General features: G+C 41.2%; 2 protein-coding genes across 2 annotated transcripts in view; one reads left to right on the forward strand and one right to left on the reverse strand.

Annotated features, from left to right (window-relative positions):
- The window catches only part of LOC124613072 (glycine-rich cell wall structural protein-like), an 11,158-nt gene extending 10,738 nt beyond the window's left edge, over nt 1-420 (forward strand). The window contains exon 2 of the mRNA XM_047141656.1: nt 111-420. Within this exon, the coding sequence (XP_046997612.1) occupies nt 111-410 (300 nt within the window). The 3' untranslated portion in view covers nt 411-420. The remainder of the gene's footprint in view (nt 1-110) is intronic.
- Nucleotides 421-27,678: 27,258 nt separating this feature from the next.
- LOC124612429 (protein FAM98B-like) lies at nt 27,679-44,867 on the reverse strand. Its single transcript, XM_047140635.1, has 2 exons — nt 44,715-44,867; nt 27,679-28,048 (listed from the first exon to the last, which is right to left on the reverse strand). Exons 1-2 carry the CDS (start codon nt 44,727-44,729, stop codon nt 27,776-27,778), a joined length of 288 nt encoding a protein of 95 aa, XP_046996591.1. The 5' UTR covers nt 44,730-44,867; the 3' UTR covers nt 27,679-27,775.
- Nucleotides 44,868-72,089: the final 27,222 nt, after the last annotated feature.

The raw sequence follows: 72,089 nt of genomic DNA on the forward strand, positions 1-72,089 counted from the left end.
AACACTTAAGATGTTCTTCAGTGCAGAGGTACGTCTCTTAGTTGACTTACTTAGTATATTACTGTGCTTAGAGAAGTCGTGGATGTTTATTTGCCTCTTGCTGTCCTCAGGTTGCGCTGCTGCTGACGTTCGCCATAGCTGCGGTGCTCGCCGAGGAGTACGGGACGGCAGAGGGCAGAACGCTGCTGGGAGGTGGAGGGTACTGGGGCGGCAGCAACCCCAGGGGCGGCGCTGGGGGCGGCTGGGGAGGCTCCTGGCCTGCCGGGGGCGGCGGAGGCGGCAGCGGTGGCTACAGGGGCCCCGGCAAGTATGGCGGTGGCGGCGGCGGCGGAGGCAGCGGCTACGGAAGCGGCGGACGGTGGGGCAGCCCCGGCCACAGGGTGCAGTACCAAAGCGGACACGCCAAGTGAAGCAGGCGGCACAGCAACCAATTTGTCTACAATTACTGTACAAAACCGCACGCCTGTGCAACTCATAAAATCAGCAGCGGCATTCCCTTCGGCTTTGTAATGAAAATGTATAAAATTACAGATCACAATTGTAACTGCACTATATATACAGCATTTAATAACGGTTTCATGAACTAAACAGGCATCTTAACTGCGAAATGTAACTTAATCAGAATCCCTTATTGAAAAAGTATACAAACAGCCGAAATATTGAGGAATTGCAACGATATGAACTATATTTATGTATCGGTCCTGTATTTATATACTTAAGATATCTGGCAACAAATTAACAATAAATTTCTTTGACAATGATCGTCACTATCTTCAAAATGCTTTCATATTTTGTATAATATTTATACACCTTCACTTTTTTTTCAATTTCCAAATACTAGTGTACTGAGTAACAGAACAGCGACTACGTGGAGAGTTTGGTACCGTGCTTTGAGTTACTAAAAACAGATCTGTATAGTTACAGCAGACGAGTTTTCCATTTTAATTCACAAATGCGTCTCAGTGGCCATTTTTGTGTAATCCAATATTTACACTAAGCCTCTTTGTACGTCTGTTGTGAGAACTGGTTAATTTTCATCCACAATGTTGGTATTCAGGTAAAAGCTGCAGCATGAAATTTACTAGAAAGGGACTTATGAAATTATGTGCACTATTGTACATTACGGGGCACTATTTACGTATTGTTCGTATTTGTTCACTGCAATGGAATAAAATTTTGCTGGTGATAATTGACCCAAAATAAGATTTTGTTTCAAAACGTTAAAAATATTGTCATATCGTCTCAGTAGCAGAGGAGGAAATTAAATTAAAAGTTAGGATAGAGAAATCATGACAGTATAAGAGCAATGAGGTCTTAGAAAATGTATCTGACTAATACTTATCAATTTTTAAACTTTTATGTTGTTTTTGTTCCTTTCTATCGGTAACCTTTTCTGACTGTAACCTCTGAAATGATGCTTTCAAGTTCTCTGACCATAATCCAAATGGCTGAATATCGCACTGTCGGGAGAGAGGCTTACTTCAGCAACAATAACATAGGAAATTAAACTGTAGCATAACTGCATTTCACTATATTTATCGTTTACTCCAAAATCTATCCGAAATTTTGACATGATTCTTCTGAAATAAAAGATAATATCCTTTAATCAGTTCATTTAACTACCCAGCAGTAGAAAACACGCTGAACAGTATCACACTTGTTCACTTCTATGAAATTCACATGCCGGCCGTTGTGACCAAGCGGTTCTAGGCGCTTCAGTCCCGAACCGCGCTGCTGCTACGGTCGCAGGTTCGAATCCTACCTCGGCCATGGATGCATGTGATGTCCTTAGGTTAGTTAGGTTTAAGTAGTTCTAAGTCTAGGGCACTGATGACTTCAGATGTTAAGTCCCATAGTGCTTAGAGCAATTTGAATCATTTTGAAACTCACAATTTCCAAAATTCACACTGAAATGCCACGGACAATTCAACATTCGTAATATAACGAAATATTTCCCTCGGCACACTATTAAACACATTATAATAACTAACCTTAGCGTATTTCTCATTCATGACATTTTTATTACATATTCACTTGACCGACCCCTCTCCACTACTGTCTTTGCGCACCTGCTATTAATTCGCTTTGTCGACGCAACACGACAGTGCCTTGTCTACTGGAGAAGATGGATGACTACAACAGTTCTAGAAACTAAGGCTCGCCAGCTACTGCCTGCTACTAGGTAGCTTGCTGGCAAGGGTGTCGACCACGGTATCCTTACACAATACGGCAGCTGATGTGGAAAGCATGCATTTCGTTAGAGTGTGGTTGTTCAGAGAGGGATTGAGTGATTTCAAAGCTGGCATGCAGGTGGCTTTAATATTCCTCACTTGTGGCGGAACACTAATAATAAAGAGAAGTTTTCGAACAAACTTCCTCATCTATACGCTACTAATTAATGTGAAGTGTACTTTCAGTCGTAATATTCATTAATTATTTTTGCCGTTCCACTCTTGTTCGGAACGTGGGGAATCTTGTATCCCTGTATGTGAGCTCCTACTTTCGTGATTGAAAGTGTTCAGCCCCTACGAAGTAGATGCACAAAGGGCTGAACAGTTCTGATAGTTTATGCTCTGGAAGTGGGGTTCTTCAAGTTTTGTAAGCAGATTTTCATGAGACGGACGGAGTTTTTCCGCTAGTGTCTGCCGGTTAAATTAAAAGTCATGCATGATGTGGCTGCTTTTCACTCAGCTCCGTGTTTATGATGCCATGTTTCCTGCACCGCAGGTATATCCAGCATCATGTGTGTATACCGTCTGCAAGATGTGCCGTGAATAAAGATATAATAAATTAAAAGGCCATGCTTTGCGTGGCAGTTTTACTGCATGAATACCAGAAACGTAGTAAGTAATAAACTGTTTTCCTTTCATCATTTTGTGGCTGTTGTCAGAGAGAAAAAGTTTCGTTAATGTTTGATATTATGTGCAAAGTTTGTTGGTAGTCAGTAATTGCTCACATTCTCAAATAATGGATGACTAAAGTAAGGCTACTCGCGAGCCGTATAGTGCTATTAACCTCCACCTCCATCCCTGTGATAGGTGGTTCTTACCTCCACAGCGATTATTTCCAGATGGTAAGTGGAAATTTGTTCAGTGGTTTAAGAGACGTAGAACATGCATGCATACATACATATGTACATCCATTTTTATGATATGTATGGATATCGCTGTTCTGACTGTTACAATGTAATGTTTAACCATTCATTGTTCTGTATAATAGTGGAATGCACACAGGCTGTAGAATATTTGGACATCACTATATCTGAGAGAAAGACCGGGACAGATCAGCAATCGATTTGAAACATTCGTTTCCGTGGAAATAATAGATCCCATCTGAATCATCCTAGCACATCTAAAACCTCAGATCACAGCTTCAAAGTGCCTGCCAGTACATCTCTCCATATCTTCAAAATCTCGCTGAGTTCATTCATTTGTTTAAAAGTGGGGCACTAAAAAAAAGTATGACATCATAGAATTGCTAGTTGACTTTAAATTTGACCAGTAGGGGGTAAATATTTAGGGTGAGGTGTGCAGCTGACATTTCGATCCTACCGTTCCTCGACTGGTTTACTAGGACAGATGAACGGGTCCAACCAGGCGCTGCCAAGGGCTTTTTACCTCAGCGTCAGGAAACAGATGGTACGAAACATTACAAGCAGCGAAGCTTTTGTTCTTTACGACTTTTTAAAATAAAAAGTATTGAAAAGTATTGAAAAGATACGATGTGGGGGAGAAGGATTCTCGTCCAACCAAGGCAATACAATTTTTTCAAGCCTTTGTAATGATGAGTAATGTTTTTGGCTAATAGAATGTTTTATTTTTACGTTATCGTAACAAATTGTGCGCCAACAAAAGCGAAACAAGGATAATGGAATGCAGTCGAATTAAATCAGGTGATGCTGAGGGAATTAGATTAGGAAACTAGATATTTATTGTAGTTGATGAGTTTTGCCATTTGGACAGCAAAATATCTGATCATGGCTGGAGTAGAGAGCCATGCGTGAAAGTGAAACAAGGACGATAAACAGTTTTGACAAGAAGAGAATAGAAGCTTTCGAAATATGGTGCTACAGAAGAATGCTGAAGATTAGATGGGTTCGTTATTAAAATTTCGTTACAATGTCTTCTGAGTGTATGGACTATCATGAAATAGAGAGTATTTTCAATGCTGTTCCTGTACAAATTCATAATGATAAGAAAAGAGCTGTAAATGATATTACGAAACTTGAATATAAAGTTATTCCCAATTTCACCATCAAACAAGTCTAAAGTATTCACTTTGCGACCGAAAGATAGCCATTCGGGCAGGATTAATCATCTTGTGTACATTCATCGTGCTGAACATAACGACGTTCCACATATGTGCAGTCAGCACTTTGTATTTTCATCATTAATTATGGAATTCTTCTACCAGACCCTAAATGAATATTCCATCAACTTCATGAATAGAATGTTCACAATAGAGTCCTGAAAGTTATTTTTGAGCACCATGCGCAAGAGAAAACGTATGTGCATTTGGATCAAAAGCTAACAACACTTTTGATTAATTATGTATCTAGAACATTCAGACGCACGGACTGTCGTAATCTTCGTTCACGTCATGCACGTAAGTACTGTGGGCTGCCTTCTTCCCAGGCGACCATCTATTCGCATTCGAGTTAAGAACGTGATATCTGCGTTAGCTGTGACGATAACCGATTACTACGAAGGTGGCCTATTTGATTGACTGACACGTAGTGTGTAGTTCATTCCCGGTTACAAATTTCAAAGCAATGTCAGGTGCAAACTCACATGTAGAGCATGAAAGATGTGAAGCAATCTATTTTTTTGGACGCTAGCCAGTAAGCCGTCATTCTTTGATTCATCACAGGCTGTTTCGCCATTTATGTTTGAATGACTTATTTTAAATCAACATCCCTATAGACGCCTAAGTCAAACCAAATCATTCGCATCCCTTATTGACATACTTTTACCCATTTATTTGTCTCGAGTTATTTAATCACTGCGGCATATCATATAATAATGAATGACTCCTTATACGGTTATTTAAGAGTAAATGGTAATACATAAAAACCGCGGTATAATGTAATAGCATTTTCTCAAAATCTGAACATGATGAAAATGAGAACAATTTGGCATGAAATTATGGAATTGTAAAGTTCTGTGCTTCACTAAACATACGAATGTATTTATCTTACACTACACGACTGATGAGTCACAAGGACATAAAGCTGTGTCAAAACAATACGTGGAAGTATTGATGCATAATGTCGAATGGTTGCATAAGCTCAGCTGTAAATTAAACAGAAGATGATCTTTGGTTTATTCGTAGTATACAAGAGAAGCCGCTTGCGAAGATTTTACTAGAACATTACTCTCCTGTGGCCTTTACAAGTGAAGTTGGAGTAGCAAGAGGCTTCGAGGTAAATAATGGTCAGATAAAGCGTCCACAGACCACGTTGGAGACTTTCACTTGGTAAAGAGTATTATATGTACCGTGAATATTTACTCATTCTAATACATTTAGCTCATCAAGGAACCGTAAATGTAAAATTAAATGTAACTGAGTTCTCGTTGAGGCAGACACCCAAGATGTATGCAGTGCAAAACCTCAAAACATGATACAAAGAAAATAATCAATCACCATGCACAAAACGCATGTAGATGTACCGAATTTTAGTCAAAATCTGAAACTACAAAAGTGTTTCAAAAATGTCCGTTCAACTCAACGTGATGGAAATTTGAAATTCAGTATGAAGTAAAACAGTAATGAAAAGATTCCAGATTCAAGATTTTCTACAATTACGACCAATTTCAAAGATTTTTTAAATATCGTTTTATCGCAAGAATAAGATTCACTATTAGGCGGTATAACATTTATTTATTTTTGAATTTGTTTCACCTGACAGGTTAGAGTCTTCAAATTCTCCCCTGCCTTTAACCAGAAACCCTTAGTGAGTGAAATTTACCACATGAATAGGACCTGAAACAATGATGATAATAATGATAACATTTATCTTTTAATAACAATGTCAAAAGCTATACTTATGAATATATGTCAGTCTTATTACAGAATATTGTGTTAAGAAATTACCTCATGAAGTTCTTGTAAAATGTTAATTAAGGCAAGTGCCATAAATTTATGGCATTAGTAAAGGTGGAAGCAGATGACTGATTAGAGGGGGACGAGAAACAGTAGAATAAGTTTAATAGGTGAGATAGAATGAGTGAAGCAGAAACAGATAGGAATGAGACAAGCGGGGACAGATAGGAATGAGACAAGTATGATTATTGTTGACGATGTGACATCTCTGGTTGAATACTGGACAGAAAGTAAACAGCACGAATATATCGACAGAGTAACTGCTCCTATGATAACAGACAAATCTTTAATCTACTATTGAACGATGCACGGATTTCGATAATACACTGTTTACAGGACAGTTTGTTCTAGAGTCTATGAATGAAATGAAGAAGGAGATGTAGAAATATTTAGTGTTATGCATGTGTACGGTCCAGATGCTAGACATGACCTTTGTGGTTGTGGAAAGTACCTGAGATGTGGGAACAGATATTGACGAGACCAACCACTTAAAAACCGACGCAGGAGACAGAATGTTTGAAAATTACGTGGCCTGTCCGGTCGCATTCATCCTGACTGAGCATAGGAAGGATTGACACGATAAAGCAACTGAAAGTGATTCACAGATTTAAGCAGTCACCGTGAGTAGTGCAAGTCGTCTGGAGTTTCTTGTGTTTGAGCAGTATTGAACTATATCAGAATAGTGGCATGTCTAAATAATTGACTAATTTTTGTCATATCTTTATGAAATGTATTCCCAAGTTTTGAATACGGTTATACACTGAAGAGCCAAAGAAACTGGTACACCTGCCTAATATCGTGTAGGGCCCCCAAGAGCACGCAGAAGTGCCGCAACACGACGTGGCATGGACTCGACTAATGTCTGAAGTAGTGCTAGAGGGAATTGACACCATGAATCCTGCAGGGCTGTCCATAAATCCGTAAGAGTACGAGGGGGTGGAGATTTCTTCTGAACAGCACGATCAAGGCATCCCAGATAGGCTCAATAATGTTCCTTTCTGGGGAGTTTGCTGGCCAACAGAAGTGTCTAAACTCAGAAGAATGTTCCTGGAGCCACTCTGTAGCAGTTCTGGATGTGTGGGGAGTCGCATTGCCCTGCTGGAGTTGCCCAAGTCCGTCAGAACGCACAATGGACATGAATAGGTGCAGGTGATCAGACCTGTCTGGGTCGTATCTAGACGTATCAGGGGCCCCATATCACTCCAAGTGCACACGCCCCACACTATTACAGAGCCTCCACCAGTTGGAACAGCCCCCTGCTGACAGGCAGGGTCCATGGATTCACGAGATTTTGTCCATCACCATACACGTCCTTCTGCTCGATAGAATTTGAAACGAGACTCGTCCGACCAGGCAACATGTCTCCAGTCATCAACAGTCCAATGTCGGTGTTGACGGACCCAGGTGAGGCGTAGTAAAGCTTTGTGTTGTGCAGTCATCAAGGGTACACGAATGGGTTTTCGGCTCCGAAAGGCCATATCGATGACGTTTCGTTGAATGGTTCGCACGCTGACACTTGTTGGTGGCCCAGTATTGAAATCTGCAGCAATTTGCGGAAAGGTTGCACTTCTGTAACGTTGAACGAATCTCTTCAGTCGTCGTTGGTCCCTTTGTTGCAGAACCTTTTTCTAGTCGCAGCGATGTCGGAGATTACAAGTTTTACCGGATTCCTGATATTCAAGGTACACTCGTGAAATAGTCGTACGTGAAAATCCCCACTTCATTCTACGTAGGAGATGCTGTGCCCCAGTGCCCGTGCACCGACTGTTACACCACGTTCAAACTCACTTAAATCTTGATAACCTGCCATTGTAGCAGTAGTTACCGATCTGACAACTGCACCGGACATTTGTCTTACATGGGGGTTGCCAAGCGCTGCGCCGTATTCTGCTTGTTTACATATCTCTTTATTTGAATACGCATGCCTATATCGGTTTCTTTGGTCCTTCAGTGTACATAAGCTGTATTTGAATACGCATGCCTATATCAGTTTCTTTGGCCCTTCAGTGTACATAAGCTGTAAAATTTTCTAGAAATGTATGAAAGTTTGTGCCGAATCGGGACTGGAATTCGGATTGCCCGCTTATCGCGACTAGTCGCCTTAACCACCTCTGCCATTCGTGTGCCCCTCCATGGCCGGCATAAACATTTCATTTGTTTTTAGTAAGCTGTACAGCTGATGTAAAATCGTATTTGCAATTTTCGTATACATTTCATAAATTTAATATGTGCTGCGTAGATCGTCAGCGGTGACTGTTCCTTCAGTCATAAATGCACGTCTGGAGGACATTTGCATCGAGCTAAACAGACATTGCAAAATGCAAACATTGCAATTACTGTGTTTTGTTGCAGCTACATTCAGAATTACTTCTAGATATTTTTAATTTGACAGTATATATTTCTCGTTCCTTTATCGTGTAGTTAAGATCTATTGAAGTTCTATGTTGGGTGATGTACATAACTTTATTATTCCTTGATGTTGGCCCTATAACGGTATATTAGCAAAATGTTGTACTGACAAAATATGAAGGTGGTATACTGCAAATTCTAACTTACGCCGTTTCTTCATTGGCGTCACCAACAAAAAGTAAAGTAATAAGACTATCTCCTAAGTCATTATGCATATTTATTGTGCATTCACATCCTGATATTGCTCAGAAATTTTGTGACCTGTAAGGAAGTTTACGTGGTAGGAAACAACAGGCAAATGCAATAGAAAATCCCTGCTTCGTAATATGAGCCAATGTCTACAGCTAACTCAGAAATAAATACACAGAGTTCTTAAAAGTCGTGGGATACTTCCTAATATCATGTCGGACCTCCTTTTACCCGGTGTGTAGTGCAGTATCTCGACGTGGCATGGACTCAGCCAGTCGTAGGAAGTCCTCTGCAGAAATACTGAGTAATGCTCCCTCTTGAGCTGTCCATAATTGTGAGAGTGCTGCCGGTGCAAGACGTTTTGCAGGAACTGATATGTCAATTACGTCCCACAAAAGTTCGATGAGATTCATGTCGGGCGATGTGGGTGACCAAACCATCAGCTCAAATTGTCCAGAATGTTCTTCAAACCATTCACGAAGAATTGTGGCCCAGTGACGTGCGCACATTTGTTTGGAAACGTGAAGTCCATGAATGGCTGCAGAGGGTCTCCAAGTAGCCGAACATTACCAATTAGTCAATGATCGGTTCAGCTGGACCGGACGACCCAATCCATTCCATATACAGGGTGTTACAAAAAGGCACGGCCAAACTTGCAGGAAACATCCCTCACAGGCAGATAAAGAAAAGATGTTATGTGGACATGTGTCCGGAAACGCTTAATATCCATGTCAGAGCTCATTTTAGTTTCGTCCACCTACGCTCAATGGAGCACGTTATCATGATTTCATACGGGATACTCTACCTGTGCTGCTAGAACATGTGCCTTTACAAGTACGACACAACATGTGGTTCATGCACGATGGAGCTCCTGCACATTTCAGTCGAAGTGTTCGTACGCTTCTCAACAACAGATTCGGTGACCGATGGATTGGTAGAGGCGGACCAATTCCATGGCCTCCACGCTCTCCAGACCTCAACCCTCTTGACTTTCATTTATGGGGGCATTTGAAAGCTCTTGTCTACGCAACCCCGGTACCAAACGTAGAGACTCTTCGTGCTCGTATTGTGGACGGCTGTGATACAATACGCCATTCTCCAGGGCTGCATCAGCGCATCAGGGATTCGATGCGACGGAGGTTGGATGCATGTATCCTCGCTAACGCAGGACATTTTGAACATTTCCTGTAACAAAGTGTTTGAAGTCACGCTGGTACGTTCTGTTGCTGTGTATTTCCATTCCATGATCAATGGGATTTGAAGAGAAGTAATAAAATGAGCTCTAACATGGAAAGTAAGCATTTCCGGACACATGACCACATAACATATTTTCTTTCTTTGTGCGTGAGGAATGTTTCCTGAAAGTTTGGCCGTACCTTTTTGTAACACCCTGTATACCCAGCCCACAACATTGTGGAGCCACGACTAGCTCGCACAGTGCCTTCTTGACAACTTTGAGCCACCGCTTCGTGGGGTGTGCACCACATCCGAACTCTATCATCCGCTCTTATCAATTGGAATCAAGACTCTTCTGACCAGGACACGATTTTCCAGTTGCCTTGGGTCCAACCGACATCACGACGAGACCAGGAAAGGTGCTGTAGGCTATTTAGCGCTGTTAGCAAAGGCACTCGCGTCGGTTACCTGCTGCCATAGTCCATTAACGCCAAATTGCGCCTCAGTCTTAACGGATACGTTCATCGTGCGCCCCACACTTATTTCAACGATTATTTCCTCAATGTTGCTTGTTTATTAGCACTGACAACTCTACGCAAACACTGCTGATGTTTGTCTTTCAATGAACGCTGTCCGTCACTACTTTTCCCGTGGCGAGAACTAATGTTTGAAATTTGGTATTCTCGGTACACCCTGACCTGTGGATCTCAGAATACTGAATTCCCTAACGATTTACGAAACGGAATGCCCCATGCGTCTAGCTCCAACTACCGTTTCGCGTTCAAAGTCTATTAATCCTTTTCGTGCGGCCAGAATAACGTCGAAAACTTTTCCACGTGAATCACCTATGTGCAAATGACTGCTCGCCAATGTGCTGCCCTTTGTGCTTTCCTGGTAGTTAGGCAGCTGACGATAGAGACGTATGCATCGAGTGAACTGGTATCATAACAGTCTGTGACACTTAGTTTGCATAGAATTTGGTGTCAGAAAACAACTAAGAGATTTCGAATTTGGATGTTTTTTATCCCTTATTTCGAATATACTATAAGCAAGATTTGGACGCTTTTCAACAGCATGCTGCTGATACATTACGCATCATTTACCGTACGTGAAATTTATGTCTTTCATTTCTACATTGCTGAATTTTATAATATACTTGATGAAGACGAAAATTTTTATTTTCGAATGCTTATCTAGGTAATTAGTGCACCTATGTTTCAAAAAGTTATAAAATTTTAAGCAAAATTCAAGCTAGAAATAGCCATTTCATGTGCGGCGACTTGTGTTGTCTATGACGTTTTGTTATGTCTTAACATTTTTTGTGAATATTAATATGTACGCTAATTTTTATTGCACTGTCGCCTTTGGTTTTCCAGCAGGATGCTGTGTTAGTACATTATGAATAGTGTAAGACGACAACCAAGGCAACAAGCCTTTTGGTTGCTGTAATGATCTACACTGGATGGATCGAATGAGAAACAAATCACCTCCCTCGAACTCCGGTACGTAAATGATATGGTCACACAACGAACTGAACGATATAAATAGAACAGCCCTCCTAAATAAGTCCTGGTTGTTGATTCTTACAAGCTTTAAAGATTTAATAATGTAAAGAGGTTTTAACTAACTACTGAATTAGAAGTCTTCGCCTGATCTAACACCAATTTGTCGCTGCTATTGCTCGAAGTACATATGCGAGTATATTTAAGAAAGCAGTAATTACACATTAACGTGAGCAATAAATTACAGAGTGAGAGGAACTACCAGCTATGAATATTGAAACGAACTAGAATTAGAGGTAGACTGTTTGGCAAAGTCCGCAAGGAACAAGTTCAATGGGAGTGACTATTTTCTCACTCTCGAAAATACATAATCAGAGACGGGTGTATAGTGATTAGCCTGATCATGCCAGAAAGACATACGAAAACCCCCTACTAATGAGAAAGTTTGCTCGGTCATGAACCCTCGAATCCCTGGCCAGCTGTTAAGTCATTGTATGGTTATGAGACATGGATTATGAGATAACCGGAACAGAAGAGAATCGAAGTATTTCGGATGTGGTGCTGTAGAAGAATGTTGCAAATTTTATGGAATGATGTGGTAGGCAATGAGAAACTTCTCTAAAGAATCGGCGCGGAAAGAAGCATTTGGAAAACACTGACAAGAAGAAGGACAGAATGATAGGACACCTGTTAAGACATCAGGGAATAACTTTCATGGTACTAGTGGGAACTTTAGAGGGGAAAAACTGTGAAGGAACACATAGATTTGGATATGTCCAGCAAGCAAATAATTAATACTGTACGTTTAAGTGCTTCTCTGAGATGAAAATGTTGGCACAGGAAAGAAATTCGTGGCAGTCGGCATCAAACCAGTCAGAAGACTAAAAGAAAAAAAAGCATACTAGAGTTCACAAGAGAGACACATTGTATCAAGTATCGCTCTGTTTTTAATTTTTCGTCGTTATGTTGTTGTTGTGGTCTTCAGTCCAGAGTCTGGTTTGATGCTGCTCTCCATGCTACTCTACACTGTGCAAGCTTCTTCATCTCCGAGTAACTACTGCAAGCTACATGCTTCTGAATCTGCTTAGTGTATTCATCCCTTGGTCTCCCTCTACGATTTTTACCCTCCACGCTTCCCTCCAATACTAAATTGGTGATCCCTTGATGTCTTAGAACATGCCCTACCAACCGATCCCTTCTTCTAGTCAAACTGTGCCACAAATTCCTTTTCTCCCCAATTCTATTCAGTACCTCCTCATTAGTTACGTGATCTACCCATCTAATCTTCAGCATTCTTCTGTAGTACCACATTTCGAAAGCTTCTATTCTTTTCCTGTGTGAAATATTTATGTCAATGTTTCGCTTCCATACAAATACTTTCAGAAAAGACTTCCTGACACTAAAATCTATATTCCATATCTACAAATTTCTCTCCTTGAGAAACGCTTTTCTTGCCATTGGCAGTCTACATTTTATTTCCTCTCTACTTCGACCATCATCAGGTATTTTGATCCCCAAATAGCAAAACTCGTCTACTACCTTAAGTGTCTCATTTCCTAATCAAAGTTCCTTAATGCAATGAAATAAAGTTAAAAATATGCTCATCACTTACCCTACAATTTATTTCAATAGCACCAGTAAGTGAGCTGCGTGTATTTCCATAAGTGATACAGGCGATTTAGATGCGAAAATATTTAATCTGAGGGACCATTGTACTTACAAAGTATGGTATAATAACTAAACCTTGGTAATCGCCGATGCATCTTACTCAGTACATGTTAATAACTGATGTGAAGCTTTCATACAACTGTTATTCAAGCAATATTGAGGATATTCAACCCAGTTGTCAATCGTGTGATTATTGCCACAACATATTCAGAGACAACATTATCCCATTTTCAAGTGCGAAAAACCTGGAAAACAGGTGAAACAATCCACCTTATACCAACAGACATATAGGGATTATAGACGTCCGAAGTCATAACCAACCTTAAAAGATTTTGTATGCCCTTAGGCCTCGTCACAACTTAAAAACGAGCTGCACACGTGCATTGTCAACTCAAACCATAAAACATAAAATATCACAAGCTGGTGCATCCGCCGTTCCCGAGGTAAGCTGCAAACTGAAAGCCTCCCCCACCATCTACCAATAATGATATTCACTTAAAGCCTAAAGCTCAGTCATTTCTTTTCCGCCCGCAAATAGAGGAGGAGAAAACTTCTGTCTACATGTCCCCATACTAGGCTTAATATTTCTCTTATCCTGCCTTAGTGGTCCTTACGTGAAATGGATAAGATTCAGAGAAATGGAAACAAAACAGATTTAAAAAGTAATCGCCGTATCTGTTAATACATTTATTCTGCTGTGAGGCAAGACGGCGAGTGACTGAATTTTCACTTCATCCATTATCGCATTGACTGCGATACACCGGTCTATGAGCAACAGCTCCTCCACATCTATAGCATCAGTTCTTCGCAGAGTGGTAGAGTGTCATTTCTCCCTTCGTTGTTCAGACATGATTGATCACAGTGAAATGGTCTGTGTACCTGACCACTATGTCATAACGGTGCTGAACTGTTGCTCTATACTTCCACCAATTCAGCAAGGGCTGCGATTCTTCCCTTCAGCTACAGAACACGAGTTACCCCATGTTACTTCACTAAATCAATGGATTGCGCCATTTTCTTTTTGGCTGCTGTAGATACGACATTGTTGCACGGATATTTTAGTGTGTAGCTGGACTAGAAACATGTAACAGCAAACAAACTAACTAATAAAGTACTTTATTTTTTCGAGATGATAATTAAAACGTCATGACTATCCCTCCTAGGTACTTTTGTGGCGTATTAATAAAATGACTTTCAATGCACTTCGTATTGTTACTGCCCTAATATCAGTCTTTCCCTTTTCCATGGTTGATTTATTTAGCAAAGATAAGGTTTCAATATGATTAAAAATTAAGCTAAGTGTGTGTGAATAGACTATTTTTGAAAAAAAATCTTCAGGACTCGCAAGCTGGTTACGAATGATTTCGGGTGCTGTTATGATCAATCCAGAAGTTTCTTTCGCAATCACTCGTATTATACAGGAGGAATACTAATGCTCCCATGGATAGAAATCTAAGGTATGGGAAATGAAACGGGTCCATCCATACCTATCCACTTGTTATGGAAAATGTCATCGCAGTTCTGACATTGCAATTCAGAGAGCAATCTTGCTTAGACTTTGCGACTCGAATGTCTATCTTCCTTAGTCGCATGGTTTCTCCTGTGTTGAGAGGCACATTGTCAAGAAGAGCTGGAAGAGTGTATACTGCCGAAATCAGTTCCTTCACTACATGATAGCAATTGTAACGTTACTGACCACAGTGTCTGTAAAGAAGGGTTACTAAACACAGTTTTCCGAAGTCCCTTCGCCAAAGAAGACGAAATAAATACGAGTATTCCAGAATTCAAATGAAGGACAACATCCAATCTGATTTACTTAGAAATCCTCATTGTAGCGAAACAGCTTGAATCAGTTAATAAAGTCCAGACCTCCGGTACAGTCTGTATACCAGTTAAATTCCTTTCAAAGTGTGCTGATATAATAGCTCCGTACTGAATAATTACGTACAACCACTCGCTCAACGAAAGATCCGTAACTGCAGAGTGGAAAGTTGAACGGGTCACACCAATACCAAAGAAAGTAAAATGGACTAATCCGCTGAATAAGACACGCATATCACTAACGGCGATTTACAGTAAGGTTTTGGAACTTATACTGTGTTGAGACATTATGCATCACTTCGCAGAAAACGATATATTGAAAAATAGCCAACACGGATTAAGAAACTATCATTTTTGTGCAGCACAGCTAGCTCTTTATTCTAATGAAGTAATGGTTGCTATCAAAAGGTGATTTCATACTAATTCCGTATTTCTATATTTCGAAATGGTTCGAATGGTTCTGAGCACTATGGGACTTAGCATCTGAGGTCATCAGTCCCCTAGAACTTAGAACAACTTAAACCTAACTAACCTAAGGACATGACACACATCCATGCCAGAGGCAGGTTCGAACCTGCGACCATAGCAGTCGTGCGGTTCCGGACTGAAGCGCCTGGAACCGCTCGGCCACCACGGCCGGCTTCTTGATTTCCAGACGGCTCAAGTCATCGTTCGTCACAAGTGACTTCTAATCATATTGCGGGCCTATGGAGTATCGTCTCAGCTGTGCGACTGGATTCGCGAATACCTGTCACAAATATCACAGTCCGAAGAAATTGACGGAAAGTCATCTTGTAAAACAGAAGTAATATTTGACGTTCCCCAAGGTAGTGTTACAGGCCCTCTGCTTGTCCTGATGCATGTAAACGATTTAGGAGACAATCTGAGCAATTTCCATAGAGTGTTTGCAAGATGATGCTGTCATTTATCGTTTCGTAAATTCATCAGATGATCAAAACCAGTTGAAAAGTGATTTAGAGAAACTAGCTGTATGGTCCGAAAACTTGATTCTAAATAATGAACAAATGAGGTCACTCACATGAGTACTAGAAAAGAATCCGCTGATTTCGATTACTCGATAAATCATAAATCTAAAGGCTGAGAATTTAACTAAATGCTTAGGGTTTACAATTACAAATAACTTAAACTGGAACGATCACATAGATAATGTTGTGGGGAAACCGAACCATAGACTGCGGCTTTTTTTTTTTTTTAATCTTATGGGGCTTAACCGCTATGGTCATCAGTCCATAAGCTTACACGCTACTTAACCTAAATTATCCTAAGGACAAACATACACACACCCGTGCCTGATGGAGGACTCGAACCTCCACCGGGAACAGCCGCACAGTCCATGACTGCAGCACCTTAGCCTGCTCGGCTAATCCCGCGCGGCTGCGGTCTATTGGTAGAACACTTGGAAGATGCAACAAGTCTACTAAAGACACTGCCTACACTATGCTTGTGCGTCCTCTTGAGTACTGCTGCGCGGTGTGGGATCCCCATCAAATAGTACTGACGGAGGACATAGAAAAAGTTCAAATAAGGAATCTCGTGGAACGGTAGAGAAATAGCTTGAAGGTGGTTCGGTGAAACCCCTACGAGGCACTTAATTGTGAAGAGCAGAGTAATCATGTAGATGTTTCTGTAGATGTAGACCTCTACGCTCAATCTTCTCGTAAGGCGTTTGACTCTACAAGACAGTCTCCAGCAGTAGCTGCTGGACTGGGGCTATCTGATTTTCTCCACAAAATTTTTCTACGCTTACTTGTTACTTATTGTGCTTGGTATCCTTTGAAATACACTCCTCCACAACCGATACATCGCTCTAAACGCCGTTTCCACGTCCGGAAGCCGTCTTGGCACGCCTCTTGCTGGATCGTGTGAAGCGCCGTCTGCGAATTTTCTTTTATCTCGTCTATCGTTGCGAATCTTCGTTCTTTCAACGGCATTTTCAACTTTAGAAATAAAAACATTTCTGCAGGAGCCATGTCTGGAAAGCACGGAGGATGAGGCAGCCCAGTGATTCCTCTTTTTGTGCAATAGTCACGCACCAACAGGGATGATCGTGCGGGTGCGCCATCGTGATGCAAGAGCCATGACTTGTCTCGCCTCATTTCATGCCATTTCCTTCTTACGTTTTTTCGCAAGAATTGCAACACGTCCCGATAGTACCATCGATTAACAGTTTGTCCCTGTGGTATGAATTCATGATAAACTAATTCTTCAAAGTCAAACAAAACTATCAGAATGGCTTTCACATTTGACCTGACCTGACGAGCTCTTTTTGTCCTTGAAGAACGTTTTCCGACCCATTATGAAGACTGAACGGTGATTTCAACATCATAGTCGTAGACCCACGTTCCACACACGTTCTCTTAAGGAACATCTCGCTCTCATTTGCGCTATCAAAAAGTCCTTCCCAGATTTCGAGGAGGAAGTATTTCTGCTCTTAACTGATGAGCCGTGGGACGCAGTTGGCGGAAACACGATGCATTTCAAGACGCTATGTCAGGAGTTCATGACATGCTCCAATTGAAATGTTGCATTCTTCTACAACCTCTCTAACATCGCATTAATTGCGACATCATGTTTCCCCCAACTTCATCTCCCTTGCCTGATTCCGGACTGTTTGTCCTACTAAATTCACCGCCGATCACGCTCTCCCGCTCCGATTTCGGGCTAAGGGGCTCGCTAGTATTTTCGGACCCACACGAACTGGCCAACTGCTTAATATCAGCGACGTCTAGTATCGGCGATTGAGCTACAGAATCATACATAATTTCGCTACCAGCGCAGGTACTTAGCTTTGTCGATCTGGATTCTTCTGCCATGGTATTGCTGCCGATGTTGCAGTTGAAGCCGGCGCTGAACATCTCGTAGCCTCTGCTGTGGTACTTCAACCACCGCTGTACGATGAATCACCGTTGAAGATGCCGCTGCTGGCTGGAACCACGTGCTTTCGATGTCGCCTGCTCTTCCGCGTTACTTTTTTACCACTCCTAACCACTGCTAAAACACGGTGTACACAACTGTTGCAAAATTCGTAGCTCAGAGCCCCCACGCAAACTGCCTAAACTGCCGCAGACTTGGGACCTAGATCACAGAATGTCGTTAACTGTGAGAATTGCAATTGTACTTTCACAACTATTAAAGAAATCTAATATTCAGTTCTGAATAGATCTCACATTTAACATTTGCGAGAGGTCCTGCCTATCGAAGTTCAGATAATAGTTTGGGAAACATTTTGCAGAATTCAGATCCAATGCTAAAACTTTCCAGAGTTCATATTCTGCAACTAACACTTTCCAAAATGTCTGCACGTCTTTTCTAGCCATCAGAGAAAAATGTGCATGGCATCCATCGTGTTGTTACCACTTTCTGTTCCTTGTTCCTAAAGGATGTGATAAGGAATACTATTCAATCCATGATAAGAAGACTGCAGCACTGCATTGATACCAATGGTCAACACTTTGAACACCTTCTGTTAATGGACGTTCATGACTTCTGTGACCTTCGTTGACCTTCAAAGACCTTAGTGTTACATATCATTGGATTCGTCTCGATAGGCTTATTTCGTGAGATATTTGGTCCGGTGACTATCAATGGACCACCCTATATATATATGTATGTATCGTAGAAAAGATATGTATATGTATACATTGTAAAAGACGTAACTCGTCGAAATGTTTTTATTCCCACCGATAAAGGAAAGACAGTATTTTTCTTCATTCACCACGAGAATAAAATATATTTTATCTAGAAAGCAATGAAAATATGATGAAAAATTGAGCTATAAAGAAATAAAATTCAGAATGCAAACCAAGAAGTGACGTCAGAGCAGCCTTCGGCTGGATGTTACAAGTCAAAGCCCACGGTTGGTTCCGCAAATTCCTTTTGACGCGACTGTCTCCCCACTATTGACGTTTAGCCCTCAAGCATTTATTAACGCTTCTGTGATATTACTCACATCGTCGTAGCCTTCCACCCTTACTCCAATGTATGAAAGCTTCTGCGAAGTCTGTATGATAAGATGACATATACTGGCATACAGCAGGTTTGATCTTCGAATCAATTTTAAGAGTGTGATACCTTTCAAGCAACGTAAGGCGAGAATGGAAATAGCAAAGGTTGTGAAGTTGATGAGTGGGGTGAAGGTCGATTGTAAAAATTGGGATCCAGGAGGAGATAGGAACTGCGATAGAGTGCGTATGTTTGTTTTTGAAGATGTAATTGTGTAATTTTTGAAGTAATGTTTACTAGGTTCCTCAAGGCTGCTGATGCCTTACAGTATCATAGACGTTTAATGTATTACTATTTCAAATACTTCATTTTTTTTTTTAAATGTGCAAAGGGATGAGTAGTGCTGGAAAAGTAGCAGTAAAAAAAAATCAGTTACACTACTGGGGAATAAAATTGGTACACTACGAAGATGACGTGCTACAGACGCGAAATTAAACCGACAGGAAGAAGATGCTGTGATATGCAAATGATTAGCTTTTCAGAGCATTCACACAAGGTTGGCGCCGTTGGCGACACCTACAACGTGCTGACATGAGGAAAGTTTCCAACCGATTTCTCATACACAAACAGCAGTTGATCGGCATTGCCTGGTGAAACGTTGTTGTGATGCCTCGTGTAAAGAGGAGAAATGCGTACCATCACGTTTCCGACTTTGATAAAGGTCGGATGGTAGCGTATCGCGATTGCGGCTTATCGTATTGCGACATTGCTGCTCGCGTTGGTCGAGATCCAATGATTGTTAGCAGAATATGGAATCGGTGGGTTCAGTGGAGTAATACGGAACGCCGTGCTGGATGAGAACGGTCTCGTATCACTAGCAGTCGAAATGAAAGGCATCTTATCCGCATGGCTGTAACGGATCGTGCAGCCACGCCTCGATCCCCGAGTCAACAGATGGGGACGTCTGCAAGACAACAACCATCTGCACGAACAGTTCGACGACGTTTGCAGTAGCATAACCTATCAGCTCGGAGACCATGGCTACGGTTAGCCTTGACGCTGCATCACAGACAGGAGCGCCTGTGATGGTGTACTCAACGACGGACCTGGGTGCACGAATGGCAAAACGTCATTTTTTCGGATGAATCCAGGTTTCTGGATACAGGTTTCTGGATACAGAAAATGTTTGACTGCTGCCCTGGCCAGCAGATTCTCCAGATCTCTTACCAATTGAAAACGTCTGGTCAATGGTGGCCGAGCAACTGGCTCGTCACAATACGCCAGTCACTACTCTTGATGAACTGTGGTATCGTGTTGAAGCTGTATGGGCAGCTGTACCTGTACACGCCATCCAAGCTCTGTCTGACTCAATACCCAAGCGTATCAAGGCCGTTATTACGGCCAGAGGTGGTTGTTCTGGGTACTGATGTTTCAGGATCTATGCACCCAAATTGCGTGAAAATGTAATCACATGTAAGTTCTAGTATAATATATTTGTCCAATGAATACCGTTTATCATCTGCATTTCTTCTTGGTGTAGCAATTTTAATGGCCAGTAGTGGTTATTTTGGATGAACCTAGGACTTGTAAAACATGAGAGGTTCAAGAGAAAATATGACAAAATAAGGGGCACATGTGAAGATACTACTAATATCCGATAGAATTTATTCGTTATTTTTAATTTTCTTTTCACGTCAAATCTAGAATTGCCATAGAGCAGGCTTTCTGTTTCTTTCCAGATATATTCTGTAACTGCCATCTATGGCATTGTTATTTTTCATCTTCTGTTATGTGGTTACGTGTTTGCTAATGTGTTCTTAGAATATTTCTGCATGCATAAAATTGTATATTTATGTAAATAAGTTATACACAACTGCAACCAGTCACTTTTTTCAATAATAATGCTTTATTACATTAACCGGTTTTCGAACCCTTTCAGGTTCATCTTCAGATGATTTCGGGAGGATCCGGGAAGTTACATCATTACTGGTAGTAGCATAATGCTGGGTGCTGGTTCTATGGCAGAAAGATGGGTCACACTTTAATGTATCGCCATGACTATAGCTTATCTGTCGATATGTTTACATCCATATCGACAGATAAGCTACTAGGATTTAAGTCTCGTGCAGTAGGTAGCAACAATGAGTAGTAGTTCAAAAATGGTTCAAATGTCTCTGAGCACTATGGGACTTAATTGCTAAGCTCATCAGTCCCCTAGAACTTAGAACTACTTAAACCTAACTAACCTAAGGACATCACACACATCCATGCCCGAGGCAGACTGTAACGCCTAGAACCGCTCTGCCACTACGGTCGGCATGAGTAGTAGTAAATGTAACTTCAGCAAAATGTTATATGTTTATAACGTAAGTCTTTCTCAGACAGAGTTTCGAGGTGAGAACTTTGTATCAGTCGTGGTGTCCAATGAAGAAACACTTAGCTGTGGGAAAAGACGTTTCACCATAATATGTTGGCGACCCGTATGTCAGATCAGTGTACTCTTTATTAGGAACTGCTTCTGTAAACGTCCTCTTGAAAATGGCCATTTGTACAGAGGTACAGTAATAAGTGAGTTATTTACAGTCTTCTTGTTTTCGATGCATATCACAGACGGTGACCTTAAAGGACAAATACATTAAAATGCTTACTGTTGTGGACTAACATGTAACAAAGTAAATTGAAACTTACATTGTTTGGACACTGGAGCAACGTGTTTACCTTGTGAACTATTTTCGATCCATGTTGCAGACTGTGAACTTAAAGCATAAATAAATTAAAGTTTTTCCTGTCGTAAAAGTAATCTGAAAAGTATAAAATCGAAAGAGAAAAGTGACAGGTTTACCAAGTGGACTGGTTTTAATGCACTTGGAGGTTAAAGTGCAATTACTCTTCTTCCCATGGGCTCATATTTAACTAAGTAATTCGAAAGCTACGATGTAGGTACAGTGCAGTAACATCTTTACTAGGTGGACTGTTTTTAGCACTGCTTGTGAGCACATGCTGGGAACTGTATATATGGTGCACGTTTGGTCTGCGTCGCCAACGACAGATACTTCAATCAAAAAGGAGACTAAGTAACTCACGTATTACCGCGTCTCTTTACAAACGGTCACTTTCAAGAGGTCAATTACAGCACCATTTCTCCATAAGGAGTTCACTAATATAGATTATGGACTGCCCACATGGGACGATGGCAAGCCGTTACCCGTAGCTAAGTGTTTCTTCGTCGGACATTACGACCGTCACAAAGCCTTTTTCTCGAAAATATCTGAAAAAGACGTATTTTATAAACATATAATATTTTGCTGAAGTACTTTCTCTTTCTATCTGTTTCAAGTTACTTAAATCCCAGTAACTTCATATTTTCAATAACTCACAAAGATTAAACACGTATTAATTTCGTTTATTAAATAATATTTGATAATAAATTATTACATATTTGCGAATAGTCTCTCTATTGACATTGCTTTCATTATTGTAGTATTTATGTGTCCCACCTTTAATGATACATAATTTTTCTTCATATTATATTTTCTTCATCTTTTACTACATATAACTGTGTTTTTGCACTGTTCGTGGTTGTTGCTCCATCCTTTTTGGATGTTTATCCATATTGTGATTCGACTTAAGTGTTGATTAACGTAATGTGCTAGTAAAAACATGAGCATCAAATCATGCCCACCATTATATCAGTTGGCTACGATCAGTTAGGAAAAAATAGATGGCGTTTCATTGGTGAAGCATTTTTTTTTATGTCTGCCGGTTTGTTTATATATCAGAACTCTTCATACTATAGTATTCCAAAGCCATTTTGAGGGCCTTCTTACCTATTGTAGTGAATATCAGTAATTGTTTCAGTATGAGTGAGTGCAATACTCGGTGAATTCTGGGAACAGTCAAAATTTTATGTCTCTAATTATTTCAAGATACGTGCTAGAGATTTTATACTCATTGCGCTACAAACATGTTCTTTGGGACAAACTCCGCTCCAGTATGAAAGATTGATTGTTTTTATTCTTAAATCTTTTGTGTGAACACTGTCATTTGTAGTAGAAGTAATATTAGACAGGCTGCTGTTTCATTACAGCTGATAACATAAGGGATGAAGATGTTCTCTGCAGTATCAACGAAGAAAGGAACCTACAGAGAATTCTGACAAGAAGAATGGATGGAATGATATGACATGTGTTCTGACAGTAGGGAATAATTTTCATTGTGCTAGAGGAAGCTACAGATGATAAAAACTGAAGGGGAAGACAGAGACTGCGATACATCAAAAAACGAATGCGAAGTAGTTGCTGGCCTCATCAAATTCTGTGTACAGTAAAATACATTTCTTCAATAACTCAGTATCGGACAGAGCTCTGAAAATTTGCTTTAAAATATCTCTGACAGCTTTTTATAGACTGTGTTATGTGCGTTGGACTTAATCCATGTAAAGGTCAAGATCTGTGAGCTGGCTATGTTACACTTTACTGTTTGGAGTATATGATGCTATTTCCACATACAACATAAGAAGAACTATTAAGTGACGTATAGTCTGGAAAATATCACATCAGTGCTATGTCATTCATATAAAATGAGAGGAGGAGGAATGCTGTGAAGAATCAAAAAGGGTCTGAAGAGGCAACTATACAAAGGAAAAAAGCTTCTAAAAGACACATGGCTGAAAAAATGCCTAGCGACTTAGAAAATCGTTCCTAGGGTCTGGGGCCTCATTAAACTGTTGTTTAAACTTCACGTACCATTGATTGACAACGTGCTTTTTTGACAAATGAGCAATATTTTCGAGAGAACTATTGGAGACAAAAAACATAAATTCTCAATGTTTGCATAGGATATTGCTTTCATATCTTTTTCGAAATAGGTCAAAAACTAAAAATTTTGTATCTACAAAAGTTGGGAAAAAAGTCGTTTTAAGTTTCCCAGTTATTAAAATTGTTTCATTCTAAGAACAAAAGATGACTAACATACCCATGATGTTACTCCAAACAATAATTTTCATAGTGTATGTGATGGCTAGGAAAATGTTGCTTAAGTTGAACATAGCAGATATCTACATCTACATCTACATTTATACTCCGCAAGCCACCCAACGGTGTGTGGCGGAGGGCACTTTACGTGCCACTGTCATTACCTCCCTTTTCTGTTCCAGTCGCGTATGGTTCGCGGGAAGAACGACTGTGTGAAAGCCTCCGTGCGCGCTCGAATCTCTCTAATTTTATATTCGTGATCTCCTCGGGAGGTATAAGTAGGGGGAGGCAATATATTTGATACCTCATCCAGAAACGCACCCTCTCGAAACCTGGCGAGTAAGTTACACCGCGATGCAGAGCGCCTCTCTTGCAGAGTCTGCCACTTGAGTTTGCTAAACATCTCCGTAACGCTATCACGGTTACCAAATAACCCTGTGACAAAACGCGCCGCTCTTCTTTGGATCTTCTCTATCTCCTCCGTCAACCCGATCTGGTACGGATCCCACACTGATGAGCAATACTCAAGTATAGGTCGAACGAGTCTTTTGTAAGCCACCTCCTTTGTTGATGGACTACATTTTCTAAGGACTCTCCCAATGAATCTCAACCTGGTACCCGCCTTACCAACAATTAATTTTATGTGATCATTCCACTTCAAATCGTTCCGCACGCATACTCCCAGATATTTTACAGAAGTAACTGCTCCGAGTGTTTGTTCCGCTATCATATAATCATACAATAAAGGATCCTTCTTTCTATGTATTCGCAATACATTACATTTATCTATGTTAAGGGTCAGTTGCCACTCCCTGCACCAAGTGCCTATCCGCTACACATCTTCCTGCATTTCGCTACAATTTTCTAATGCTGCAACTTCTCTGTATACTACAGCATCATCCGTGAAAAGCCGCATGGAACTTCCGACACTATCTACTAGGTTATTTACCTGTATATACATCTACTAGGTTATTTATATATATTGTGAAAAGCAATGGTCCCATAACACTCTCCTATGGCACGCCAGAGGTTACCTTAACGTCTGTAGACGTGTCTCCATTGATAACAACATGCTGTGTTCTGTTTGCTAAGAACTCTTCAATCCAGCCACACAGCTGGTCTGATATTCCGTAGGCTCTTACTTTGTTTATCAGGCGACAGTGCGGAACTGTATCGAACGCCTTCCGGAAGTCAAGGAAAATAGCATCTACCTGGGAGCCTGTATCTAATATTTTCTGGGTCTCATGAACAAATAAAGCGAGTTGGGTCTCACACGTTCGCTGTTTCCGGAATCCATGTTGATTCCTACATAGTAGATTCTGGGTTTCCAAAAACGACATGATACGCGAGCAAAAAATATGTTCTACAACAGATCGACGTCATAGATATGGGTCTATAGTTTTGCGCATCTGCTCGACGACCCTTCTTGAAGGCTGGGACTACCTGTGCTCTTTTCCAATCATTTGGAACCTTCCGTTCCTCTAGAGACTTGCGGTACACGGCTGTTAGAAGGGGGGCAAGTTCTTTCGCGTACTCTGTGTAGAATCGAATTGGAATCCCGTCAGGTCCAGTGGACTTTCCTCTGTTGAGTGATTCCAGTTGCTTTTCTATTCCTTGGACACTTATTTCGATGTCAGCCATTTTTTCGCGTGTCATCCTCTGTTTCAATGCCATCATCATCCCGGAGTGTCTGGACATGCTGTTTCGAGCCACTTGCTGATTTAACGTAAGACCAGAACTTCCTAGGATTTTCTGTCAAGTTGGTGCATAGAATTCACTGAACGCTTCACGCATAGCCCTCCTTACGCTAACTTTGACATCGTTTAGCTTCTGTTTGAGAGGTTTTGGCTGCGTTTAAACTTGGAGTGAAGCTCTCTTTGCTTTCGCAGTAGTTTCCTAACTTTGTTGTTGAACCACGATGGGTTTTTCCCGTCCCTCACAGTTTTACTCGGCACGTAACTGTCTAAAACGCATTTTACGATTGCCTTGAACTTTTTCCATAAACACTCAACATTGTCAGTGTCGGATCAGAAATTTTCGTTTTGATCTGTTAGGCGGTTTGAAATCTGCCTTCTATTACTCTTGCCAAGCAGATAAACCTTCCTCCCTTTTTTTATATTCCTATAAACTTATATGAGGTATTCTGGGTCCCCTAAGGTAAACTGATTCTTAAAAAGAATTATATTAATTTTAATGTATTAAATACTTAAATCTTTAATGTAGTTCCTTTGTGCACATCCTTTTACAAGTGACCACTGAGCAGTAAATTCTCATTTATGGCGGTCATAGCCTATTCCAGCAGATCTCCATGTTTGTTTTATTCTGATGCAGTTGCTTGTCGTCTTGTATATGACAAGTTACAAGGATCCTTGTTGATTGGTGTCATACCTGAGGTAAATAATGAAAAATTTCGAAAATCAATAAAAGAATGGTGGTTCAAATGGCTCTGAGCACTACGGGACTTAACATCTGAGGTCATCAGTCCCCTAGAACTCAGAACTACTTAAACCTAACGAACCTAAGGACATCACACACATCCATGCCCGAGGCAGGATTCGAACCTGCGACTGTAGCGGTTCGCCTAGAACCGTTCTGCCACACCGACCGGATAATAAAAGAATGAGTTCTGTTCTTTTGGGTATCGTAGTGCATAAAGAAAGAGTCAAGAAGGATGGGATTTACTTGAGAGCAGGCAAAAATCATGGTACCTATATGAGTTCAGTGATAGGGCAAGCATTTTCATGTAACAGAAAATGGAGTATTTGTTTTACTTGAAGGGTCACAGTACAGCGCAGACTGCTAATGGTTTGGAATGTAGTGAATGAGTGCTGCAGAGAGAAGAAGATGACGGAACATGCGTTTCTATTACTTGCATTAACAGTGGTGAGTACTGAGTATGTATATATATATGTATATACTCAGTACTCACCACTGTTAATGCAAGTATATATATATATATATATATATATATATATATATATATATATGTGTGTGTGTGTGTGTGTGTGCAGAAGCTTGTAGATCACTTGCTGTACCAATGTTAGCCGTAACTGCATTACACTCTTAGTTACAACATCTTAAAGAGAATAATCATGGGGATATGGAGTCCTCAGCTACAAGTATGGGATGGTGGTAATTTCAGGCTTCCACTCCACGGTGGTATACATATGCCCATCTGGTGCAGATCAGGCCACGCCAAACAAATCGAAAAGGTACTGAATGAGACATTTAGGATTATTGATAGATGTCTGCAGTCTAGACCATTTGCACCATGAAGTTGATGTCAGTGTGGGAAGAGCCTTGTCACCAATGCAAGCAATCCATTATGTTATCATATACGAAGTTTCCAGAGATAGAGGGCCAAAAATAGCTCTGTGAAAACTAACAGCATTTTGCAAACGACTCCATAACTAGAATGGAAATGTGGGAAACACAAATTATGATGGATCCTCACTGACCATAAGCATCTCAAAAATACCCCTCCTGCCCACCAAGAGAAGTGGACTACATGTTATACTCTCAGTCGCCTATACTATGGGGCTGGAAAATTCAGATATAATCTCCACAAACGGGGATTTATAGACATCGCTACCAACTACCATGGACCACTTGCTTTGCTACTAACTATACCCTGCAACCTGCACTGACGAAGATCTTCTCTGAGCACCTTCAAATGCTCTTGAGGTTGCCCAGTTTGTCGATACATGATGTAATCTTCCATGCACCGAAACATTTTAACTTACTTGTTATATATATTCTGTACTTGTGTGTGTGTGTGTGTGTGTGTTTTGATGCTTCTGATACAAATAAAAAACATCATTCCATTTACTTGTCATGAGGAGAAGACAGAAAAAAGGCAAATAAAAACACTGAAGTAGTTTATATGATGAGAACTTTATTGAGATAAGAAGCATGACAGGTTACAGGCGGTGACGTCACGGTGCAGCAGGTGTGAGGACGGGAAGAGACAGCTCAGCCCCAGTGCCCCCAGCCACCACCCCAGCGACCGCCCCAGCCGCCTCCCCAGCGGCCGCCGCCCCATCCGCCTCCCCAGCCGCGGCCGCCCCAGCCTCCCCAGCCGCCTCCCCAGCGACCGCCCCAGCCGCCTCCCCAGCCGCCCCATGCAGATTCGGCGGTGTTCAGGGATTCTCCATTCCCTTCTGGCTGTGGTGGTGCATCAGCAGGCGCCATGTCAAGAGGTGGAGCACACATGGCTACCACCGCTAGCAGTCCTAGCAGCAACAGCTGGAACAATAAACACATCATATTACTGCATGCTGGATTTGTCAAATTTAGTCTTATATTTAAACATTTAGCTTACACATGGATTGTGCAGATAGCACTGTGACACATACATTATCCTTCCTATCCAACCCCCATCTCAAGTAGCTACAATCTGAAACTCGTAAGAAGTAACATCCTCATCGTCATCAATTTTTCATCCATCGTTGGATAGTTTAATTCATTATAATTTATTTTTGTTTTTGTCCCCTAGCCCCACATCGACTGAGGGTGGAACTGAGGGTGGACTGTCAGCATTACTGCATACATCCCACTCTTCAGCTAAATGGGTGTAACATTTATAACTTTGAAACAATGCATGAGAAGACCTAGAGAAAGGCCTCTGTAACCGTGAGTGAAATGCCAGACTATGCAGTCCCAGTTACTTTGCAAATTAAGTGGCATCATACCCATATAACTTTTATGAGAACTCGATAAACTTAGTAATGGTGTAAAAAGACTGTCAATTCTTTAAATTTAAAAGAGTATAAATAAAACAGAAATAAAAATAAAATCATGGTGCAGAAAAATAAAGCTGCTTTTAAAATAAGCGCTATACATTTTTTTAAATTATTGGGACTATCACAAGTAAGATGTACCATTAGGCGAGGGGAGGTTAGTTTCATGGGTGCATACATCATAGTGTAGGAATAAGTAAATGGTCAAGAAGCTTGTAATACGGAAATCAGGATAGGTGTGCAGAGGTTATGGTAGGAGACAGGAATGGAGTAGGGGGCTAGACTGCGGTCAGGGTCATGTCACGAAGAGGAAAGGAAGACATAAAGTGGAGAAGGAGCTTGTGGTATAGTACAGGGGAGGAAGAGAATTAGAACTCATACAGTGGATAAATATTTGGGTAGATGTCAGGGGTTCGGGTAGATGTCATTATTTATGAGTAGGAGTCGTTTGTAATATATCTCTCTAGCTGCAGCAGGATTCTAGAGTTGGAAATCAGGAGAAAACATTGGGAAAGTGAAATTAGCGTTTTCAGATGGGATAGGATGCGTGAGGGAGTTAAATGTGAGCATTGAGGGCACTGAATGAGGACACTTGCGAGCTGCACCGCATATTTCGATTCTTTTACATTCAAGGAAGGAAGGAAAGATGATTAGGAGTTGATGTTCCGTCGCTAACGAGGTGATCAGAGACGGAGCACCAACTCACACTGGGGAAGGGTCGAGAAAGGAAAACAATTGGTTCATTTTGAAAGAATACGTCCTCGCAACTGTCTTGATTGGTTTAAGGAAACCGTGGGAACCATAAATCTGGCCAGAGAGCGTCAGAATGCGACCGAATGTATTAACACAGCGCTACGTCGCTCGATCACTTTCACATTCAAGTGTGGTGTAGGCTGCAACGCCCCTCTGGGCCAAGCCAGCAGTTGCCACATTGACTTCGTTTCTCCCTGCTTTTAGCTACAAAAAATACACTCCTCTTGGGGATCAGGGGCTAAAATAGCGTGTCAAGGAAAATTCCAAGACAAGTTCAAGCCATTATCGTTCATTTTTGCGACTATAAAATGATCACCAATTAGGAAACAAAGGAAATGGGCACCAGTAAGTGGATATGTTTCTCTCCATGTTCTTAAAATCCAGTAGTGAGACTTTGTGAGTAGTCAAATTCTGCAATACCAGGTATTGTTGCTATTATTATTATTGTTGTTGTTGTTGTGGTTGTTGTTGTTGCTACCATTATTATTAACAGGACACAGTGCACAGAGTGATACATGTGTTGATTTATTTAATTACGACTTTTGTTGTAGATATAAAAAGATATTTTAAATGTTGCATAATTTGCCTTACACTGGTTACTGCCCTTAAATTTGTATAGAGTTTGTTTTGCAGCTGGTCTCTGAAAATCAAACATCTGGAAATTCTATTGAATTACAGAACTTATAGAATGTCTCTTAAGAAATGTTGTGTTAGTTCAGGTTTGCTAGCTGGCCAGTTTCCGCCTTTCATCATTACAGTTTCCATTAGTACGTTTCTCTGCCTGCTCAAGTTGCTACATTCCAGTACATTTGATCAACGGTTTCATTACCTCCAGTGCATGGACACACAGCGTCGTTTGTTACTCCGAAACGATACTAGTAAGCCTTCAACTTTCTGCGTCCTGTTAGCACCGCTGTGAAATTGGAAGAGATCGGTAGCCTGATTGCCAGTCTTTGGTGCACCGCTAGAAAATATTCTTTTGTAATGATTCCTATTGTAGTGTGTTTGCCATTCTTTCTCCCTTTCTTCCAGAGATGTTTTTCGTGACATTTGTTAAGCGAATGTTTTGACTTTTGATATAGCTAAGTTTCTGTTGTTATATGGATGCCTCTTTTGTCAGATGGTCTGCAAGTTCATTTCCTGTGTGTGCTTTAGTCTATGGAAAGTAGATAACTCAGTTATTCTTTTGCATCATTTTTGTCCTATTTCCTGTTTCTTAAATTTGGTATTGTGATGGTTTGGATTCCCCAAAGAATGTAATATTGTTTTACTATCGGTCTGTTCACTGCTGCCGGCCGCGGTGGTCTCGCGGTTCTAGGCGCGCAGTCCGGAACCGCGCGACCGCTACGGTCGCAGGTTCGAATCCTGCCTCGGGCATGGATGTGTGTGATGTCCTTAGGTTAGTTAGGTTTAAGTAGTTCTAAGTTCTAGGGGACTGATAACCACAGCAGTTGAGTCCCATAGTGCTCAGAGCCATTTTTTTTTGTTCACTGCTGTTGGTTGTAAGGCATCTAACGCGTTTAGCTTTTCGAGAGCCTTTAAAGTGACCTTTAAACTGACTGATTAGTTAAACATTCAGTTGCCAGTTTATATTTCGTCAGCTATGTCTGCTTTTTGTTGACGAAAATTGCTGTGCCTGATGTGACTCCTTTTTCAGTTTTACTCTCGTCATTGTTTTATCCTCCTGTCAAGTAGTGCCTCCTGTTTTTTTCTTTTGTTAAGGACGACAATATTTTTAGCTGATTGAGGCCAGTTTTTACGAGCACTTTCTAATATTTCTTTAGTATTTCAGGTATTAATTTCTTTGTATTCATTCACTGTTTCCTTTATTTTAACAATAATTGGTTTTAGAACCGATAGAAAACACAGCTCTTCGTTTGGCTGTTCTACAGGGTTTGGCAATCTTGATGTTAATTAATCGTTACACTCGTCTGTACTTATTACAATTGTACTGTCTTGTTAGTGCGTTAATCCATACTGGTAGTAACTGTTATAATAATAATAATAATCATTATTATTACTGTTATTATTAAAACTAATGATATTCAAATTACACATATGCATGGGCAGCCATGTTCGTAGCAAGGAAAGAGAAATGATAAAGGCAGTTGCTAACTGAACACTGCCATGTGCAGATATAAAGCTCTATTGATTGTTTACATCTTTTTATGATACTTTTAATTTGAACTGTTTAGAGTTTTGACACAAGCTGCATCCTGTTAAATGGAATTTTGTGCACTTTCTATGAATAATTCATTCCTGGACATAGTATCTCTGGCATGGCTTAAGTGGTCTCACGTAATTTATGGGAGGGGTAGAAAAAATAAGAACTTTGATGATGATTATTATATAAACCATGAGTAGCTTCAAATGTTTGCTGCGGTGCACATAAACTTCGAGTCATTGACAATAAAGGAGTGCTTATCCACGGTGATAGACGAAACGAAGTTTGTTCTGACGAGACGCAATTTCTCGCGGTTCCTAGCGCAGAAACTGGCCACATTCCAACGGAAGACCTTGTAGCGGTCACTGCAGACACGAAAGACATATCGCTGACATTGCGGCGACAATGATCAGCGATTTTACACGCGATTGGCCGGTGCAAACAAAGTGAGTAAGTGACTTTTAGCTTCCTTCGCATACAGATCAGTGTTGTGGCGCATTTGCATCTGAATGTTTGCTTTCGCAACAGGAAAGCCAAGGCGCGTTGGCAGAGTTCGGCTCTCTGTTCCAAAACAGTGTGTGAGGCAACTGCGGCGGTCTTGCAGGAGTAGCAAACACTTCTCTCGCTCTCTTTCCTAGCGTTTATCCCGTCGAACGAGGTCTTTTGCTCTCCGTGGGTGGCAAATTTGTTTCGATTTTAGCTTTGTGGTCGGATGTACTTCCTGTAGTCACAGTCGTTAATCATGAGGGAGGGAGGTCGTGCGCGTCATCTCTGTGAATGTTGTTAAATTTGTCCTGCGTTTTCTGTCGTATTTTAACTGATTGTGTATTGTTTTTGCTGAGGCAGAGGTTGGGGAGAAGACCAGAGTTTGGAAGAAAGAAAATGTGTAACCGTCAGCAAATGTCACTCAAGCTGTCCATTGTTCTAAACTAACACCGCACAGATTCGATGCGCATCAGGCTCTCCTCATAGTTTCTCAAGCTAAAACACTGCGAGTTAAGCTGTACCAGCAGATCTAAAGAAACGCCTATAAACGGAGGAATTACCATTACAGTTGAATAAAATGACACTAAAGGGCCCGTGTGTGATCATAATCATGTAACAGAGTTTGTTATGTTGCAGAAGAAAGAAACAAGAATAAATAAAGTCCAAGTCTACGTATATCTTTGAAAAAGATGCGAAGGAGGCACAGAAATATATGGAAACTGATTATGGAAGAATAATAAAGACTACAAAATTTAAACATCTAGCTCAAATGATACAATCAGATGCTTTGGACAAAGAAGCTCATTTAGCAAGGACAAGGAAAATGAAGGCGGCTTTTCAACTATTAAAAATCTATGTAACAAGAAATAAATTTCCACTAAGGCGAAACTCCGGCACTACAGCACAGCCATTAAGTCAGAATGCCTTTCGTTATATACAACCAAACAGTTTAAGAAAAAAATAGTTCAAATGGCTCTGAGCACTATGGGACTTAACATCTATGGTCAACAGTCCCCTAGAACTTAGAACTACTTAAACCTAACTAACCTAAGGACATCACACAACACCCAGTCATCACGCAGTTTAAGAAAAAATGGGAAGGAAAACAACCAGGAAAGTCTTGGGACCAAAATAAGAGAACGGGAAATGGAAACTAAGAAGTAATAAAGAAATTTATAAAAGAAATGGAACCAAGCCAACATCAGACGCAATGAGGAGGAGAGTTGTATTCTGCGGACACCTAAAATGGCTAGATGAAAAGAGGATGACAAAAAGAATTTTTAACTTCTTTGAGAGAACCCCAAAAATCGGTGACTTAGATCAAAGAAGCTAAAGTAGACCTAAGAGAAAAGAAATAACGGAGGAAGAAATAGGAGAAAGATAGTAGAAGATTAGCGCAGAAGTAAAACGTTTCTAGAGCTTCCAGAAGAAAATAAAGAAAGAAAAAGGCAGGCGCGCTATAGACAGAAGAAAGAAGAGAAAAACATATGGAAAGAATGATAAACTAATGGAAAAAGAGAGGACAAAGTAAGGAAGACATAATTTATTTCATGTTGTATCTCTGATGTAATATGAGTCCTTTGCCGAAACCCTAATGTGGTAACCGAAATACAAATATTAATGCTTTCGTTGTACGCTGCAAATACTGTATCTTCTTACACTCCCTAACTTTTCTGTGAATATAATGTTTGTCATCCCGTGGTCATCTGTTTAAGGAGTTGAACATTCTGACTAATACTTCACAGTATATGTATTCCCTCACGAAGTCTGTTGTAAATATCCCACTACAGTTGAAAAGGAACAGTGATGTACATAATCACAATACCGCAATAAAAATGATATTCACTACTCCGCATTAAGGTTGTCTTTAGCACAAAATGGGATGTACAATAGTGCAAAATAAAATTTTGATCGCTTACTTAGCTATATAAAATGTCTGACAGACAGCCAAGTAAAACTAATGAAAACAAACTGAAAAAGTTTCTCCTTGACAACTCCATCTATTCCGCAGAAGAATTTTTATTATTACAATGTGTAAAAGGTGGCGTGTGTGCATTACTAATTCAAAATCTGTGAAAATAAATAAATAACTAAGTAAAATAAAAAGAGAAAATAGTTATAAAAGTACGGCATGTAGCAGTATTCACAAATTTGTCACAGAATGTAAAATGGCTTGTTCCACATCATCACGATTTATTGTGCAAAACGATCCATGGAACGAGAAACTAACTAACTGACTAACTAACACACGTTTTGAACCTAACCAAGTCCTCGATACTACATGAATGCCAACCGTTAGAAACAGTTTCATTAAAGGCTAAAGCGTGGCATATATAAGAGTCCTGAGTATTAAATTTCCTCATTGTTCCATGTCGTAGCTTCAATCCAATTGTGGATTACTAACGTTACATGTTGAATTTAACAGTATTCTTGGTTGTAGCTGCGTTCAGACAATCACTGAAATGTGTATATGCTGAAGCAAGTATCAAGATTCTCTTCTCTTGCTGGACTTCAGAGACTTTAAACATTGATCGAAGAGAGTCACAATTTCAGTACGATGTTTGTCTTACCTAAAAACTTTAGTTGATAGTTCTGCTTAATTTCGACTCCACGGTCTTGATCAAGTGTTCATTAGGAGATAATGATGTAACGTACAGGGTGTTTTAAAATTCTACTTACAGGCTTCTATGTGTTGTACAGCGGACTTAGTAATAAAGTTTTGATAAGGAACCTGTGTTTGGAAATGAACAGTTTGACGCAACAGAAGTTTCAAGATGGGATCACTTTTAGATCTGCCGCTTCACGGCACGCACGCAACGGAGACAATGGGCTATGACCTGTGTGCTCTACAGGAGCTGCTCCATATGGTGACCCTGGAGTTCGTTGCACATACTGTATCTGCGACACATGCTTTCATACACATGGTCCACAAACCCCAGTGCACGTCCGTGAGCGTTACAGTCAACCCTCCTAGTCCCGAACATACCATTGTCTCTGTTGATACAGTCGGACGAAAATGATGGACTGAAGCGATCCGGCAAACGTTCTCGATACATGCCTTGTGCGGTGTAAACTCACGTCCAATAATATTTAAAGTTCTGACCGTGATCCTAACGGCTAGCTGTCGGACTACTGGGTGAAAGACTTACCTCAAACACGATCGCACAGAAAAAACTAAATCGTACTCGGCGTAACTGTAATTATTTACTACCGATTTAGTCGTAAAAATGGCTGAGGCTCCTCTTCAAACAATGAAAACGACGGCTAACTGTATCACACCAATTCCTTTGACGATACTGACAAATTTTAAAGGTCACGCACTTCAAAAAAGCCGCGGACGATTCCACATTTCTGTTTCAAAGTAATATTTCAATCAATTGGCTGCTAAACATTTCATAATTCAACGTCGGGATTTTCAGGCTCAGAAATTTTTCATTACGTGTTCACTCGACCGACTTAACGCAACTCGGCAATGCACTGTCTTCCGGAAAAGGCGAGAGACTACCGAAGGTTGTAGAAGGTAAGGCGGATTGGATTGGATTTGATTGTTTGGGGGAAGAGACCAAACAGCCAGGTCATCGGTCTCATCGGATTAGGGAAGGAAGTCGGCCGTGCCCTTTCAAAGGAACCAGCCCGGCATTTGCCTAGAGCGATTCAGGGAAATCACGGAAAACCTAAATCAGGATGGCCGGACGCGGGATTGAACCGTCGTCCTCCCGAATTTGAGTCCAGTGTAAGGTAAGGCGCGCCAGTCCATGCTGCCACGTAGCTCGCTGTCACGTACATCGATCACGGTATACTTACAGCACCTTTACCATTACATTCCGTCCCGTGAAGCGAGATATTTGAAAACAATCCGATTTTAGCACTTATTTTATACTCAAACGGTATGTTTCTGGACAAGAGTTTCTTATCAAAATCGTATCTACTAAATCCCTTTTACAACCCCTAGAAATCTGTAATGAAATTTGTAAAACAACCTCTGTATGTTCCTGGTAAATCCTACATCAGCTAGGGGTGAGTTCAGTGCCTGGTGTCGTTCTTCCTCAGAGGTGAAATAATCTATTGTATTCTGTCTCTGGGTTACTGATGTTATCGTGCGGTGGAATACTGCAACCCAGTATGACAACTACATAGATTCACGATAACAAAAGCTTCATTATAGGAACCAGGCCGATTGAACCATGCTTTCACGCTGCTGTTGTTGTTGTGGTCTTCAGTCCAGAGACTGGTTTGAGGCAGCTCTCCACTATGTAACGTAAAACGTAAAACAAAGCATCGCACTAAATGTCCATCACATATTGCTTTTCCTTCAAACAAGTCTTCAAGGTCGCCAATACTTTCATAGCACTACCTCTGTATATTACAAAGTTGTTTGTTACTTTGACACGTATCACTATCAAAATATTACGCACTTTCATTTTAACTACCGGTGTAAATAAAGACGTCAGATCTTAAGACGTCACACTTTGACAGTAGTTGTAGTCTTCTAACAATCGGGAAATTTCCTGCTGTCGCAGTTTACTGCTGGAGTCACGTACAGGAGCAAAAGTATTCCGATGGACAATGAATCCCAATGGTTATTTCCCTAGCGCCTGAGGTGGCTCTTGCACAATCAAGTCTCACTATTGCCTCTCCAGTCACAAAGTGTGGAATGACTCCCCGTCGTGAATAGAGTCGCTTACATTAATGGCACATCTAACCGTTTTCCCTGTGGTTCTTACACTTCTTGCATCCACTACTCACACCGTTGAAACTATGTTTTCTAAGTGCAATTTAATTTTGTACATGTAATTATCACCTCATTTGGGAATATTACAGACTTTTTCCGTATTTACTCCTGGAGACAGAAGAAACAGTCACTTGAAAAAGAAGTAATATTTTAATTCATGAGGCAGAACAACAAACACAAGAATTAAGAAAGTAGAATACGGAGGCTAACGGTATGATTTTACCAGACATTCCACAGTTTTAGATGGAAAAAATGCTGCGTCCATATTTACGCACTAGACCACTGAACCCTTCCAAAATGTACGTTGCAGGATCATATTCTAAGCTGAAACATTACTCCATGCCTAAGAAAAGAATTCTCTCCAACTAACTAGTAACATGTAACACCGGGTGTGCTGCAACGAAACTTAATAGGACCTCCATTGTTCTCACTGTACATAAATTTATCAAGGAGAGTTAGCGGCCAAGTCATGATGCTGTTTAACATCGTTTAAATATCTATAAATAACACTGTTCGATGAAATAAATTGAGACGAACATGCGAAATCACTTGTAGTGGAGGAAAAACGAACCCTGATTTCTCGAAAGGATCATAGGAAAGTAAGGTTCACCTCTAAAGGAAACGTTCCTACGACCCATATTCTAAAGTTTGACGCTTTCGCAGTACGCTGTTTAAGCGCTTCAGCACTTTTCTACACTGATACAGGTGAATTACGTAATGGTCTGAGTTTAAGGTATACACACTTTTCATCTCATGTGATAAGGTTAAGCCATAAATTCACGCTTATCTCTCTTTCTAACGAGTGTGACATTAAAATTAATTTTAGACGCTCCATGTAAATAATAAGCATATAAATACGTCTTAATAGTTCATTGACGTAATTGCAGTTCATGCAGCATTAAATCGCTAGAAACGAGTGAAATTACTTACTCTCGCATGTATTAACGTTCTAAGTAATTGACGATGCAAAGTGCAACATTTTTTCCACATCTTTACATCTAGAATACGTAAAAGATAGAGTGACTCCAAAAAATTTATTTTTTCACAAAGAACAGTTGCACCATTTAAATTTGAAATAGATCACATTACGACAAAGATGTAACTGCATAAATGCACTTAATAACTAACTAAGTGTTGAACGCATCAAGCCCCAACTAAAATGTAAAATACAGCTGCTTGTTGTATTTCTCAGATGATTTAATCTGAAAGTATAATGTTCGCCAACATTATAGTGGATAAAATATTACTATGAACGCGTGCTGTAGATGCTGTTCTAGTGCATTCATTTCTGCATGCTACCAAATATTACGATTTCGGGTGCCATAAAGTACCGTTTATAATACATCCTGATTGAGATTGAAGGAATTAATAAAACTGACCAATAAAAGAGACCAGCTTTCTACTCAGTAAACTCTTATCAAGTCCCTATGCAAAACTCAAGGTCAGATTACTGAACTGTTCGTTCATGAAATGCGTCCCTCCTCATTTCGCTTGCCTGAAGCTTACCCTTCAAAAGTATTATTTTACCTCCCATTTGTGTGCCTTGCATGTGTGTGTGTGTGTGTGTGTGTGTGTGTGTGTGTGTGTGTGTGTGTGTGTGTGTTAGTGTGTGTATGTCTGTGTGTGTGTGTGTGTGTGTGTGTGTGTGTGTGTGTGTGTGTGTCGACATCGAGGTCTTAACACATAGAGAGAGAGGGAGACATAACAGGACTCTTTTCTATTGGTTTGGCCTACCAAGAACAACATGAAATAAATTATGTCTTCCTTACTTTCTCCTCTCTTTTTTCTCTGTAAGTAGTTCTAAGTTATAGGGGACTGATGACCTCAGCAGTTAAGTCTCATAGTGCTCAGAGCCATTTGAACCTGCCGTCGGATCAGTGTGTTATCCTGAGTCTAAGGCTTCAAGAAACAATGTTGTTGGAGGGTATGTCGACTTCTCTACGGCCGTTAATGCGAGATACCGAAAGCGAAGCCAGTACTTCCCTATTAGGCAATCCAACAATTTAATTCCTAGAGCTGTGCGTTCGCTGCCAGTTCTGCAAATGCATACTGCGTCACAGTGATAAGAATCGAAACCAGGTGCCGTACGTGGTAGTCATACCCTTTGACCTTCTGCAACTAAGATGAATTCAAATGGTTAATATTTTAGCAGCATGATGTCGGGAATAAGACCCTCACTGGAACTAAGTTTTATAAATGCAAATTACATTTAACACTGCGTAACACGGCTTGCAACTGTAGTTGAATCAAACGAAATAACTCCTATCCATCGCTCAGAGAAAAATGCTTAAGTTTAGCATGTACATATAGGGCTATAGGACACCTTCGGATCATATATGTGTATCAGATCTTTTCAAAAGAGCGCGAAGGAGTCCCGTGCTGTTCTGGAAAGAAACGTTGTTAGTATAGGCACACGCCAGCCACATACGTAATGAGCGCGTGCAGAAAAGGCTTTGAGCAGTGTTGGCATGACGCTGTATTTACAATAGAGGCAAAGAGTGCGCCAGAAACCTCTGCTGGGTCTCTGCCCTGTCCAAGGACAGAGCTTTCACCTGGGCACACAACTATAGACGCGCCTCTGGCCTAACGCTGCGTCTAATAACGTAACACGCGGCACCTGCAGTAGTTACGATATTGCTCGAGTTCGTGTTGTCCTGCCGTTTTAACTGGATTTCTGTTTGATAATGGAGTAATGATTTTCAAAGAAAATACGCTATTTTTAGTAACTTAGTGCCTGCCTGAACTTCAGCAATGTAATTAACAATTCCATAAGTCAGTGCAGTCTGTTGATACGTCATCAAGTGTTACTCCAGACCAGTTTCATTGTGTACGACAGAAAGCAGTTTCTTGAAATTATACAAGTAACATAAATGCTGATGCTAGCAGAGCCTACGCGTTGCACTATTGTATCTGACCACGAACGGCATCTATGCAGTGTCCTCAAAACGTTACAGGCGCCAGTCGTGGTCAGAACACGGTTCTGTGTAGTTCTGAGTGCACTGTGTCGGATCCAATAATTCTTACTGCTGCCAACTTGTGGCCGAATTTACGTCCCAAGAGTGAAACACGGCATGGGTTCGGTCTCGATTTGGGCAAGCATATCGTGGTATTCCATGGGTTTCATGGCTACTCTTCACGGCTGCATTATTGTCAAGGATTATGTGACCATTTTGGATGATCCAGTCCATTCCATTGCACAATGTTTGGTCCCCAATGGTGACGGTTGTTCCTAGACGACAAAGACCCTGTTCACACAGTTCGTATCGTCCAGAACTGGTTTTATAAGCACGAGGGTGAATTTCCGCATGTCCCCTGCCCTCCACAATCACAATATTATTAAGCCATTGTGACCTAGTTTGGAGCGAAGGGTGCGTGATCGTATCCACCTCCATCATCATTACCTGTACTCAAAAATGGTTCAAATGGCTCTGAGCACTATGGGTCTTAACATCTGAGGTAATCAGTCCCCTAGAACTTAGAACTACTTAAACCCAACTAACCTAAGGACATCACACACATCCATGCCCGAGGAAGGGTGCGAACCTGCGACCGCAGCAGTCACCCGGTTCCGGACTGAAGCGCCTAGAACCGCTCGGCCACCGCGGCCGGCTTACCTGAACTAGCCACTGTTTTGCAGGAAGAGTAGTATGATCCTTTGAAAACCATACAGGACCCGTATTAATCTATTCTGAGACGACTGGAAGCTGTTCTGAATGCCAACGATCTTCCTACACCGTATTAGGCACGGCAATATCTTGCGTTTCTGATGTCTCCTCATTTTTATCTACCTCTGTAATTTCCTGTATAAATGGGTCAGCCTTTTAAAATAGTTCGTTAATTTCCTTGCAGTTTTTGGTTCGTACTCAGGACTTTCAGCAAACGCCTACATATGAGCTGCTAGCAAATTTTCACTGTCTGTTACTGATACTAACTAGTAACTGTGTTCTGGCAGATTATTATGAGAGAACTATGTCCAGAATCATTTTGTGTTGTACACAGCGAAACATTAAACCTACCAGTCGTAAGAATTTCGTCACTGATACCTTCAGATCCAGAAACATCAGTGTTTGATTTCTTCCTCTGTTCAAATTTTAATGACTTATAAATTATTCAAAATTTTCCCTAGAGGCAACTCATGCGTCTGAAATAGTACCTACAATAATGTGACAAGTAGAACTTGTTCGTTTGTGAATCATTAATTTCCGTAACAAAGCACCATGGAGGTCAGAATATGAAGAATGTCGTTGCTGGATCTTTAGTAAACTTACTTTTAACTCACCGCGTCAGAGGTCGAGCGCAGACTTGGCCTAATGCGGAGAACATTTTAGTTATCTCATTCGTTTGAGCTTGTTCGCAGACTGACAGAATGGTTTAGTCAGGTCGAAAGTTTGCCATATCTAACAGGGTCAGGCTTCAAAGAAGCTTTCCAAAGTAATTCGGTACCTTTCACATTATATTATCCACAGAAATTTCACTTTTTCTTTGTGAAGGGGGTAAGGCACTGAAACATCGAAGTGGGTAAATACTACAGGCATACTCACAACTATAAAGAAAGAAAGAACCTTTTTGATAAAATTCGTTAACAGTATCTCCAAAAATTAGTAAGAGTTTCCAAATCAACTGCATGTGTCTTCGTAGTTTACTCTGGTTAAGACACCAATCATCAATATGTCCGGCAATCGTTTTAGGCGAGAGCCTATACGTTTCCCTCGCACAATGTTCTATCCTTTCACTCTCTAGTCCGAAATTTGTCTCTATAAATCTTGTTGGCCACCTGAGACGTTGCGCGCTATTTTTCCCTTTGATATTACTGTTGAAATATTCGGATGTATTGCTTCTTCGTGTTAAAAGTGTGTCCATCAGTTATACCTTGGTGCTTGTTCAGCTGCAAACGGAAAATGATATTCTTCTTACGCTGGATATAAGAGTGATAAGGATTCTTTTACCGATCTAGAGATGTATTCTGACAAACAGCTTGTTAATGGAATGAGATTTTCATTCTGCAGCACAGTGTGCGCTAATATGAAACTACTTGGCGAATTAAAACTGAGTGCCGGACCGAGATTCAAACTTGGGGCTTTTGTCTTTCGCGGGAGGAAGGTAGAAGACGAGGTACTGGCGTAAGAAAAGGTTCGGGGACGAGCCGAGAACCGTGATTGGGTACCTCAGTTGGTAGAGCACTTGCCCGCGAAAAGGAAACATTCCGTGTTCGAGTCTCGGCCCGGCACACAGTTTTAATCCGCCAGAAAGTTCCAGCTTGAGAACGGCTTCATATACTTTCCATGCCAGTGACGATGTTCAGACGTTACTTACACTTTTATCTGCGAGGTGTTTTATAACACTTTATGCTATGAACCAGGCTAAGAAATACTGAAAAATAAGTTTTACACTAGAAAAATACCAACCAAGTTCAAATGAACTATTGGTCGGTCGGTAGTTTTTAGCTTAGTTGCGGGTCCGTTGTTACTCTAAATGCTGTGGCCTACTTGTCTAGCGGTAAAACGCGTTTCTGGAAGCCGGAAAGTCGCGGGATCGAATTCCGGTCGGAGCACGGAATACTTCATTCTGCCTTTAACTTAGCCTCCAACTCCCAACGATGTGAAGATTCGCCAGGAAAGACATGTGGTACGTATTCCAAGTTAAACTGTAGGTCCTCTCTTCCCGGTCGGATTGCGTGGCTGGGTCTGGACACTCAGTCCCCGAAGTGGCGTCCAATTGAATGGCTTACACCACGCCGTTGAGCGTCACTGAACTGTTATTATTAAATGTTTACATAAATGGTGTATATCCTAATAAATTTCTAGAGACAAACATTCAATGTTCTAAACGCTTCGTAAATCAATGTATGTCATGAATTACGCTCTAAGATTGTGAATCGATGTGGAAAGTATTGGTTTTTCCTTACGTATCAAACTCTTCCTTGCCTTACTTAGGTATATCGCTGATTTGCGGGTGAACGTGTACCGTTGGGCTAACAGGGGAGTACGAGCGGACATTTGCGGGAGAGCGAATCATAAACCTTACAAAATTTATTGAACTATAGGAAGAACCTTATCTACATCTACGTGATTACTCTGCTATTCACAATAAAGTGCCTGGCAGAGGGTTCAACGAACCACCTTCAAGCTGTCTCTCTACCGTTCCACTCTCGAAAGGCACGGGGGAAAAACTAGCACTTAAGTTTTTCTGTGCGAGCCCTGATTTCTCTTATTTTATCGTGATGATCATTTCTCCCTATGTAGGTGGATGCCAACAGAATGTGTTTGCGATCAGAGGAGAAAACTGGTGATTGAAATTTCATGAGAAGATCCCGTCGCAACGAGAAACGCCTTTGTTTTAATGATTGCCACTCCAATTCACGTATCATGTCTGTGACACTATCTCCCTTATTTCGCGATAATACAAAACGAGCTGCCCTTCTTTGTACTTTTTCGATGTCATCCGTCAGTCCCACCTGATGCGGATCCCACACCGAACAGCAATACTCCAGAATAGGGTGGACAAACGTGGTGTACGCAGTCTCTTTAGTAGACCTGTTGCACTTTCTAACTGTTCTGCCAATGAATCGCAGTCTTTGGTTTGCGCTACCCACAACATTATCTACGTGATCGTTCCAATTTAGGTTATTTGTAATCGTAATCTCTAAGTATTTAGTTGAATTTACAGCCTTCAGATTTGTGAGACTTATCGCGTAATCGAAATTTAGCTGATTTCTTTTAGTACACATGTGAATAACTTCACACTTTTCCTTATTGGAGTCAATTGCAAACTTTTCGCACCATACAGATATCTTATCTAAACCATCTTGCAAGTCGTTTTGATCATCTGATGACTTTACAAGACGGTAAATGACAGCATGATCTGCAAACAATCTAAGACGGCTACTGAGATTATCTCCTATGTCGTTAACATACATCAGGAACAATAGAGGGCCTATAACACTTCCTTGGAGAACGCCGAATATTACTTCTGTTTTACTCGATGACTTTCCGTCTATTATTACGAACTGTGACCTTTCTGACAGGAAAGGTCTGACAGGAAATCACGAATCCAGCACACAACTGAGGCGATACTCCGTAGGCACGCAGTTTGGTTAGAAGACGCTTGTGAGGAACGGTGTCGATAGTCTTCCGGAAATCTAAAAATATGGTATCAATTTGACATCCCCTGTCGATAGCACTTATTACTTCATGAGTAGAAAGAGCTAGTTGTGTTTCACATGAACGACATTTTCTGAAACCGTGCTGACTATGTGTCAACAAATCGTTTTCTTCGAGGTACTTCATAACGTTCGAATACAGCGTATGTTCCAAAACCCTACTGTAAATCGACGTTAGTGATATAGGCCTGTAATTCAGCGGATTACTCCTACTTCCCTTTTTGGGTATTGGTGTGATTTGAGCAATTTTCCAGTCTTTAGGTACGGATCTTTCTGTGAGCGAGTGGTTGTATATAATTGCTAAACATGGAGCTATTTTATCAGCATACTCTGAGAGGAACCTGACTGATATACAGTCTGGACCGGAGGCCTTGCTTTTATTAAGTGATTTAAGCTGCTTCGTTACTCCGAGGATATCTACGTTTCTTGTCTTGGCAGTTGTTCTTGACGGGAATTCAGGAATATTTACTTCGTCTTCTTTGGTGAAGGAGTTTCGGAAAACCGTGTTTAACAACTCTGCTTTAGTGGCACTGTCATCAATGACTTCACCGTTGTTATCGCGCAGTGAAGGTATTGAGTGCGTCTTGCCACTGGCATATCGCCAGAAATTTCAGAAATTTCACTTAAGCCTCGATATATGGCTTCCCTGGGGAATGTGCAGATAAGATTAGACTAAATAGCAGCCCATACAGTGACAAATAATCCGCCATTCTGTTCACACTACATTAGTGATCGGAACAGAAGTACGTTTTCATACACAGCATTCTAAATTGTGTCCTGTGCCACACACTACGCGATGTGTAAATTTAGAGGTATAAAGTACATTAAGTCCAACGATAATTTTGCGCTGCGCGCTCAGGAGCAGATGAGGCACTCACCGATAAGCGCAGCATTGTGGTCGTCCCCGCAGCTTCGGTTCTTGTGGCGTCACTGGTGGTGTCCACAAGTCTGTCGTCGACATCGCATCGAGGGGCCTTAAATACTCTGGCGACCAGGACGCGGCGGACGATTGCGTTCAGAATGACTGGACCGTTGACTCCGCCCACTGCGTCCCTCCACACACACACACACACACACACACACACACACACACCAGTGACAGAAGCGCCCAGCGCAGAGTGGACACTCGAGTGTTTCCCTCTCTCCCACCTGGTCCCGGCAGAAGTCTCTGGCTGTGGCCTTGAACCTGGGCGAGGTGGCTCAACTGCCGCCGTCCACCCAGAAAGTGCGCATCCTCGCGGTGACCAGCAGTTCTGAGGTATGTGAGCGGTACAGATCAGCGGCTGTTAGAGGCGGCTGACGCAGCATATTCACGCAGAGAACAGCTTTGTCAAGACTTTGAGAAGTCACCGCACGGGAAAATCCGCGTTGCCACCTCTTATGAAACCTTTAAAAACTTCGGTACTCTTCCTTCTACATCTACATCTACATCCATACTCCGCAAGCCACCTGACGGTGTGTACCTCTATCGGTTCTGCTTCTATTCCAGTCTCGTATTGTTCGTGGAAAGAAAGATTGTCGGTATGCCTCTGTGTGGGCTCTAATCTCTCTGATTTTATCCTCATGATCTCTTCGCGAGATATACTTAGGAGGGAGCAATATACTCCTCGACTCCTCGGTAAAGGTATGTTCTCGAAACTTCGACAAAAGCCCGTACCGAGCTACTGAGCGTCTCTCTTGCAGAGTCTTCCACTGGAGTTTATCTATCATCTCCTTAACGCTTTCACGATTACTAAATGATCCTGTAACGAAGCGCGCTGCTCTCCGTTGGATCTTCTCTATCTCTTCTATCAACCCTATCGGGTACGGATCCCACACCGGTGAGCGGTATTCATGCAGTGGGCGAACAAGTCTACTGTAACCTACTTGCTTTGTTTTCGGATTGCATTTCCTTAGGATTCTTCCAATGAATCTCAGTCTGGAATCTGCTTTACTGACGATTTAATTTTATATAGTCATCCCATTTTAAGTCATCCCTGATGCCTACTCCCAGATAATTTATAGAATTAACTGCTTCCAGTTGCTGACCTGCTATATTGTAGCTAAATGATAAAGTTTTTTTCTATGTATTCGCAGCACATTACACTTGCCTACATTGAGATTCAATTGTCATTCCTTGCCCTATGCATTTCAGCACGATTTTCCATTGTTATAACCTCTCGATATACTACAGCATCATCCGCAAAAAGCCTCAGTGAATTTCCGATGTCATCCACAAGGTCATTTATGTATATTGTGAATAGCAACGGTTCTACGACACTCCATTGCGGCACTCTTACTTCGGAAGACTTCTCTCCATTGAGAATGACATGCTGCGTTCTGTTACCTAGGAACTCTTCAATCCAATCACACAATTGGTCTGATAGTCCATATGCTCTTACTTTGTTCGTTAAACGACTGTGGGGAACCGTATCAAATGACTGGTGGAAGTCAATAAACACGGCATTTACCTGGGAACCAGTGTCTATGGCCCTCTGAGTCTCGTCGACGAATAGCGCGAGCTGGGTTTCACACGATCGTCTTTTTCGAAACCCATGCTGATTCCTACAGAGTAGATTTCTAGTCTCCAGAAAAGTCATTATACTCGAACATAATACGTGTTCCAAAATTCTAAAACTGATCGACGTTACAGATTTAGGCCTATAGTTCTGCACATCTGTTCGACGTCCCTTCTTGAAAACGGGGATGACCTGTGCCCTTTTCCAATCCTTTGGAACGCTACGCTCTTCTAGAGACCTACGGTACACCGCTGCAAGAATGGGGGCAAGTTCCTTCGCGTACTCTGTGTAAACTCGAAATGGTATCCCATCAGGTCCAGCGGCCTTTCCTCTTTTGAGCGATTTTAATTGTTTTTCTATCCCTCTGTCATCTATTTCGATATCTACCATTTTGTCATCTGTGCGACAATCTAGAGAAGGAACTACAGTGCAGTCTTCCTCTGTGAAACAACTTTGGAAAAAGACATTTAATATTTCGGCCTTTAGTCTGTCATCTTCTGTTTCACTACCATTTTGGTCACAGAGTGTCTGAACATTTTGTTTTGATCCACCTGCCGCTTTGACATAAGACCAGCATTTCTTAGGATTTTCTGCCAAGTCAGTACATAGAACTTTACTTTTGAATTCATTGAACGCCTCTCGCATAGCCTATATTTCGCTTCGTGTAATTTTTGTTTGTCTGTAAGGCTTTGGCTATATGTATGTTTGCTGTGAAGTTTACTTTGCTTCTGCAGCAGTTTTCTAACTCGGTTGTTTTACGACGGTGGCTCTTTTCCATCTCTTACGATCTTGCTTGGCACATACTCATGTAATGCATATTGTACGATGGTTTTGAACTTCGTCCATTGATCCTCAACACTATCTGTACTTGAGGCAAAACTTTTGTGTTGAGCCGTCAAGTACTCTGAAATCTACGTTTTGTCACTTTTGCTAAACAGAAAAATCTTCCTACCTTTTTTAATATTTCTATTTACGGCTGAAATCATCGATGCAGTAACCGCTTTATGATCGCTGATTCCCTGTTCTGCATTAACTGTTTCAAATAGTTCGGGTCTGTTTGTCACCAGAAGGTCTAATATGTTATCGCCACGAGTCGGTTCTCTGTTCGACTGCTCAAGGTAGTTTTCAGATAATGTACTTAAAAAAGTTCACTGGATTCTTTGTCCCCGCCACCCGTTATAAACGTTTGAGTTTCCCAGTATGTATCTGGCAAATTAAAATCTCCACCCAGAACTATAACATGGTCGGGAAATCTACTAGAAATATTTTCAAAATTTTCCTTCAGGTGCTCTGCCACAACAGCTGCTGAGCCAGGGGGCCTATAGAGACATCCAATTACCATGTTTGAGCCTGCTTTAACCGTGACCTTCACCCAAATTATTTCACATTTCGGATCTCCGTCAATTTCCTTCGATACTATTGCACTTTTTATCGCTATAAACACGCCTCCCCCTTCACTGTCCAGCCTGTCTCTGCGGTATACATTCCAATCTGAGTTTAGAAATTCATTACTGTTTACATCTGGTTCAGCCAAATTTCTGTCCCTAGTACTATGTGGGCATTGTGACCGTTTATTAATGAGAGTAGTTCTGGGACCTTTCTGTAGACGCACCCGACTGCATGTAACTTGTGGTAGTGTGTGTGCATGTTGAAAGTTTTATAACTCTAGTTCTAAAATACCTTAGTATCAAGCCAATAGACGAAGAGGAAAATGGGAGTATCTGGAGAGAAAATGGGCTAGAGTTCACAGAAGTGTAGCCATACATATTGTAAAATATATGTATGTATGTGTGTGAGTGCGCGGGCCCGCTCGTGTGTGTGTGTGTGTGTGTGTGTGTGTGTGTGCGTGTGTGTGTATGAATGTTCTACATCTCCTAAACCACTGGACTGATTTGAACCAAACTTGGTACACATATCCCTTGTTATCAGGTAGCGATTGCTCTTAGGGTAAGAGCCACCTACCTATCATAGTTGATGTATATGACGTCATAAACAATGACGTGCTAAAACTGCCACATCATACATGTTTAAATTTACTACTTCTGTGCTACTAACTGTATTCGTAACACATTCTGCATGTAGCATCCACATATGCTGCTGATCATATCTATACAAAATATGTCATTGAACGACACATGTATCAAGAGGTATGGTGCGGTAAACACTGAGGTGCGTGAAAAAATGCCGCGTCATGCATGAGGTTTTAATACATCTATTCTTTACCAATTAAACACTCCTACAGTCGAATCAGTTTAAGGAAATCCCCGACACCTAGTAGCGCTTTTAGCAGCTTTCAGTTGCGAAAGGCAAACGGCTGTAGGCGAAAACAGTCGTCGTCCATAGAGCTACGAAGAGGCGTTGCCACAGAGACGTTTTCAAAATCTCGTTGTAGAGATGCGAAGCAGCAGTGCCCAGCTTGCAGAAACTGTCCGGGATATTACACTACAAATACAGGTCATTTTTTAATTTTCCTTCCTAATAGAAAATTGGCATAATGAATAGCTGGAAAATTCCGTGTTTGTCAACTGGTAGTCATAATGTGCCGAACAACGTGGTATGTACACGTAAAATCTATTTTCTGCTTCAGTCGCTCTTTATGTACGTCGAATTCATTTTTGCATCCCTCAAACTCACATAATAATGTCGAAATCATTTTAGAAAGGTATTATATAGCTTCCAAAATATCTCATGTTATGAGCTGCCTTTACTGGCTCCAACAAACAGGAAATATCCTTTCTTTAGGCATACAAATGGAAAAGGTAATGACAGATTGTCTTCAGAGAATAGCTTAGTTATTATATACGATCCTTCCTCTTTTTGTTCCATCTGTATCTTTGCTATGAGCAAAACTTATTTAAAAATCGTGGACAAGCAATTCTGTGCATAACAAGTAAGTAACACCTTAGTCGCCAGAACATTCCCATACAAGACCAGTTTTCACTGATTCTCACGGCCGACCTTGGCCTCACCGTGGCGTTGTGCTCAGCTATTTTGCAGTTTTGCACATTCTCTGGTACGGCAGGAACGTACCCCAGCAATGGAGCGGGGCTTCAGCTTTGTCCTGAACCACTAATTCACGTCCCACCACCAAAGGCGTCCGTTATGTCTCCATACAACAGACGGAGAACGACAAGCCCTCACTTCATGGGACACTGCAGAGAGGTCTGGATTTTAACCCAGACTGGTGATCAAGAACTTTATGTCATCACTACCCACTCCCCCCTTTCTGGTCAAGTAAGACGGTGAAAATGTGAAAATCTTTCATCAGCAGGGTTCAGTTTGGCTTAGCGCCTCCCGCACCCCCTTCATTTTAGAAAGGTACTTCATGGGACACTGCAGAGAGGTCTGGATTTTAACCCAGACTGGTGAACAGGAACTTCATGTTACCACTCCCCCCCCCCCCCCTTTCTGGTCAAGTACGACAGTGAAAATCTTTCATCACCAGGGTTCAGTTTGGCTTAGGGCCTCCCACACCCCCCTCCTTCCACCGAGTCGAGTAGCACCACACAGGTTGTTTCAGAGGCCGTTCGTCAGTTACACAGATCGAAGATAAGATTGATACTCTAGGAAAATGTAATTCCATCACATCAAAAGTTGCACAGATATTTTATTTCGCTTTACCGGTTCCAACAAATTAATTTGCCATCTTCACAAGCATAAAAAATTAGACATAATATAAATAATTTTTTTTTTTTTTTGTCATCAGTCTACTGACTGGTTTGATGCGGCCCGCCACGAATTCCTTTCCTGTGCTAACCTCTTCATCTCAGAGTAGCACTTGCAACCTACGTCCTCAATTATTTGCTTGACGTATTCCAATCTCTGTCTTCCTCTACAGTTTTTTCCCTCTACAGCTCCCTCTAGTACCATGGTAGTCATTCCCTCATGTCTTAGCAGATGCACTATCATCCGGTCCCTTCTCCTTATCAGTGTTTCGCACATATTCCTTTCCTCTCCGATTCTACGTAGAACCTCCTCATTCCTTACCTTATCAGTCCACCTAATTTTCAACATTCGTCTGCAGCACCACATCTCAAATGCTTCGATTCTCTTCTGTTCCGGTTTTCCCACAGTCCATGTTTCACTACCAAACAATGCTGTACTCCAGACGTACATCCTCAGAAATTTCTTCCTCAAATTAAGGCCGGTATTTGATATTAGTAGACTTCTCTTGGCCAGAAATGCCTTTTTTGCCATAGCGAGTTTGCTTAATTCCTTAACTTCATTGACTTCGTGACCATCAATCCTGATGTTAAGTTTCTCGCTGTTCTCATTTCTACTACTTCTCATTACCTTCGTCTTTCTCCGATTTACTCTCAAACCATACTGTGTACTCATTAGACTGTTCATTCCGTTCAGCAGATCATTTAATTCTTCTTCACTTTCACTCAGGATAGCAATGTCATCAGCGAATCGTATCATTGATATCCTTTCACCTTGTATTTTAATTCCACTCCTGAACCTTTCTTTATTTCCATCATTGCTTCCTCGATGTACAGATTGAAGAGTAGGGGCGAAAGGCTACAGCCTTGTCTTACACCCTTCTTAATACGAGCACATCGTTCTTGATCGTCCACTCTAATTATTCCCTCTTGGTTGTTGTACATATTGCATATGACCCGTCTCTCCCTATAGCTTACCCCTACTTTTTTCAGAATCTCGAACAGCTTGCACCATTTTATATTGTCGAACGCTTTTTCCAGGTCGACAAATCCTATGAAAGTGTCCTGATTTTTCTTTAGCCTTGCTTCCATTATTAGCCGTAACGTCAGAATTGCCTCTCTCGTCCCTTTAATTTTCCTAAAGCCAAACTGATCGTCACCTAGCGCTTTCTCAATTTTCTTTTCCATTCTTCTGTATATTATTCTTGTAAGCAGCTTCGATGCATGAGCTGTTAAGCTGATTGTGCGATAATTCTCGCACTTGTCAGCTCTTGCCGTCTTCGGAATTGTGTGGATGATGCTTTTCCGAAAGTCAGATGGTATGTCGCCAGACTCATATATTCAACACACCAACGTGAATAGTCGCTTTGTTGCCACTTCCCCCAATGATTTTAGAAATTCTGATGGAATGTTATCTATTCCTTCTGCCTTGTTTGACCGTAAGTCCTCCAAACCTCTTTTAAATTCCGATTCTAATACTGGATTCCCAATCTCTTCTAAATCGACTCCTGTTTCTTCTTCTATCACATCAGACAAATCTTCACCCTCATAGAGGCTTTCAATGTATTCTTTCCACCTATCTGCTCTCTCCTCTGCATTTAACAGTGGAATTCCCGTAGCACTCTTAATGTTACCACCGTTGCTTTTAATGTCACCAAAGGTTGTTTTGACTTTCCTGTATGCTGAGTCGGTCCTTCCGACAATCATATCTTTTTCGATGTCTTCACATTTTTCCTGCAGCCATTTCGTCTTAGCTTCCCTGCACTTCCTATTTATTTCATTCCTCAGCGACTTGTATTCCTGTATTCCTGATTTTCCCGGAACATGTTTGTACTTCCTGCTGTGCTCCAGACGTACGTCGTCTGAAATTTCTTCCTCAGGTTTAGGGCAATGTTTGATACCAGTAGACTTCTCTTGCCCTCTGCTAGCCTGTATTTTATGTCCTACTTGCTTCGTTCGTCGTGGACAATTTTGCTGCATAGGTACTATTTCGCGATCTGCAATTTTGACGTTAAGTTTCTCGCTGTTCATATGTCTGCTTCATTCTTTTTGTCTTTTTATGGTTTACTCTCAATTCATATTCGGTACTCATTAGACTTCATTCCATCCAACGAATCCCATAATTCTTCTGAGGACAGCACTGTCATCAGTGAATATTATCATTGATATACTTTCACCCTGTCTTTTAATCCTATCTTGAACCTTTCTTTTATTCCCGTCATTGTTTTTTTGATGTATGCTAGATTGAACAGTAGTGGCTAGGAACTGCATACCTGTCTTATACCTTTTTTACTCCGAGCACTTCGTTCTTTGTCTTCCAGTCCCATTGTTCCCTCTTGGTTCTTGTACGTATTGTATTTTCGACATAAAAGTTTTCTGGGTATGGTATCGCGTCATATCGTTCAAAACTACTGCTGTAGAGAACCAACGTTTCGGCCACGGCTGCAGCTGCCTTCTTCTGGGTCTACTGATGCGTTCCAGCTATGCAGTGTCCCTTGTGTTTTGTTATTACTGTTCACTGCGCAGGCCATTACTCCATAATTGCCGGCCGGAGTGGCCGAGCGGTTCTAGGCGCTACAGTCTGGAACCGCGCGACCGCTACGGTTCGAATCCTGCCTCGGGCATGGATGTGTGTGATGTTCTTAGGTTAGTTAGGTTTAAGTAGTTCTAAGTTCTAGGGGATTGATGACCTCAGAAGTTAAGTCCCATAGTGCTCAGAGCCATTTGAACCATCTTGCACCATTCTACATTGTTGACAGATTTTTCATTGTTGACGATTGCAATCATCGCGTCTTAATTTTTCCTCAGTCCGCAGCTCGTGGTCGTGCGGTAGCGTTCTCGCTTCCCACGCCCGGATTCCCGGGTTCGATTCCCGGCGGGGTCAGGGATTTTCTCTGCCTCGTGATGACTGGGTGTTGTGTGCTGTCCTTAGGTTAGTTAGGTTTAAGTAGTTCTAAGTTCTATGGGACTGATGACCATAGATGTTAAGTCCCATAGTGCTCAGAGCCATTTGAACCATTTTTGAATTTTTCCTCAACCTTGCTTCCATTACGAAGTGCGATGTGAGGACCGCCTCTCTGATGCCATAACTTTTCCTTAAGTCAGACAAATCGTCAACTACCTAATCCTGAATTTCCTATCCAAATTTTCCATATATCATTCTTGTCAGCCACTTGGATGCATGAGCTGTTAAGCTGTTCGTGTGATGATTTTACACTTATCTGCACTTGCTGTTTTCGGGAGTAAGTGGATGATAATTTCCCGAAAGTCTTATTGTATGTCTCCAGACTAACGGACTCTACACACCAACTTCACTAGTCGCTTGTCTACCATTTCCCCCCTTGATTTTAGAAATTCCGATGGAGTACTATCAATCCCTTATGCCCTTTGCGATCTCAAGTCTTCCAGACCTCTCTTAAATTCTGGCTTTAATACTGGATTCCCTATGTCATCATTACGGGCTTCAATTTCTTCTTCTAATACATCATCAGACAAGTCCTCCCCATCACAAAGGCCTTCAGTATACTCTTTCCACCTATTTGCTCTTTCCTCTGCATGTAACAGTGGAATTCCCATTGCACTCTTAATATTAATGCCCTTGCCTTTAATTTTACCGAAGATTGTTTTGACTTTTCTATATGCTGAATCATCCCTCCAGACGACCATTTCTTTTTCGTCTTCACATCTTGCCTACAGGCAATTCGCCTTGGCTGCCCTGAATTTTCTATTTATTTAATTCCTAAGGAATTTATGTTGCTACATTCTTGTCTTTGCCCGAACATTTTTGTACTTCCTCCTGTTGTCGATCAACGGAAGTATTTCATCTATTACCCAATGTTTCTTCGCAGTTACCTTTCCAGTACCTACGTTTGTCTCCCCGGCGTCTACGATTGCCCTTTGGAGAGACGTCCACTACTCTTCAACTGAGCCGCCTACTCTGCTGTTCCTTACTGCAGTAATCATATCCTTAGCGAACTTCAAACGTGTCTCTTCATTCCTCAGTACTTGAGTAAACCGTTTAATTCCACACTGATTCCTTCTGACGATTCCCTTAATCTTTATAATTAATTAATGGTGGTCTGAGTCTATAACTGCCTGCCTTACAATCTAATATCTGGCTTCAGGATCTCTGCCTGACCACGACGTAGTCTAACTGTGATGTTTTTGTATACTCCGGCCTTTTCCGTGTACACCTCCTCTCTTTGTGATCCTTGAACAGAGTATCTACTATTACCATCTGAAATTTATTGCAGAACTCAATCAGTCTTCCTCCTCTCTCATTCCTACTATCAATTCCATTTTCACCCCTAACCCTTTCTTCTATTCCTTCCTCTGCAACCGCATTCCAATAAGACACGACTATTTGATTTTCATCTCCCTTCGTTCAATATCCTCATATACTTTCTCCATCCCTCCATCTTGTGCTTGCGACATCGGCATGTATACCTGAACTATTGTTGTCGGTATTCGTTTGCTGTCGATTTTGATGAGAACACCTCTATCACTTAACTGTGTTCGGTACCCAATTCTCTGCCCTACCCTCTCGTTCGTAGCGAATCGTGCTCCCATTATACCATTTTCTGTTGGCGTTGATATTATCCCATAGTCATAGACCCGAAATCCTTTTATTCTTTCCATTTCACTTCACTGGACCCCACTATATCTAGACTGAGGCTTAACATTTCCCTTTTAAGATTTTATAGCTTCCCCACCATGTTTCAACTTCTGACATTTCACGTCGGCTTGTGGAAAGTTATCCTTTCGTTGGTTATTCAACACTTTTCTCGTGGTCACCTGTCTCTTGGCAGTCACCACCCCCTTTTCTTCTTTTCAGTTTGTTCGCTATTGTTCGTTGCATTTGGTCGGGACGGACGTCACATGAAACCTGTTCAAGTTTATCGTTGATCTTTTCACTCAGCCTTTTTATTACCCCTAGACCACGAGAGCGTATGCGAAAATCGACGCATTAAAGGAATACAGAGAGGTCCTCTTTACGCACCGGTGTTGAAGAATATGATACGGAAGTATGAATTAATTGGCGATTAGGAATTGCTCTTGGGAGTGACCAACAGAGAACGGTGCTCCAGGTTGTTGAAGAAGTTACTGCTGGCATGGCTGAGAATGTTGGACGCAATGTGCGACCATCAATCAGTGTACGAGCTATGTCACGACATCTAAATATTCTGTTGTCTACCGTTCGAAAAGTGCTGCGAACAGATGTGAAGAGGTATCCATACGAACTTCCAAGTTGTTGTGGAAGCACCATTTGTAACCTCAACCGTAAACGTAGACTGAAATAACAAACCTTACCGTCTCATGTGGAAATTAAAATGTGTTTCCTTGAAGGTTCATTCGTTATTTCTCTTCCGCATGTCCTTACAAATGTTTCCTCCAAGTTTCTTTGTTCTACGATCATTCGTTTTTATGGAGGTCCTCTCAGGTAGTTCTAAGCTATTTGATCAACTGAATATTGTGACAGACAAGAAAAAATGGTTTTTAGGTGGATCTATAGTCACATTTCAGACAAGCATTACACAAATAACCTCAATGACGAAGCACCATTAAGAGACGCGATTAATAAAATTCGTCTGAGTACAAATAGCTAGATGCAATTATATTGCAATAGTACAATGGAATACAATAAAAATACAACATTTGTGACTCGTACAAAGAGCAAAAGTATATGGCAATTGCGAATCACAATTTTTTTGTGTGATCCGTACAAATAAAGTATTTAAATACAACCCTAATTAAAAAAGAATGTGAAGGCTCAGCAAACTAGTTCGCTCTTCTTCGTACGTAATGAACGCAGAGCTGTGCCCACTGTTGTTTTACTGCAAAAGCACAATTCAACCTCTTGCATCAATTTCATAATACTACCGTTTGTATGATGGAAGGCTGCTGGCGATTAGACTTAAGGAAAAGCCATAACAATAATTTTACAGCATCATAGCGAACAATTAATTGCGTGGAAATGAAGACGATTGAATAGGGAGGGTACCATTACTCCGCATTTCCACTTCTTTCGCCGTTTTAGCTCGAAAAACTCAGTACTATGTGAATACGGTAAAATATTTCCTGAATGCGAAATTCTCTCAATGATTTAGAGCCGTTTGTAGTAGTAGTGGCCATCTATTAAGAATTTTAAACTGCATCTAGCTGTTGTCACTATGTGAGACTCTCTGAAGCTTTTATAAATAAAACGTAGGTGGGAAGGTGTTTGCTCTTACAAAACGGGATATGGAGGTATATTCAAAGAAATGCAACGGCCGGTAGATCCAGTTGTGCAAACTGTTGTTTCTTAGGGTCTAATAGACTGACGCGGACCGATTAGAACTGCTTACCGCCTGAGATGTTGGAAATACTCACGGAAACGTTAATATGGTTATGACGTCCTCGACTGGTGGTCTGGATTCCCCATCTTGTTTTCCGCCGTCACCAGATTGCGGTACAGTTCGTTAGCAGCTCTTTGAATACTTTGTCACGCAACATGTGAGCTTTTGCGAGAGCATGTGTTGGGATATGAGACATACGGAGCAGAATGCTAACAGCAGAGAGGGTTATCCTGTATTTCACGTAAATTAATTGTTACAACAATAATATGATCATTCTCTAAACACAAGATCCGACATAAGATGAACATAAGATATAAAACAATTTGGGCTCATGGTTCCATAAACGCATAGACAAATCTGCTGCTATCCTTGATTTAGTTTCCAACACTTACGCTTAACACCACGAACAGAATTAAACACACCAAACGCAGCGTTGGACATAAAAGCGACTGTTGCATATAAACATAATGCAGCCTGCGAAATGCCGTGGCCGTGCGGCTCTAGGCGCTACAGTCTGGAACCGAGAGACCGCTACGGTCACAGGTTCGAATCCTGCCTCGGGCATGGAGGTGTGTGATGTCCTTAGCTTGGTTAGGTTTAATTAGTTCTAAGTTCTAGGCGACTGATGACCTCAGAAGTTAAGTCGCATAGTGCTCAGAGCCATTTGAACCATTTGAAATGTCGTGTGTAAGTGGGTCAGATCTGAGTCTACAGGACCTACTGAGAGGCAGGTCGGACCTTGAAATCTGAATGCCTCATTAATTTATCGAACGAAATTAAGTTTAACACAATTTGATAATACTGTGGTCCTAGCACTGAATTCCAGTTACCGACAATTCCGTCATTTTTATACTGATTGTTCTCATAAGAGGGAAATTAAATACATGTGCCAGGTAAATACCGATTTTATTTCAGGTTATTGTATGAGCACAGGTTGATAGAAAAACATCACAACATTTAGTTATCCACTTAAAGCACATTTAATTGGTGCATGAAATCGATTGCAAGAGAAATAACTCTAATGGTCTGGGAAGGAACTGCTTATGACAATGATAAACCGCGTCCTAACAGATTCATTAAAAGTAATGGAAGCCGCGTGAATACAGTAACTGCATGATCGAGGGAAAGAAGAAGAAATGTGTGTGCGCTGCAGCTGCGAACTCAGATCATGCTCAGCCTGCATGAATTTACTTGAGATTAGCAAGAGCCAAACTTTATTGCGACGTAATTTGCCCAAGATGATGTACGATCTTGCCGTATCTGTGAGCAGACGTTATGGCTAGAGGCGTGTAGGTGGAGGTTATCAGAATTCAGACTGTTACCAGTGCAATTCCAGATGTCGCCTCGCATTTCTACGGCCTTGCCGCAGTGGCTACACCGGTTCCCGTGAGATCACCGAAGTTAAGCGCTACCGGGCGTGGTCGGCACTTGGGTGGGTGACCATCCAGGCTGCCATGCGCTGATACCATTTTTCGGGGTGCACTCAGCCTCGTGACGCCAGTTGAGGAGCTACTCGACCGAATAGTAGCGGCTTCGGTCAAGAATACCGTCATAACGACCGGGAGAGCGGTGTGCTGACACTACGCCCCTCCAATCCGCATCCTCCACGGAGGATGACACGGCGGTCGGATGGTCCCGGTAGGCCACTCGTGGCCTGAAGACGGAGTGAGTGCCTTGCATTTCTCCATTTCTAAGTCCAAGACTGTTCTGCGTATGGTGAGCAATGATCATCGCGCTGTCTGCTTCTCAAGTCGAGTGTCCTGAACTGCATCAAAAAGTGATGTGAAGTTTACTGTGCACCGTCCTCCCAGCGTCTGCTCTGCGTGGGATTTCGTTGTAAGAGGCTATGTATGCCAATGCCAATGGCAAGATTCCGCCAATAGTACGCGGGGCTTTGAATAAGTAATGCAACATATTTTTCTCTGTGAGTAGGTTGGTTTTATTCAGACTTCCAGTGCACCATGATATTCCCCACTTTTTTAGTTACAGAATTTTATTTTTCAACATAATCTTACGCCATCCCGGTACCACTCTAATGGTCCACGTTGGAGCCAACGTATTGTCGTATCAATAACCTCCCCGTCATCAACGTACTGCTTCCCGCAGAGTGCATCCTTCATTGGTCCAAACAGATGGAAGTCGGAGCAGTGAAATTCCGTCTATAGAGTGCATGAGGAAGGTTTGCATTACCTTGTTGCGATGCTGACAGACGGCTCACCTAATGACTTACCGTGCTTTTGTTCACTACCAGTTCTCTGTAGACATTCTGCAAGCGTCTTTGAATATGTGCGATACTCTGGTTTTCCGAAAAAAAAGAGGACCTCAGTGGAAGCACTCTGCTTGGACCGCACATTCCGACAGGTTTCTTGCGTGTCGTTTTCACCACCAGGTGTAGAAGCTATAGCGTCCCCAGTGAAATAATACGAAAAGACTTAAAAAACAGTATTTATAAAGAAGAGACATTTAAAAATTGAATAATATACATTTTTATCATGTACCCGTATTATAATAATTTCTCTGTATAAGTTTCGAGGGCAAAGAAATATAACAAAATGATCTAAAGAGACGACAAGATACGCTCTTTTGTTAATTTTTTAGTCGTCTTCACTTCTTCTCTTGTCTTGGTTGCGTGTAGACGGACATCTTGCGAGTGCTGGCAAATGTAAGCATATTTGTACTAATTAAGCGGAAAATATATTGATTTAATCTCATTCTTTACTTGTAATTTGTAAGAGGTGATCCCGATATCATGTCTGCCTTCCTTTCGAAGCCGGACTACTGGACAACGTCCTTTTGTCCGGCACTCTGTCAACGAGACTACGTTAAAGGATGGATGTATTTCGGAATAATTCTATCAGGTTTGGGTACAGGTATTGTAATGTTTCATAAGTGAGCTATGATTGTGTTTAATAATTTTTTTCAGTTTTTAAACGTTATATATATATATATATATATATATATATATATATATATATATATATAAGACAAGATTTAACCTCAAAGTCCGTGTTTTTTAACCAATTTATTAAGCTGGGTGTGAGAGTGAACAAGTCGTCGGGAATTCCAGGGTATGAATGAAGTGGACAGCGTTGGACTAATGTTCAATTGTCTGTTTTTCCTGATTATATTCACCCATTATATTCACAATATATATATATATATATATATATATATATATATATATATATATATATGGTATAAAATCACTAGTCTTATATCAACTGTATATTGTATAAAATCTCAATACCATTAAATAAATACCTCCGAAGGATATAGAGCTATGTGGTGTACCGTGAGATAAAGCTTGCAGCTTCCAGGAAAGTAACTTTGTAGCTGGGAGATTAATATTTTACTGACGAGAGTGGTTTTTAAATGCCTGTTGAGATATTATGGTACTGTAGTTAGATCCACTTCACACAATTAAGTCTCAATGTTAAATTATTTCTGTGTTTTAGGCGCCTTGTCACGGTCCGCGCGGCTCCCTCCGTCAGAGGTTCGAGTCCTCCCTCGGGCATGGGCGTGTGTGGTGTCCTTAGTGTAAGCTATTTTAAGTTAGATTAAGTAGTGTGTAAGCTTATGGACCGATGACCTTAGCAGTTTGGTCCCATAATATCTTACCACAAATTTCCAAATTATTTCTGTGTTTCGTTGCCACTGACTGCCTGTAAGCGATGGAAATGAGACGAATCATTATTCACAGCCATTACGTCTTCATTTTGTGTTCCCTTTGTCCTAATCCTGAGATAAAAAGCAGAGTGCATCGTTGTGTTCGGTTTGAATATGCATTTATTGTGTGTGACTGAAATCTGTAGCTTGCTACAACAATTTTGGAAACTTCGAGTGCTGTCGGCAGAAAGGCTGAGAGGTTTCGCCATATCGACAGGCAGGATGTTCGTCAGGGGCTTGACGTTTAGCTGGCGAGGGGTCCTTCTATCCTTTCTGGATAATTTCGCCAGCCATGCTTTCGAAGCCGGACTACTGGACAACGTCCTTTTGTCCGGCACTCTGTCAACGAGACTACGTTAAAGGATGGATGTATTTTGGAATAATTCTATCAGGTTTGGGTACAGGTATTGTAATGTTTCATAAGTGAGCTATGATTGTGTTTAATAATTTTTTTCAGTTTTTAAACGTTAGTGGAAAATCATGATAGTCATTTCGGGTAAAATTTTATATTTGGACAGATAATTACAACTTCAGTGGGAAGTATTTCATGTGCAGTGACAGTACAGAGAAATCACGTCCCTTTGAACGATTAATAACGTAAATTCACAGACAATGAATCAAGTAAATTCAAGGAAAGTATTTGTGCTTGACATGGTATTAAATATTTATTTTTAGCAATTAGTGGGAAAATTTGTCCTTCCTTCTGCCACTTGTCCCATGGAACAGTAGTAGATTTTAAGTCTTGTGCCCTTAGATCCGTGGCAAAGATTGGTGCTTTCCGTGTCTACGCAGTATATGTGTGGATTTCTGAATTAAAATTTTCTTTCATGGCGGAAAAGACGGGTTTTTCTTGTCTAGGCAACTGTCATGTCCGTTCATGTGCTTCTCAGGTTGCACATGAACTGATACTGTCTTTAGTGAATGGATAATACTCACTTTTCTACGTCGAATGAATACTTATATGTGTGAACAAATTTTATTTGTTTTCTTAATTTTCAGTTTAAAGTGTTTTTCGTGGTTTGTTACGTGTTCACGATTGAGGTCCCACTTCTCTAACGAGTACGCAACAATTTTTGTAGATACTATTTGTAGTGGAGTATATCGTTTGCTATCGTGATTTAATGAACGAGTGAATGTAGGTTTGTTTCTCTTTGAATACTGATTCCCTGTATAACCATGTATATTTTCTCAGCGTTCCTAATACGGTACATTACTGTGACCATTCACGCATACCAAGCTTCCCTGTATTTGTCACAAGTGGGACAGTTTTACTTGTCTGAGTATGTGGCCTCTTTCTTCAACAAGATCTACTTTTACTTATTAACAGAGCTTCTTAGTGCCGAAAATAAGAAGCCAAGCTGTTGTGTCTTACAAATCTCCATCACACTCTTATTTAAATTCATGAATTATAAGACTGTGTTGTGTAGCCTAAATTTAAATGTTCATTCAGTGTTATGCATAGCCTAATTTAAACACCGAATACTCATTCCCATATGGCAAACCGTTTTATTTATAACCCACCACCATGTATAAACGTTTCACATTACAACTCCGTCCAAGATAGCTTTTATTAAACCTCCTAAGTCAGAAACTTGGAATCATTTTACTGCACACAGTGTGCTAAAAATTACTTCTACTGGTTCGTATCAGAGCCGGTGAAGTAAAATCTTAAGGTCCTGGTATTTTGTATTTCCAAATGTTTTTCGTCGATTGTACAGACTCCTGGAAAAGCAAAGTCAACGATCGAAGCTCTCTTTTCCTTCAGCATTGTAGTGATTGGTTGATTGTGTTCCAGTGCACGGTGAGTTGCAATTCGGAAGGCTTCCTCTTTTTCGACCTTTTTTCTGGCTTACGATCTCACCATTGACAGATGGTACATTTGATACACGTTCATGTACATCTTTTGACCTATAGTGCTATGCTCAGCTTGTAATCCTTTTATGCGATCTTTTTGTAATATCTCAGGACGTAATCGACTGTTAAATCAACGATTTACCAAGTCAGCACTACGGGACTTCCGCTGATTACCCAGTTCTGGTTGATAACATTCGTTTTGATTGGTGCTTCCTGCACTGCAATAATAGTCTTCCACTTTTTTTTTAGACTTCCATAGGTCAAGCAAATTGTGTATTTGCAATTTCCTAGTCTACTTTACATTCGATCTTCTGCAAGAATTAGCCATGTTGTGCTTCATGGCATCAAATGTCCATCCGCATTTGGTATTGTTAGTCAGTACTGATTTTTCGTTTGTTACACTTTAGTAGCTTCCTGTCGTTAGCTTCCATGAAAAAGCAGTTTCCTCGATTTCTTTCTCACAGTCTCCTAGAGTAAAAGTTGTTTCTACTAGTTGACTAATTTACAGAAGTCCTCTGCCATCTGGTTTACTGGGCAAGTACAACATGTGCGTACTGTATCGTTGAGAGATTGTAATGTATGATGAATCATTATCAGTTCTCTTATTCCTGTCCAAGTTGTTCATCACACAGTCACAGTGATAATCACTGTTTTTGTCAAGCATACACTGCCAGCAGTGTACTTGATGATAGATTGGCACAGGTATGCACGGCCTTGAAGGCACTGCTGCCGTTGTCCTTACTTTTTAATATTTTTCTGAACCTCTGGATGTATTGTTTTCTGATCTTAATTTTTCACAAGCACGAACTTTATTTTGTCCGGTTATCAGGCCTATGGTACATAGTTGTCTGACTATTTGGAATTTCTATTTCTGCAAGAATTAGCCATGTTGTGCTTCATGGCATCAAATATCCATCCGCATTTGGTATTGTTAGTCAGTACTGATTTTTCGTTTGTTACACTTTAGTAGCTTCCTGTCGTTAGCTTCCATGAAAAAGCAGTTTCCTCGATTTCTTTCTCACAGTCTCCTAGAGTAAAAGTTGTTTCTACTAGTTGACTAATTTACAGAAGTCCTCTGCCATCTGGTTTACTGGGCAAGTACAACATGTGCGTACTGTATCATTGAGAGATTGTAATGTATGATGAATCATTATCAGTTCTCTTATTCCTGTCCAAGTTGTTCATCACACAGTCACAGTGATAATCACTGTTTTTGTCAAGCATACACTGCCAGCAGTGTACTTGATGATAGATTGGCACAGGTATGCACGGCCTTGAAGGCACTGCTGCCGTTGTCCTTACTTTTTAATATTTTTCTGAACCTCTGGATGTATTGTTTTCTGATCTTAATTTTTCACAAGCACGAACTTTATTTTGTCCGGTTATCAGGCCTATGGTACATAGTTGTCTGACTATTTGGAATTTCTATTTCTGTGATACTCTCCCTTTTTAGCGCCAGTATGACGCATTACGAACCATGGACCTCGCCGTTGGTGAGGAGGTTTGCGTGCCTCAGCGATACAGATAGCTGTACCGTAGGTGCAACCTCGACGGAGGGGTATCTGTAGAGAGGCCAGACAAACGTGTGGTTCCTGAAGAGGGGCAGCAGCCTTTTCAGTAGTTGGAGGGGCAACAGTCTGTATGATGGACTGATCTGGCCTTGTAACACTAACCAAAACGGCTTTGCTGCGCTGATACTGCGAACGGCTGAAAGCAAGGGGAACTACAGCCGTAATTTTTCCCGAGGACATGTAGCTTTACTGTATGGTTAGACATCAAGGGATCACCAATTTAGTATTGGACGGCAGCATGGAGGGTAAAAATCATAGAGGAAGAACAAGAGATGAATACACTAAACAGATTCAGAAGGATGTAGGTTGCAATAGGTACTGGGAGATGAAGAAGCTTGCACAGGATCGAGTAGCATGGAGAGTTGCATCAAACCAGTCTCAGGACTGAAGACCACAACAACAACAAAATGAGGCATTAGTACAGTCGGAGTTTCACACGGGTGCCTGTTCTGAATACTCGGAATGCTTTTTTGGTCAGTGATTGTTTGTCGATATCTGATGTGCTGTACAGCTCGAGCTAATTGTAGTGTAATGGATGAGAAATTTTCTTAAAATTTCTTTCCGATAAATTACAATTTCACCATGATCTGATTCAGAGTCTTTGGTTGGTAATAAGATGTCCTTGGTTCCGGGTTCGATACCAACCACTGCTTCAATTTTGAGTCAAAAGCCATCAACAATGGCGGCTGAAGACTTCCAGTACAAGGAGGCTCTCTCATTTCGCCAGTGACCTAATTAAAGAGGCCAGAGGGCATCCAAGCCTTAGGACCGGAAAACTGCCTTAAAAAGCTATAGCAATGATCAACGAGATGGTGATGCAAGCTATATCACTGCAGTAAAGAAACATAACGTTTATCCACTGGTCATGTGATCTGTATTTGAAACATTATCGTGATGGTCTTTCAATTGACAAATCATTCCGGATTAGTTAGCCATTTGGTACTCTGGGAGGTGACTGCCTAGGGCGAGGTGATCACGGGAGGAAAAATAAAAAATAATATAAAACTGAATAACCAACGGAAGGGGAATGTCACAAGTCTGAGTGTGTCAGGGAAGTTATAAAGACTGAAAAGGGAAATGGAAACGCTTAGTCTAAATACAGTGGGGGGCCACTGAAACGAAATGGAAGCAAGGATTTCTGATCACACAGGATAACGTCTATCAGAAGGAGCAGAAAATGGTTTAACTGGAGTAGGACTCGTTATGAATAGGAAGGCAGGACAGAGAGTGAGTTACTGTGAAGATATGAGGATTACACTCATCTGGATTGACAGAAAACCAATGCCAACAATAATAGTTCAGGTGTACATGTCGAGGTAACAAGCAGACGATGAAGAGATAGGGACAATATATTAGTGTATTGATCGTGTAATTCAGTATGTAAAAGGAGATGAAAAATCTAATTTTCATGGATGACTGGAATGCTGAAGTAGGGGAAGGAATAGAATTGCAGTAGAATGTGGGCCGAAACTGCAGATTTTTTTTTGCAGAAGTAGGAGGGCGTAGTGTAATGTCACGCGTTTTTATCGTGACGCGTTGTCTCTGCACGATGGCCGGCTGAGTATGCAAGTTCGGCTATTGGAAGGCGTGTCCCGTTTGGCAGGAATAAACAGAAGGGCGTAAGGTTCAGCTAGTAAAGTCAGAGTTCGTGCAGAGATGGGAAAGCGAGCACATCTCTGGGGAGATGTCTGGGGAGTTGCTGGAGAGATAAGGAAGTGTATGCATCTGGCAACGTTTTTGAGATTCGTTCGGAGATCTGGAGTTGTGCGCATCTTGTGCATATTAGCCGTGTATACGAGGTGCATTCAAGTTCTAAGGCCTCCGTTTTTTTTCTCCGGACTGGAAAGAGATAGAAACATGCGCATTGTTTTAAAATGAGGCCGCGTTCATTGTCAATACGTCCCAGAGATGGCAGCACCGTACGGCAGATGGAATTTTACCGCCATCGGAGAGAATGAGAACTGTTTTAAATACTTAAAATGGCGACGTTTTCCTTACTTGAACAGCGTGCAATCATTCGTTTTCTGGATTTGCGTAGTGTGAAACCAATTGAAATTCATCGACAGTTGAAGGAGACATGTGGTGATGGAGTTATGGATGTGTCAAAAGTGCGTTCGTGGGTGCGACAGTTTAATGAAGGCAGAACATTGTGTGACAACAAACCGAAACAACCTCGGGCTCTCACAAGCTGGTCTGACGACATGATCGAGAAAGTGGAGAGAACTGTTTTGGGGGATCGCCGAATGACTGTTGAACAGATCGCCTCCAGAGTTGGCATTTCTGTGGGTTCTGTGCACACAATCCTGCATGACGACCAGAAAATGCGAAAAGTGTCATCCAGGTGGGTGCCGCGAATGCTGAGGACGACCACTTAGGTGCCTGTGTGGCATGTTGCCAAGCAATGTTGACGCGCAACGACAGCATGAATGGGACTTTCTTTTCGTCGGTTGTGACAATGGATGAGACGTGGATGCCATTTTTCAATCCAGAAACAAAGCGCCAGTCAGCTCAATGGAAGCACACAGATTCACTGCCACCAAAAAAATTTCAGGTAACCGCCAGTGCTGAAAAAATGATGGTGTCCATGTTCTGGGACAGCGAGGGCGTAATCCTTACCCATTGCGTTCCAAAGGGCACCGCGGTAACGTCTGGGATGGGCTGTGCATGTGCTGTTTCACCAAGACAACGCACCCGCTCATTGAGCTGACGTTACGCAACAGTTTCTTCGTGATAACAACTTTGAAGTGATTCCTCATGCTCCCTACTCACCTGACCTGGCTCCTAGTGACTTTTGGCTTTTTCCAACAATGAAAGACACTCTCCGTGGCCGCACATTCACCAGCCGTGCTGCTATTGCCTCAGCGACTTTCCAGTGGTCAAAACAGGCTCCTAAAGAAGCCTTCGCCGCTGCCATGGAATCATGGCGTCAGCGTTGTGAAAAATGTGCACGTCTGCAGGGCGATTACGTCGAGAAGTAACGCCAGTTTCATCGATTTCGGATGACTAGTTAATTAGAAAAAAAATCGGAGGCCTTAGAACTTGAATGCACCTTGTATTTGGAGACTGATAGCGTTGTGCATCTCGACCGACTTGTTAGCAGATGAGCTGGTTCCACAGTTGTTACAGCGGCAGCGTGACCCTCGTCTTCTGCCGCAAAACCACCCTTGTGACGGCGACGCTCTACACGTCTGTTAGCGAATAATTAATGTGAGCATAATTACCTGCACTGGCACGATTGGGCATTTCTTGGTCCACAGTTGCTCAATTCATAGCGATCGCCTGTCTCAGGTCCAGCATTGCTCTGGTGGATGTGTGAGTCTCTTAATACATCTATCAGGACAACAGTAACTGTTCTCCGTTTGGTTAAAGCGTTTGAGAATAATTTTGAGAGCTTCAGTTGCGTCAGAGGGGCTGTATCATGTTGGTTCAAGTACCGCTGAAGACTTATAAATCCTCTAATTAGAGTTTACATAACGAGTCTGTAAAACATGTTATATTCTTTCACTATCTGATTGGGCTAATTTTCTTTTTAGCTGAATAAATTATTGTGTTAATGCAAAGACTCTTTCCGTTAACATCTTCCAATAAGTTGCTTGCATTCCGCCAGTTTAGGATCCACAGCTAGAGCCGTAAATCAGTAACATTAGCCATTAAAGTTGTGCGCACTAAACACAGCTAGGGTCTTCAAGGCGTGTCATGCTCTTAATTAATTTTGTGGACCAGGATAACATTTTGCATGCACGTAGGTTTGCATATATAGTCATTAATATGTTAACATAAGGACACAGCTGAATTAATGTTTAAACAAAGTTATACTATCAGAGAAATACCGAAAATGTAAGAGCTGAATGTAACAGTCTTCTTCCATTTAAACCATGAACGTTGCAAGAGAACTGAATGCGAGTAATATCTTAATTTTACCGCCGATAAGTATTTGGATTTTTTATTAGCGTTCTGAATAACTGACATTGTTATAGTATCCTTTGTTGTTATCTGTATTTAAATACTGTCCGTAGCGTGTTATTAAGTTTACATATAACCATTCGTCTGTTTTTTGTGAAAATGGCTGCCTCAGGGGATGTACAACTTCTTTCCTCGCATGATTATAGCAATGGCGCCAGTTGCAGATCGCTGCTTATCCATTGCGCTGTTCCCAGAAGCTGACGATATGATGTTGATCAGTTTCGCAATTGAACAAATTATCTGAAAATGTTTAATGACTCAACTGCAACTCCATCATCGTATCCAATATTCTAATTTTTTTAACAATATTTGCGACTGAATATTTAAATGGGATCCACAGGGTTAATTCACGAATACAGGCTGTTTATATTCACAACAATGGACACTATCACAACAATTTATTTCTGAAACGAGATGAAAGTTCACTGAACGTTTTCACTTTCAAACTGAACTACTGCTAGGCTCCCACAATAAATGTTGTGATCATTCCAAGTCAGTTGCTCATCACGAAAGATTTGCGTAAGAGTCACTTTTGATTACTCAGTCCACTTCTCCATTAATGTTTGCCGTCCCTGCACGTCTCGTACAAGCGAATATCAGCAACTCAACCTCATATTTTAAGGAGAAAAAAAAGCAAACTTACAAGCTTTCACGCAGACCGCTTGTTCGTCAGCCGCTCAACCCCATGGCAGACGCCTAATGCCCGAGCACGAGTACTATACGGCGAAGAATGTTCCTATTTGTGGGGTGTTGAAGGCGAGGAAGAGGAGGGGAAAGGTGGACTCTTCCGCCCAACGTGCTCTGTGATCTTATTCAGAAACGATCACATTATTCTACGTAAGAAATAATAAATAATATGAATATTTAGTACATCAACCTTACATGCGTGTACATTCAATACCATTGTAACAAAATTCTCGTACTGGTATTCTGCAACTATATACACGTCTCAAAACCAAAATTTATAGTACTAAGTAGCTGAAAAATAAACATGAAATAATCTTAATGATTTTCGATTTCTATTCAAGCATGCCAATCACGTTGAAGAGTTACGCATCTCATGCAAATATACTTCACTTTAACAGCCCCATCTTTAAAATCCAAAGAACAGCGATGTTGTTAATTAAATAAGTAATTAGCCGTGCTTCACGTCTTTAACCACACACTAATTCATTTAGTCCATTACGCTGCATTTGTGAATCGCAACGTAAAAATGCTCAAAGCAGTCTCTGGCATCAGGTATAGCTTAGAAACTGTGGACTTCGACACAATGAACAAAGTATGTTACCAAGGTCGAAACGGTATTCCACAAGCTTCGCACACCTACACTCTACAGTACTTTGCGCTCAGGCAATCGGTGGAGCGATTGAGAACCAGTCGATGCACATGAATGTTTAAAAACTATGGTTTTAGAAGGTCGTAACTGTGTACTATCAGAATTATTGCCCAAATCAATTGCTGCGGATGATATTTTGCAACTGTACTTTTTTCTCCTTAAAGTATGAGGTCTAGTTGGAGATGTTTGTTTTCTGGTCAAAAGAAACGATTGCTATCTTCTCCACGCACAGTCATAGCTGTATTTCTATGCACTCAAATTCCTTTGAAGAAGAAATACAATTCAAGTTCTTCCGGTGCCTTGAATTCTTCTTACTTGAAGATCTTCTGTGCCAACTCCTGATAGACCTTCTACCCTGATAAGTATTAGTTCTCCCGTCTTCTCTCTTCCATCTTCTCCTTCGTCAGCTCTTCTTCCCCATATAAACTTTAAAACTTCGATGTTTCGTCGTAAAAATTCCATGCCTCGTTACACAATGACTCCACCAACCATCCTCTAGCAACTTCTACTTTCCGCTCATCGCAAAACTTCCAAAACTGCCCCTCTCCAGCTTAATACTTCGGCTCCCCTCTCCCTACTTTTCCGTCCGAACATTCCCACAAATAAACAACGTCCCATAAACGAAATAATGCTTATTTCTCCTCATACAAATCGCCCTGTCCTGTCCTAGTTGTCCATCTTTTCGCGTCAGACTCTCGTCAATTCTCTCCTGCGTATCAATAAAATTGCAAAGGTAAAGTTTCAGCCTAGTGGACCTTAGCACTTTCTTCTTACAGCTGATATTACATGGAATGTTACATATGATAACAGATATAATACAACAAACGTATATCTTTATAAGTTATATTGGATTTGTTTATATTCACATTTATGTTGCAATTTGGGTTTTGTATTAAAAACTAAAACATATATTACTTCTAAATCAGCATTAAAACCATAAATCGTGGATAAAAGATAATACATAAACCTATCATGGATAAGAGCTCCGCCATATTGTCCAGAACGTTTTCAGGGCAGCGGCAGAGGCGAAGGATGTGTCCCCATTTTCCAATAGCCATTTGAGGCCTCGCTAAACGATTCTCTGTGCAATACTATTGGATGACTAATCTCAGAGTATAAGTAGATTGCTTAAAACATGTATTTGAGGTTCTCAACCAAAGATGAAGCTACTCTAACAGATGGAAGACTGTATGTTCTTTGAGACATGCAACTGCTTATTGATATATGTACGAATACGTAGTAAGAAAAGTGTCTAATAGCAGATGTATTTCAAATGTATGTTTTCAGCACAGCGTTGTGCTATAACGATTATAGCGATCTATGGGCTGTGGGAAACCTGAAAAGAAGAGAATCTAACAATCTGTCTGTTATCCGACACTATATAACAAAGTTGAAAATAAAGTAGATTGATAAGATAGGGAGGAACGGCAAATACGGAAAACACTGACAAGGAAAAGGAACAGAATGGTATGACGTACACTAAGACATCAGTCAACTACTTCCATGGTAGTAGAGGCTTCCGTAGAGGGTAAAAAATGTAGAGGAGAGACAAGTTGGAATAGATCCAACAAATAATTGAGAACGTAGGGGATAGTTATACCCTGAGACGAAGATGTTAGTAGAAAAGAGAAATTCCTGGCAGGCTGTCTCAATCAGACTCAAAAATGAAGAAAAAAAGAGGACAAACTTGTTGAACGTTCAGAAGAATGGCCGTGGAAGAAAGTGAGATACCGAAACATTGGGGAATGATGAGCTGCATTTATCTAAATCTGTAGATACTGCGATAAAGAATACCGTTATTAATTAATTAGTACAGTTAAAGAGGAACAGACATCTCTAGTGTTACAGAAGAAATACTTGAATTCATCAACGGAGGAAAGAAGTACATAAAAGTTCTGGAATAAAGCTCTACGAGTCACTTAACGATAAATGTGATGTGCACGGAAGACAAGGAGAAACGGCTGCAGGAAAAATGCGAAGAAATATAAAAGAAATGGTTGTTGGACGCAGCACATACAAAATTCAAAACAGCCATCGGTGATATTAAAAGGAGAAACTGCAAGAAGAATGCCACTGTTAAATGCAGAGAAACAAATAGATAGGTAAAGGAGTAAATTTAATGCCTGTAATGTGGTAGAAGACGAAATGTGAATATGGAAGACATAAGGGGTTCAGTATTATTACAGTCAGTATCTAACAGAGTTTTGGAAGATCAGTGAGCAGTTAGGACAGAAGAACAGATAAAATTTCGGAAGTCGTTGGGGCGGGGGGGGGGGGGGGGGGGGGGTAAGTGGCAACCAATCGGCTATTCAAGTTGGTGTGTATAATCTATGACTCTGGAAACAAGCCTTCATACTTTGCAAAAATATTATTCACACTATCAGAAAGACAGCAAGGGCAGATAAGTGAGAGAATCAGGTTAACAGCTCATGCATCTACATCTACATCTTTATTTACACTCCGCAAGCCACCCAACGGTGTGTGGCGGAGGGCACTTTACGTGCCACTGTCATTACCTCCCTTTCATGTTCCAGTCGCGTATGGTTCGCGGGAAGAACGACTGCCGGAAAGCCTCCGTGCGCGCTCGAATCTCTCTAATTTTACATTCGTGATCTCCTCGGGAGGTATAAGTAGGGGGTAGCAATATATTCGGTACCTCATCCGGAAACGCACCCTCTCGAAACCTGGACAGCAAGCTACACCGCGATACAGAGCGCCTCTCTTGCAGAGTCTGCCACTTGAGTTTGCTAAACATCTCCGTAACGCTATCACGGTTACCAAATAACCCTGTGACGAAACGCGCCGCTCTTCTTTGGATCTTCTGTATCTCCTCCGTCAACCCGATCTGGTACGGATCCCACACTGATGAGCAATACTCAAGTATAGGTCGAACGAGTGTTTTGCAAGCCACCTCCTTTGTTGTTCGACTACATTTTCTAAGGAGTCTCCCAATGAATCTTAACCTGCTACCCGCCTTACCAACAATTAATTTTATATGATCATTCCACTTCAAATCGTTCCGCACGCACACTCCCAGATATTTTACAGAAGTAACTGGTACCAGTGTTTGTTCCGCTATCATATAATCATACAATAAAGGATCCTTCCTTCTATGTATTCGCAATACATTGCATTTGTCTAAGTTAAGGGTCACTTGTCACTCCCTGCACCAAGTGCCTATTCGCTGCAGATCTTCCTGCATTTCGCAGTAAGTTTCTAATGCTGCAACGTCTCTGTATACTACAGCATCATCCGCGAAAAGCCGCATGGAACTTCCGATACTATCTACTAGGTTATTTATATATATCTACTAGGTTATTTATATATATTGTGAAAAGCAATGGTACCATAACACTCCCCTGTGGCAC

The sequence above is a fragment of the Schistocerca americana genome, chromosome 4 (genome assembly GCF_021461395.2).
Source record: "Schistocerca americana isolate TAMUIC-IGC-003095 chromosome 4, iqSchAmer2.1, whole genome shotgun sequence".
NCBI lineage: Eukaryota > Metazoa > Arthropoda > Insecta > Orthoptera > Acrididae > Schistocerca > Schistocerca americana.